The sequence below is a fragment of the Ascaphus truei genome, chromosome 8, assembly GCF_040206685.1.
Source record: "Ascaphus truei isolate aAscTru1 chromosome 8, aAscTru1.hap1, whole genome shotgun sequence".
Classification (NCBI taxonomy): domain Eukaryota; kingdom Metazoa; phylum Chordata; class Amphibia; order Anura; family Ascaphidae; genus Ascaphus; species Ascaphus truei.
In genome coordinates, this window is record NC_134490.1 from 32,885,647 (window position 1) to 32,942,469 (window position 56,823).

Sequence of the window (56,823 nt, forward strand, 5' to 3'; positions counted from 1 at the left end):
GCTATTGTCATTGAGTTAATAAAGTGTTATTGTTTTCTGGCCCTTTCATGGCTTTTACTATCCATTCAAGCTCGGTTGTAGGAACGTGTACTGCTATACGTCTGAATCGATATAGAAAGATAATCTGTATCTAATTCCTATGAGGATACAATTGAGTGCAGGTAATCGGAGCCTTTAATGATCCCAAGGTCACTTTCTTTTCCTAGCAATTAGTTATATGTTTCCCCTACTGCACCTGTATCCATCATTTTCTCTCTATATATATTGAGTGAGCGATATGGTCACATTGCAGCGGTAATAGTGGACGTGTATGTGTATTCTGGTATTACCTCTCTGGACATAGTGACCTGACAGGCTTGGGGGGCCGCGGGATTTCCCAGAACAGGGCTGCTACTGGGGCTGCCAGTTTGCTCCCTCCTGGTTAGCTGCTGCTGGGTAATGCAGCCAATCAGGAGGAGGTGTCAGGAGCCTGGGGGTGGGGCCAAAGAGAGGAGGAAACAGCATGGAGCGGAGAGGGGTGTGTGTGTCTCGAGCTCATCGCACCTTTCCCCATTGTGTCCATTGTGACTGAGCCACCTGTGCTGAAGCAGGGATATCCTTAAAACCTGACCTCTTGGTGGCCCTTGAGGACTGAAGTTAGCCACCCCTGCTTTAAAACGTTTGCTGCAAAATGGGCAGCAATGCATTGCAACAAAAGGATTAGACCATTGGTGGGCAACAGCAGACCTGCAGGGGCTTCACCTGCACCCCCTAACTTCTGTCCTACAGGGGCTTCACCTGCACCCCCTAACTTCTGTCCTACAGGGGCTTCACCTGCACCCCCAACTTCTGCCCCTCAGTTGCTTACTGAGAGTGCGCTGGTTAAATACTGTCCCTCTCCTCTTCTGTTCTATTTGTTAGCCGGTATTAATCAGCTAACTGGAGAAGCTGCCACGTTACTGCTGCCACGTTTCTGCTGCCTCTGCAACGGGGAGCGGAAGCCACGACTAGGTGAAAGGGTCAGTGGCACTTTGCTGGTGTTGTTATTTCTATACAAGTCTGCGTTGTTTTCCCCTTTCTCCCTGATTACAAAATTCAGGGATTTGTTTCTTTCTGACGTAGAAAGGTGTGTGTATATATTTATTTGTGTATATATATTTTTATTTTTTCTTAGCAAGCAGGTATCTGTGGTTTTTTTACATGTGTGGTATAGACGTATTTCTGTACGTTAGCACAATACTTTCACACAGGATGCTGCATGCGGTCTAATACATATTGTGACAGGAAGTGTGATCATAGGGAGGTTTTTTTGACACACAACAATATACACACACAGCAGAGACACAAGCATACAGATAAATCCACATAGGCAGAGATACAGGTACAATAATATATATACACACAGACACATAAACACAGGGACAAAATCAATAGACAATTTAACACACATACAGTAGGTAGAAACACATGTACACACATATACACACACAGACAGACACAAATACATAGCCACATTGCCAGACACACATAGACTCGTAGACACACAAACGTACCCAGAGAAGCATAAACACAAACACAGCCAGCGTGGGACTCCCATTAAGGTAATGTTGCTAATTTGACTAGAAATGTGCTAACTTGTTGCGCCCTTAAGCAAACTCCGTGAATTTCACTCCGTTTGCTGCAATATAAAAGTGTACAAAGGGCTCTCTTAACGCTGAAAGTTAATGGGCATTGCATGTTCAATTAGTTTCGATCGATTTCGCGTTTGAATTTCTCTATTTGCGCAAATTTCGCCTAAGGAAGAGACTATAAATAGGGCACACCCACCATGTGCCCATGTATTTGGGGAGGGGGTGTGCAGAGATCCCTCAATAAATGAATACAAGGATATACCAAACTAGTTACACCTGGGAAGGATGTTGATCCAGGGAGAAATCGGATTGCCTTTACTGGATTCAGGAAATAATAATTAAAATTCCTCCTTAAGAGACATCATTAAGTAATGTTTTTCCGGGATTGTTGGCCTTCGTCCAGGTCAGAGGTTTCCAACTCCAGTCCTCAATGACCACTAACAGTGCAGGTTTTAAGGCTATCCTCTCATTAGCACAGGTGGCCCAATCATTTTGACCGAACCACCTGTGCTCAAGTAGGGGTATCCTGAAAACCTGGACTTAGTGGTCCTTGAGGTCTAGAGTTGGGAACGTCTGCTTCAGATCAATGTAAATCTAAACATAGTTTGAACTCGATGGACATATGTTTTATTTCAACCTCGTCTATGTAAAAAATGTGCAGGGAGGAGGAGTATGGATGCTGAATAGGCTCTAGCTCTTCCATGTCAAGACTGAAGAGAAAGCATGGCTGAGGACGTCACTGAGGTAGAGATGGAGGAGGTAGAACATGAGGAGCATGGTGTTGAATGTGTGTGTGGTGCACAAATTGCACAAGTTGGCGAGGGAAGCAACTGATGGCAGTAGTAGGGTAGGAGCTAATGATGTGATGATGGTTGGTGCTGCAACAACTGCTGAAGGTGATATTATTAGCAGTTATCCGAAAGCAAATTTGACATGCCTATATATTGTATATTTCAAAGTAAAAAAACTAAACCCAAGCCCACCATAACCAAACCCCTCATTGTCTGCATCAGAAAGAGCACACACTGTTATGCAACAGCAGTGCCACGACATTCGTCTTCCTCATTAACAGAGGGGTAACTCCAATTTTTGGGCCCTCCTGCAAAAAATGTTAAACTCTCTTCACTCCTTTCGCTCTCTTCCCCCTCTCACTTTCTTCCCCCTTCTCACTCTCTTCCCCCCTCTCACTCTCTTCCCCCCTCTCACTCTCTTCCCCCTTCTCACTCTCTTCCCCCCCTCTCACTCTCTTCCCCCCTCTCACTCTCTTCCCCCCCTCTCACTCTCTTCCCCCCTCTCACTCTCTTCCCCCCTCTCACTCTCTTCCTCCCTCTGCTCTAACTCTCCTCCCCTCTCTAACTCTCCCTTCCCCCTCTCTAACTCTCCCTCCTCTCTAACTCTCCCTCCTCTCTAACTATCCCTCCTCTCTAACTCTCCCTCCCTTCTCTGGAAATCTCTCGCTTATTTAGCATTGTTTATTTCCAATGAGCCTGAAGGTTGGGCTAGAGATCAGGAGATAATGGGACTAACCCGGTGGCAGCATTACTTAAAGGCAACCTGATTACGTTCCCTGCTTAGCTCATGTACTCGGTTTGATAACTAACAATTTCTTAGAGAAATGTGAGAAAGTGCAGGAAATATTATTAGCATCTAGAAATATCTGTGCCCAGGGCCGCCAACAAAATCTTGGAGCTCAGGACAAATAAAGGGAGTAGCCCCCCCCCATATATTCCCCCTCCCATGGCGCATTGGGGGTCCCTGAAGAGGGGGGGGAATGGGGGGAAGGTATGGCCGGGTGGGTGGTGGGGGGGTTAGTTATGTGCCTGGGGAAGGAGGTAGTTATGTCAGCTAGCAGATAGGCTGTATTCAGAGCACTCAAATGTTGGAAGGACAATCCTTGGCCAGGAATAATAAAATAAGGTACCCACGTATGGAAAAAATGCCAAAGGCTTTATTAAGGCATAGATGAATGACAAAAATAGAAAATATAGTCCTCCCACGCGTTTCACACAAGTGGTTGCGCTTTCTCAAGGAGTATGAGACTATCAGGGAGTTTGCATGTTTAAATATGCTCACTAATTAAAAGAAACTCTAAATCAGACCCAGCTGATTAACGCTGAGGTCAAACTGACACACCAGTTGAATAAAATTACTTATACAAATCACAGAAGCTGAGAACATGATGAAAATATAAAGATATATTAAAGTATATAATCTAATTTAAAGATATATACTACATTTATATTAGACTGCAAAAGGTCTATGATAATAAGCTTCAAAAGTAACAAACTTAGCTTTTAAATTGATTAAAGTTATAAATGATACTGCAACTGGTATAGCATTTTGCTGAAATAAAATTAGATACATTTATGAAATATATTTAGCAAGCAATGTATGAATTCTTCGACAGAAACCAACAGTCAGTGCTTGGCAAAAGAAAAAGAGAGATTGTATAAACCAGTGAGCATATACAGATAACCTCAAAACCATAACACCCAGCAGTATAACTGGATGCTATGTTATTTGGTGCAAATAAGCCATATATTGACAGCAGCACATTGTATTGAATATGCATAACACATAGAGCAATCTCTCATTATTCTGTGCCAAACAGGACATGTCTAAATACAATTGCAAATTCAAACTCACCAGTACTTACGTCACAAAACCCATTTAGAATACTTTAACCCTATAGGAGAAAAGAACCCCAATCGACATAGTGAACTGATGAGAGTCCAATATATGTGAAGGGGTAATCATATATGACATGGATAGAATAAGATTCAGTGAAATCGATGTATAGAATAGTTAGCCTACCAATAATAAAACTCAAGATATCTCATGATAAAATAGTAAGCCTGGCGGTGCATCAGAGAAAGCATCGCAGATCCCACTCAGAGTTAAGTCCAAAAGGTTGGAGTGTATCCAGAGTGAAGATCCAGAATGCTTCTCTCTGATGCAGCGTCCCAGCCCTCTTGCCACCTCTCTTGGGAACAGGAATATGTTCTAATACAATACATTTGAATGATTCAAGGGATCCAGACGGACAGTCAACAAAATGCTTTGAAACAGGATGGTTAGTGTCTTTTTTGGAGATTAATTTAACATGTTCCTGAATACGCACTTTGAGTGCTCTTGAAGTGAGCCCCACATATTATTTTAAACATCCACAGGTAAGTAAATATACGACACGATTGGCCTGGCATGTAATAAATGACTTAATGTCATATTTGTGTGTTTGACCCTTATTTTGAAAAGTCATAGTTTTCTGGAGAAAGGGACAAATATAGCAATGTGCACATTTGTGTGAACCTTTAAGCAATGGAAAAAATTCCCTCCTTCTAACCGCTTTACCTGTTTGGAACATACTTGGGGAGATACTATTACCCAAAGTTGGCGATTTAGAAAACACTATCTTGGGATCACAAAATGCCATATCATGTATAACAGGGTCAAGGGAAAGAACGGACCAGTGTTTCTTAATAATAGCTGATATAGCAGTAGCTTGGCCACTATACTGGGTTATTGTCACGCCTGTATGCACGCAGACCTGGCAAGACCCCAGTACTGAGGTGGGAAACGTATTACACCACACACCCACAGCAGTGGGAACAAGCCCGGAGTGTGGTATAGCATTGCTGGGCCTGTTGAAAGAGTAGTTAGTAATACTTGCAACGTCCTTAGTAGTATGCGAGAGGATAGTCGTGTCCGTGTGCCAATGTCCAAGGGTTCCAGAAGGTAGAGTCGTCGGGGTACAAAGCCAGGTCCAAGGATTCCAGAGAGCGTAGCAAGGTAGCAAGGTTCAAAGGGGTACAGAGAGCAGAGTCGTCAGAGCAAGCAGGGTCAAAGCCAGGGAAATCCAAAGGTAAACACACAGGAGCAGGATACAGCAGGGACACAGCATAGGTCAGCACACAGGAAAACAGGAACTATGCAGAGCGAGAAAGAAGTGGACAGACAGGGATATAAAGGAAGGTGCACCAATGACAGAGAGGGGAGGAGCAGAGAGAGAAGTGGGAGAAGATAGGGATAGGTCAGGAATAAGAGAGGAGGAGACAGAGGGGGCAATCAGGGGAGTAACCGGTGGAGATTGGGAGGAGGAGTCAGGCTCGTGGCAAGGTAGAGAAAAGGAACGAGTGAGCGCGCCCTCTGTAAATTGAGGATGCGCACCCACAGGCTGGGAGAGTGAGATGGCCCGCAGGGATCGGGAGGAGGACGTAGAGGGTGGACAGAGCCCGGAGGAGGAGCGTGTGTGCGCGCCCTGCATGAGCGGAGGGGGTGCGCACACAGGCCGCATCACCAGGCGCTCAGAGCGCCACGGTGCAGGAACCGTGCCGGAGGAAGGCAGAGGAGCGGACGGGACAGCCAAGGATGGCAAGGTATTGCTCGTGGGCACAACGGGTGACTGGGAGTGGGGAACGCTATTGCAGGGGCTCGAGGACTGCGCAGATGCGCAAGGTCTGCGGGGCATGCGCTGAGGAAGTGGGAGAGAGGTAGAAGGAACGGGACAGGGTAGAAGGTTTAACAGAAGATGGGACAGGGGAAGCTAAGGAAGGGGAAGGAATCCCCTGGATTGTCACAGTTATAAAGTAAGGTGGATCATTAGTAGTTGTAGAAATTAGATCACTATCAACTGAACTACTACCTATATCCAAACCCATATGCTTCGTGGCAATGAGATCAATCCTGTTTCTCAACAGCGAATACTCATAGGCATCATCAAGATCTTGCCTTTTATCGCCTCTTTATAGAAAGTGACCATAAAGATCGCTAGATCTAATTTTAAAATCCTCAATAGAGGAACAATTTCTGCGAAGACGCAGAAATTGTCCTCTAGGTATGCCCTTGAAGAGGGATCTACTGTGACCACTCTTGGCATGTAAGAGTGCCTTTCTAGAGTGGTCTTTGTGATAAATGTCGCTTTGTACCGTTTTATTCAAATCTATGAATAAAGAGAGATCTAAAAAATGAATGTGATGCTCATGGAAGGTGTGCGTAAATCGTAAATTGAATAGATTGTTCTTGAGATAATCAAAAAAGAGCATGAGATCCTAGACATAACCTCTCCATACAATGAGCAAGTCATCAATGTTGAGCTTGTATAGAACCACATTGTGACGAAATGGATTCCTATCTCCAAACACATGGGACATTTCCCACCAACCCATGAACAGGTTGGCGTAGGATGGGGCAAAGCAAGTCCCCATCGCAGTCCCACGTTGTCCATCAAACTGGAAATAGTTATGGTGAAGAAGAAAATGGATGCTGTCTAACAAAAAAAGGGATGTGTGCCTGTGATAATGTGGATGTATTGTCTAAATAGTGTCTAACGGCTAATAAGCCATGTGTATGGGAAATAATAGTATATAATGGGGCCACATCTAATGTGACCCAAAGAAAAGCGGATTGCCACTGGTGAAAAAGTGATAATACTTGCTTAGTGTCAAGTAAAAATGATGGTAAAGTGCGGACAAGTGGTTGGAGGTAGTGATCAACATAAATAGACAAGTGCTCACCTAGGGACCCAATAGTGGAAACAATAGGTCTACCGGGGGGTGCAATGAGTGACTTGTGTATTTTTGGTAGGTGATGAAATAAAGGTGTGACTGGATGGGTAATATTGAGGTAATCACATTCATTTTTTGACAGTATCTGTAATATAACGCCCTCTTCAATGAGCTCAGAGAGCTCCAGATGGTAAGTAACTGTGGGATCATACCTAAGTTTGGAGTATGAGGTAATGTCATTAAGCTGTCTGGCTGCTTCTTCTCTGTAGTACTCGCTGTCGAGAACAACGACCGCTCCCCCATTGCCGGCATTTTTCACCATAATGGAAACATTATCAGAAAGCGTTCGTATTGCTATCCTTTGTTCGGGTGTCAGATTATCTCGTCTCATGCCACGATAGGCAATACCTGAAACCTGAATGCCCTTGGATAATAGACAAAGGTTTCTTTCTACTGATTGTTGGAAAATGCTAATAGCTTGTCTCTTGACAAAGGTGGGATTAAATGTGGTCCTTGTTTTAAGTTTAGAATCCCTTTTTCCCAAGAAAGACATGATGTTAATGTTATAATCCGTGTTCCCATGATAAAGATCTGTAAGATCCTGTAAGTAACAATAATCCTTGAAATCAAGCCTGAATCTTAAAGATATATCTGAGGTACTTCCAGAATGAGATTCATGTTGGGGTTTGGGTTGCGTTTTGCTAATAAGTTAGTAGAACACCCCACAAAGTAGTCATTGAATGCATTTGCAATGTCAGTGGGATTTGTCAGACTAATTATTTATTTATAAAATATTTTACCAGGAAGTAATACATTGAGAGTTACCTCTCGTTTTCAAGTATGTCCTGGGCACAGAGTTAAGACAAATAATACATGGTTACAAATACAGTTACATAAATGAGCAGGGTATACATTATATACAAGACATTGCGTGCACAGTTAAAGAAAATATATATTATGGGCGAATTAAACAGTTACAGACCAGATTAAAATGTGAGACAGCCTTAGATTTGAAAGAACTTACAGCAGCGGCAGCTCTTATTCGAGCAAATGCCGCTGGCTGTATGAGGCTGGGAAGCGGGTAGCCGCGGCGCGTGGCGGCGCACTGTGACGTCACAGTCACAAGCGCGCCCGGCTTCCCCGTCTTCCCCGGCTTCCCCAGGCTTCCCCGACACCCCTGGAGTTCAAATCTAGGTAAGCTGGGGTGCGGGGAAGCAGAGGGGCAAAGTAGAAGCCGGGTTCGGGGTGTCTTTGGGGGGGTAATTGCGCGCGATGTGGAGGGGGGTGCGTGGGGGAAACGCGGCGGCGCGCGTTTTTGACTGGCGGCAGCTGGGGTAGATCCCGGCATGCCGCCGGCATTCACTCGAATTAAAGATGTCGCTACTGTAAACTGGTGGTGGATGTGAGAGTCTCTGGTAGGTTGTTCCAGTTTTGGGGTGCACGGTAAGAAAAGGAGGAACGGCGGGATACTTTGTTGAGCCTTGGGACCATGAACAGTCTTTTGGAGTCTGATCTCAGGTGATAAGTGCTGCATGTGGTAGGGGTGAGGAGCTTGTTCAGATAGCTGGGTAGCTTGCCCATAAAGAATTTAAAGGCAAGACAGGAAAGGTGAACTTTGCGCCTAGACTCTAGTGATGACCAATCTAGTTCTTTGAGCATTTCGCAGTGATGTGTGTTGTAGTTGCAATGATATTATTATTCCTGGCCAAGGATTGTCCGTCCAACATTTGAATATATAATATCTGCTTGCTGCTATCACCTCCATATCGAAAGCATCAACCAAAAGGGGGGGGGGCGGAGACTACGTGCATTCGGCATACTGCGGACGTGTGCGGTTTGCACACTACTGAAGCCAGCGGGACTTGGAAGTTATATATTAAGGTAAGAAGATTGTTCCGTACCTTTACGATCCTATACACAGCCTCTCAAGGGTCTCCCTGCATGTCTGGTATAGGGTGAGTCACTTCGGTGTCAAGAAGGAGTCTGGTTGTAATACCGATTGTCACTCCAGGATACCCAGTCACTCTCTGACTACTCACAATGCATAATCCCCCCTCCCCCCTGCCTTTGACGGACTTATTCATCCATTCATTCATGCAGACACCTAGCCGGAGCGCACGACAGCTGCACCATATATTGGAGATAGTTATGTGCCTGTGGAAGGAGTAGTGATGTGCCCAGTGGGTGGAGAGTAGTTATGTGCCTCAGGTTGAAGTAGTTATGTGCCGGGGGGGGGGGTAGTTTTGTGCATGGGTGTGAGGTCGTTTTGTAACTGGGAGTAGGGTAGTTAGATGCCCGATGAGTGGGCAGTTATGTGCCTGGGGGGCATTTATGTACCCGGGGGTGAGATAGTTATGTGCCTGCAGGGGAGATAGTTATGTTCAAAGGTAGGTTATTGGGGAGCGCAGATACCACCACATATGAAAAAAATATAAACAATATATAGTGTAGTATTTTCTTAGATAGGAGACATCTTTGGTAAAAACAGAAATGGGGACTCACAAAGATGTCTCCTATCTAAGAAAATACTACACTATATATTGTTTATATTTTTTTCATATGTGGTGGTATCTGCGCTCCCCAATAACCTAACTTTGAAGATCTGTCTAAGGAGAATTGGACCATCTCTACAAAAGGGTTGAGCTGCGATTTTATATCACTGAATAATTTTAACAAACACATTTGCACGGTTATATTTTTTATTAAGCACTATCTATATATATATATATATATATATATATATATATATATTTTTTTTTTATTGATTAACACAGTATAATTGCACTGGATTTTCTCTCAGTAAGGAGCGCCTACAATCACACTTTTTTTCTTTGAGGTAGTTATGTGCCTGGGGAGGCTAGTTGTGTGCACGGGGTAATTTTTTTTGCATGGTTGTTACAGTATGTGTCTGGGGGAGGGGGTATTTATGTGCCTGGTGGGGGGGGGGGGGGGGGGGGGAGTTAGTTATGTGCCTGAAAGGGATTAGTTATGTGCTTTGGGGGGGGGGGGTAGTTATGTAGCTGGGGGTGGGTAGGTAGTTATGTGCCTGGGGTGGGTAGGTAGTTATGTGCCTGGGGGAAGTACAGCAGTTATGTGCCTAAGGGGGAGGAAGGTAGTTATGCGCCTGTGGGGAGGTAGTTATGTGCCAGGGCGTGGGGAGGAGGGGAGAGGAGGATGTAGCACAATGTTGGGAGGGCGCCAGAACATACTCCTTTTATTTTACATGTACACTGAATGGTGTATGTGTGACTGCTGCCACAGCTGCAGGCATCTAGTGAGGGAAAGTCACCAAGATGTGAGCGTCTAAAACAAGTTAAGCTGCTGCTGACTGGCTAAGTTGCCACAAGTGCCATCTTGGTCATGGCATGGATGCTATCACTTCACCACCACACCCTAGTGTTCACCACCAAAACCCTCATCATCATCATTAATGAGAGCTGACCAATTGTTTCTTCAGGGTGTGGGGGTGGTCGCTCTACTACAGTAACCCGGAGGGTAATCCTCATGTCTGGAGGAAGACGCAGAGGATTGCTGACTGTGCCACTCTCAGACGTCACAGTGATTGCACTGCTGATGTTGTAGCAGTGCAGTTGTCCCCAGGCGGCACCAACTTTTGCCCGTTTTCATTGCTGGATCACGTAGGATGCAGTAGACCACCACATCACTCACTGTTCCATAGCGTGGTAATTAGAATACCTAAACCAAGAAAGTGGTTTCTCTGGGTGCCCGACCAAGCCTACTTGACGCCTGCATGCTCAGGGAGAAGGATGGAATTCCAGCCTTGGGTCTACCACCATAACGTCTGGGAGAGGAACAGTCACGCTTCTTCCTTTCACCTTCCCCAGGATGTTCCTCATTAAATTAGAACAGCCACCCTGACCACCAATGTCACCCCCACCTTCTCCAACAACAACTGGAGCACCTGACTCAGTTGGGTTTCCAGCAGCCATGTCACTGCCGCAATTACTCCCAACTGATGTCTTACCAAGTTCTACCTTCTGCCTCTTGAACCTCCACTACACCCCCTCCCCTTGCTGATGGTCCCTCAACCAAAGCTAGAGCAGAAAGAGCATCAGCAAAGGTGAGAGCTAGCCCAGTCAGGTGGTGCTGATAATTCAAGAGACAGGCACACCAATCCAAAAACCTGTTTGGGGGTTCCAAGAAAGGCTTCAACTTGATCCTGTGCCAGCATTCCTGTCTCCACCCTATGATTATGCATTTTCTACTGACACTTCTCTCCAAACACTTAATGTGCTTGGGCACCAGGAGCATCAACACCCACTGACACTACCGAGACTAGGTTGAGGATGATGACGTAGGTGAGACTGCTGCTGCCGCTAAAGCTGGCCCTTGCAAAATCTCACCCTCCAACATAGAAGAAACCAGAAAATAGTGACCTGCTTCCTCTAACACAGGGTCTACGTCCACAGAGTACGGTGGAAGAAGAAACTGCAGCGGGCCCCTAGGTCATGTACACACGGGAGTGAGGCTACTCATGCTTCTGGTACCAGCTAAAGCAACATCTGCTGCTGATGAGGTTGTTGTCCCTGCTCTGTTAACTGTGCCTCTGGGCTTCACAGAGTGGTCGGACCTCCCCCCGCTCCCCCTGTGCCTGCCGGAATGCGCCTCCATTTGAAAAAAAATGTAATCATATATTTTTTTTTAAATAAGAACACATTTCTCTCTCTGTAACTTCCTTCCTGCCTGCAACCAGCTAGCTACCCTTCTCCCTCCCTCGCCTAAACAGCACGGTAGAGCTAGCAGGCAACGTTATAATAGTGTTTCACTGGTTCTTTCAATCAAAAAGTTTGGACGAAGTTAAAAAATAAATAAAAAAAAAGTGATTGCTATTTCACCAGTTGTGAAAGACGAATTTTGATAAATTTGGGTAGTTTTTTTGCAAATAAAAATACTACGTGTGAGCACATACACGTCACAGAAAGGTCTGCAATCCTGCCTTTCCCCATTATATCTTGGCTTACGATACTTCCACTGCAGCCAGGAATTCTGGGTAATGACATGCACATGAGCAGTCACAGTCAGTCACCTTCTGCTTCATGTCCATTGTAACATGAATCCCTGTAAACTTATAACACATCATACAGCTTTCCAGCACAGCCTGCATTAAAGCAGTGCAGAGCCAGTAACCCTGCTCACAGACAGCTGTTTCGACCTTTTGGGTCTCATCAGTGTGAGGCTGGTTATACTGGCTTTGCAATGTGACGCTGTGATAGGTTTCAACCACACATTAAATAAGTTATAGTGGGTCATTTTGCTAGATAGTTTGGCCCCAAAAGTCTGATTGCGCTTTTTGCGGGGGCTTCTAACTTTTAAAAAAAAAGTTTGAAGGACAGCAAATCTGGGCACATTCCCACATCACAGTGTAACCTGCCCCCTTTATCACACAACTACAAGTCCATTCCCTCTCACAAAGAGGGAAAGTGAATTCGCAAGCTGGCATGGAATGGGCTATTTTTTAACCCCTTTGCGGTAAGAGGTGCCTGCAACTCCTTGTAGGGCCCTCTAGTAGCAAAGGGGTTAAACATTGATAACTGCTTCTGGTTGTAACCCACATAATCTTCTTGTGTCGGGTTTCCAACCAGCTCCATAACAGAAAATCTGCAGCTTAACTATGTCAAAGCCGCCTCTGAGTGGGTTTTCTGACTCTGCACTTCCGTCTCCCAGGCTTTGATGTATGAATGCATCAAGGCAAAACCTGTACGGAAACTGTGTGTACAATGGAGGGGAAGCTAAAGAGTCACACACCTAGCTTGCTTATTTACATAGCATTACACAAGAGTGATTGTGTGCAGCTTAACTGCTGTGTGATGGGACTAAAGGTGTGGAGGAAGCAGGTTTAGGGACACATGGAAGACATGCAAATACACTCATGGTTTCCTGGTCATTGCTATAAATATACCCCAAGTATACAGTACATTAAATTAGGTAGGAGTCAAACGAGTAAAGCTGTGGAGCCTCCTAGGACCAAAATAAACCAACGTCACTCACATGCTTCAGGGGTGAAATATTGGTGATTGATGCCTTTATTACAGAAATCAAACACCTATTGTTATTTATATATATATACTCAGTGGTTGACAAATCACCAAAAAATCTACTCGCCACACAAAAAAATCTACTCGCCACCTAGTACCAAACGTGTGCTGCTTGGGCCAATATTTACTCGCCCGGGGGTTAAATCCACTCGCCGGGGCGAGCAAATGTATAGGTTTGTCGAACACTGTATATACTGATAATTGTGGGTTGTTAAAAAGAGGAATAAGTTGCGAGGGGGTTGATATAAGTTTAAATTTGCTCTTAGACTTCGACCATACCTCCCATGTACATCTCATCGGTCCCAGCTCAAACTGTTTCACCTGTAGCTCCTTTTTTTCTAGGGTCCATAAGGACATCGGCAGAGAAGACATTCTGGCATACTGAGATTCAATGGCTAACCAGCAATATTGAGCTGGGTCGGCACTCCAGATCACCACATGCCGTAATTGGGCCGCCTGGTAGTACTTTTAAATATCTGGGACGCCCATGCCCCCTCTTATTTTTGACGTGAGCATAACTGATCTGGTTGTCCTGGGCCTTTTGCCCTGCCAGATGTAATGGAATATTTTATTTTGTAGGTTTTTTTAATTCAGATCCAGGTATCCGGACCGGTATGGCCTGGAAGTGATATAATAACCGTGGGAGTATATTCATTTTGACTGATATTATTCTTCTGATCCACGACACCTGGAGTCCCTTCCAATCTGCCAATTCTTTTTTAATCTTATTGAATAGGGGTGGGTAATTGCTTTGATATAGAGAGTGGTAGTACCTGGTCATATTTACTCCCAAATATTTAATATGAGAGGAACTCCATCTGTAGTTGAAATTCATTTTTAACAGTTTAACCTCAGGGTCTGGGAGATTCAGGTTTAGGGCCCCTGACTTATCTTTATTGATTTTATACCCTGAGATTTTCCCAAAATCCGTTAAGACTTTTTGGAGATTGGGTAGAGAAGTCTGGGCGTTCGTTAGTGTTAAAATAATATCATCTGCAAAAATAGAAACTTTGTAATTTGTTTTTCCAATTACTATACCCCGTATATTTTCATTTGTTCGTATATTCGCAGCAAAGGGTTCAATCGTTAGGGCAAGTAGAAGTGGGGACAGTGGGCATCCCTGTCTTGTGCCTTTTTTAATTTTTCTTGGGTCCAACCCATTCCCTGTTAACTTAACTAAAGCAGTAGGGTTTTGGTATAATGCGCATACTCCTTCCAGAAACGCGTCTTTAAATAAAACATTGCAGAAATTTGTATCTAAGAAAACCCAGTCTATTCTATCGAACGCCTTCTCTGCGTCTAGACTTAGAAGGATAGCTCTGGTTCCAGTGAGATGTACATGGTCCACTATATTTATTATTTTTGAGTGTTATCTGAAGCCTGTTTACCTGACACAAATCCCACCTGGTCTATGTGGATCAATCTTGGCAAAATAGGATTTAGCCTGTTCGCCAGGATTTTGCTGTATAATTTCAGATCGTTGTTTAGAAGAGAGATCTGGCGATAGCTACTGCATATTGTGAATAATGGCCAGATTAGCTGTTGACATGGTTGAGGGGATTGGTTTCCCCTCTAAGAATGAGTTTTACATCTCCAGTAGGAATGGGGAGAGTATAGCTAGAAATGTTTTATAATAGACGTTGGTGAATCCATCAGGGCCAGGGGATTAGATTACAGATATTTTTAGTGCTTTAACTGCTTCAGCTAGTTTGGTTTGAGTAATCTTTCCATTTAAAGCCTTTGATTCATCTTCGGTAAATTGGGGGAGATTACAGTCTTCTAAGTACTTAGTTATAGCCTCTGAGTTTTGTGGCAGTGAAGTTCCTCTAGAGGAATTCTTGCGCGATTCTCTTCTCGTCGTATACAATATTGCCCTTTTTATCCTTAATTGCCGTTATTTGTGATCTCATCCGCACCCCCCTTAGCTTATTAGCTAATAGTTTGTCAACCTTGTTTCCTTTGTCATAATATTGTTGATTGGTCCATTTCAGAGCCTTCTCAACATCCTCCAATTGAATTTGCCTTAGTTCTGATCTAGCCGTCATCAGGGATCTGTACAGTTTCTTTGTTGACTTAGTTTTATGTAATTGTTCCAGATTTAAAAAATTTCCAGTTAGTTCCTTGTATACTTTTATCTTAGCTTTTTTCCTATGGGATGCAATGGAAATAAAATCACCCCTGATAGGGGCCTTATGGGCTTCCCAAAGCATCGCCGGGGAGGAAACTGAGTCCTTGTTACTATTGAAAATTTTTCTTAGAACCTGCTTGATTCTGTTCTCTATTTCCGGAATGGTTCAGAAGTGAGTCCAACAGAAAGTATCATTTTTTGAAAAGGGGAGGGTGAGAGTGAGATCAATTGGAGCGGGGTCCGACCACGTGATGGGCCCGATATTTGCGTACGAGGTGGCCTGGAGAATATTTTTTGTCACGAATAAGTAATCTATTCTTGAGTAGGTCTGATGGGCGGAGGAATAATGGTATAGTCCCCCTGGCCCTGATGTTCTGCTCTCCAGACGTCCGTTAGGGAAAAATCTTTTCAATGGTCCTTCAACTCCAGTTACTTTCTTGGGAAACTCAAGCTTCTCCACTACGTAACCTAGATAAGGCTAGCTGGCGTCACGGAGGCTCCAAATGACCAAAACCTGCAGTGGTTGCAACGGCAAGTGTTTTAGGTACCAGTCGTATCAGGGCTTGAAAATGATTTTGTGGCCCACACTCTAAGAGGATGTTTCATACTTGTCCCTCAATCTTCACTTTAACTTGCGCTGAAGGGCGCCAGTAGTCCCCTGGGTAAGTGGGAAGTAGAATGATCTCTTGCTGGTTCTGTCTGAACAGCGTCTTCGGCACTCAGGGCCCAGTATGCTCCTTTACTGGGTCCCCAGGTAATTTCCCAAGGCAGGACGAGAACAGATGAATTGCTTCACTACTTGCGGTAGATTCTCTCTGTTCCGGCACTGACTGGCATAGTATCCTTCTTCCCTGCATCTATTGCAGAAATTCGTCCCTCCGGCTTTGGGATCAAGATGTCTCCATGGCTTCCTCCCCCACCTGGGGGTTTGTTCTTTATGGGATGACTACCATACTTCTTCCCGCCGTTCCTCTTGACTATTTGCATTAGCCACTTCTCCCATTCGCATGGCTTTCATAAATTCCACCACCTCTATTATGGGCTCTCCTGCTCAGCCCGTGCTCGGCTTCTCCTTGCTTGACCTATGAGGGGTCATAGCCCATGTTGTCCTTCCTCATCGGGCCAGGTGCCAGCTGTGCTATCTCCTAATCCCCATTGGCTAGCTGCTACTACGCTCTTAGCAGACCACCATGCAGAGCACCAGCTTTAAGGTTAAAAAAGGACAGTCCCTCTGATTGTTAGAAGGGAATGTAGGCAGGCTTCCAAAAACTACAGAGAGGCAGTGTTGTGAAAAACAGGGACACTCTCACTAATTACAGTGGTGGTTTGCTGTGTAACTACAATAAATCAAGTAATAATACATGGGGACATTATAGCCCGATTCTATATGATTGTCTTCTCTTAATATGTCTACTGTAGGATCCCGAAGCCTGAGCCAATATTTATTTAAGTGCTGCTACTGTATCTCTGTACTTAATCCTACAAACCCATAACTTTGCTCTGTATTTGAACCAACAAACGGTAAAAAATAATAACACAAAGAAGAACAATTAACGAGCCTGACAGTTGCAGTCTTCATTAATTACCAGGGGGAGAAACACACTGTAGAAGAACAACTACATCCCCCCTACCCCTGTTCTCCCGTCTCCGAGCGGGGGCTTTTTTTTTTATTGTGTGTATTTTTCATAATTGTGTGTAATGTAACACATTTTAGAGACTTTACAATTAAAAGTTCTGTCTTATGTTTGATTAGTAACTAATGGGTATTGCCTGAATACCTGTATTTTTCATCGGTGTGTGTAATATTTTCAGTCTACATCTTTTAGAGACTTTATAATGAAAAGCTATGTTTTATGTTTGATTAGTGACTAAACCAGGGGTTCTGAACTACAGTCCTCAAGCCCCCCCCCCACCACCACCCCAACTGGTCAGGTTTTAAGGATATACCAGCTTCAGTACAGATGGCTCAGTCGAAGAGTAATGGGTATTGAGTGCACACAAGAAGGGGCTCTATTTCAGTGTTTCTTTTCCCAATTTTCTATTCAACAATTCCCTTAGTGCACCTACAGTACCTTATGTACTAAGGTTGAGCGAGTATCACTGTATTTGTGTGAACTAGAGGTTGAGTGTTAGGACTTGCAGAAGAGGCGGATACCTTGATGTGGTTTGCAAGCTTATAATGCTTTGGCCAAAGAATTCGCACTTATGAGAAGAAAAATAGATAAGTATTTAGTTTAACTATATAATTTGTCTTATTGGATGTAGCACTGAGGCTTCTTGTCTTTTGTTGTATACCCGAGGTCACAATCTCAGGAGCACTCCTTTTGAAACAAAAATATATGGTGCGGTGGCTTTGGGTTCTGAGCTTGCAGGGACGGTGTGTGTTTATTTATTTATATCAACATTTATATCGCGCCCTTATCCAGGTTAGTAAAACTTGCTTGGTTACTGGACAGGGGTTGGGGTACTGGATTTAGTCTTGTCGGTGGCATGGTGATGGGTCTGACGGTGGGGCCGATTGGATCGGTGAGGTGGGTGACTTTGGAGGGTTTTGGCGAGACATTAGGAAGGGGTGAGGGTAGGGGAGATCATGGGCGTTGAGGAGGATGGGGTGAGGGAGTGGATGCGATAGGAGGTTAACGGGATCGTGGAATGTGATGGAGAAGAGATTGATTTTGAGTTGGCTTCTTAAGACTGAAATGTTGGACTAGAGGTTGAGTAAACATTTGATTGACAAGCCCCCCCCCCCCCCCCTCATTAAAGTGCCTGATGAAATAAAATTCTTCATTACAAAGAAACCAAAACATCCAAACCGTTGTATTTAACCCTCTCAGTGCCTGACGGGCCGCAATACCAGAGTGTCCCAGCCCCTCACGCACATCGCCGGACCGCTCCTTGGCGCGATCACATGACCGAGGCCTCATTGGTGATGCGAAACAGAAGAGGCGGAGTCCTCCTCTTCCGGCTATAGTGTGTTCAGCGCTTCACAGGAGCGCGGAATGGGATCTCCACTAGAAATCGAGCTGGAAGCCCATGAAGTAGCCACTACGTTCGTGAGTCCCCTGGCGTGTTAGACCTCATGTACTGGTGGCTACATTATGGGGCACTCAAAGGGTTAAGGGAGACAAGTACATAGTTTGCACCTTTGTTGCAGGAAGGGGTTAAAACACCACAATAACACGCTGGTAATTGATAATCCCGGTGCTGTTGTTCAGACTATAATTGTGGCCCACCATAACCTTGCAATGAGTCGCTGGCCCCTCTGGTAGGGAAGGGGTTAGGCTGCCTTCAAGCTAACAGGTTGCTTCTGCTTAATGATATCTAGGGTCCCTAAGGCAGGGGTGCTCAACTCCAGTCCTCAAGACCCCCCCAACCGGTTAGGTTGTAAGGATATCCCTGCTTCAGCACAGGTAGGTCAATCAGTGGCTCAGTTGAAGACTGAAGCCACTGATTGAGCCACCTGCGCTGAAGCAGGGATATCCTTAAAACCTGACCTGTTGGGGGGTGGGGAGGGGGGGGGGTTGGAGGGCGGGTTAAGGACTGGAGTTGAGCACCCCTGCCATAAGGGTAATCCTCTCCTCCTCGTTGTGGTGCTGCCTGTTCGTGGCCTCATCTCTCTGCCTCTGCAGGTGACCTCCATGTCCTGTGATGTCACCCCCCTCCTGCGGGGGTCCCGCTCCTGCAGCACCTCGTCCAGTCTCACAGGCTCGCTGCAGCTCCTCCTGTACCACCCCTTCCTGCCTCCCAGACCCCTCTCTGACTCCCAGTTGACGTTCCCAGGGGGTCAGTACTCTGCGGAGCAGCTCTGCATCGTGGCTGCCAATTCCTGCGGTGAGAGGGGCCCTGCGGTCAGAAGCATATAGGCACATCTGTATACAGTGTCATCTCTTTATAGGGGAATCTGTATGTAGGGGATCTGCATATATAGGCATCTGCATATAGGGACACTTGTACTGTATATAGGGCAACCTGTATAAAGCTGTACATGTATATAAGCGAATCTGCATATATCATTATCATGCTACATATAGAGGCATGTATATAGGGATATATTTATATAAGGGAAGGTGCTATAGTTGCATCTTTATATAGGGGCATCTTATTTAAGGGTTTTTTTTATAAAGAGGCAGCCTCCTACATAGGGCTATATTACTGTATGGATATGTTGACTCTGGGGACATCTTTATATAGAGACACATTCCTATCAGGACATTATTATTAAGGGGAATCGTTGTCAAGGAATATCATTAGATAGGTGCTCCTATGTATACTGTAGGGACAGTTTTATATAGGGACATCTTCATTTGGGACATCACAATATAGACAAATCTCTAGATACAGTATGGGGTTCCTTCCCATGTACATCTTTATACAGGTGCATATTTATATAAGGACACCTTCCTATAGATTCCTATCTCTCTCACCGCAGGGATCCTGCCTGTGTATCACTCCCTGTTTGCGCTGGCATCACCGTGTCTCCAGGTCTGGTATCCTCCTAACCACATCTTCACCGTGGACGGCTCCTTGTCTCATGTTGTGGTTTACAGAATCAGGTGCCTTATTGTCCCTGCTGCTAGGCTTTGGGCAGAGTATGAAGTGTGTGCGTATATACAGTGAGAGTGTGAAGTGTGTGCGTACATACAGTGAGAGTGTGAAGTGTGTGCGTACATACAGTGAGAGTGTGAAGTGTGTGCGTATATACAGTGAGAGTGTGAAGTGTGTGCGTACATACAGTGAGAGTGTGAAGTGTGTGCGTATATACAGTGAGAGTGTGAAGTGTGTGCGTACATATAGTGAGAGTATGAAGTGTGTGCGTATATACAGTGAGAGTGTGAAGTGTGTGCGTACATACAGTGAGAGTATGAAGTGTGTGCGTACATACAGTGAGAGTGTGAAGTGTGTGCGTATATACAGTGAGAGTGTGAAGGAGAAGCGCTGACTGTTGTCCTCTTTGCATGTAAAGGTTCTTCTTCCCTTGCTGGATCTGGACGGGGAGCCGGAAATCTTTCCGCTGCAGCCTCCTGAACCTCCCGCCGAGCCCCCTGCTCAGCTACCAGGTCATAGATTACCTGTTTGCCCAGGTTAGGACCGTGCAGTGCGGGACTCAGCAAGAAAAAGGGATGTAGTGTGTGCCTGTGTAGTGTGTGCTTGTGCAGTGCGTGTGCCCGTGCATGAACCCGTGCAGTGCTTGTGCCCGCGCAGTACGTGTGCCCGCGCAGTGCGTGTGCCCGTGCAGGAACCCGTGCAGTGCGTGTGCCCGCGCAATTCATGTGCCTGCGCAGTGCTTTTGCCCGTTCAGTACGTGTGCCCGTTCAGTACGTGTGCCCGTGCAGTGCGTGTGCCCGTGCAGTGCGTGTGCCCGTGCAGTGCGTGTTCCCGTTCAGTACGTGTGCCCGTGCAGTGCGTGTGCCCGTGCAGTGCGTGTGCCCGTGCATGAGCCCGTGCAGTGCGTGTGCCTGTGCAGTACGTGTGCCCGCGCAGTACGTGTGCCCGTGCAGTGCGTGTGCCCGCACAGTGCCTGTGCCTGCACAGTGCCTGTGCCCACGCAGTGCGTGTGCCCGTGCAGTGCGTGTGCTCGTGCAGTACGTGTGCCCGTTCAGTACCTGTGCCCGTGCAGTGCGTGTGCCCGTGCAGTGCGTGTGCCCGTGCAGTGCGTGTGCCCGTGCAGTGCGTGTGCCTGTGCCCGTTCAGTACGTGTGCCTGTGCAGTACGTGTGCCTGTGCAGTACGTGTGCCTGTGCTGTACGTGTGCCCGTGCAGTGCATGTGCCTGTGCAGTGCGTGTTCCCGTTCAGTACGTGTGCCTGTGCAGTACGTGTGCCTGTGCTGTTGATTTGGAGACGGCAGGAATTTTCTCCCACTATACCCTGCAGTGTCGCAGTGATTTCCTAAATGGTCAGATCCAGCTGCCCATCAGCCTGGAGGTACAGGAGGAGTGTCTGGCCCTGGCAGTGCTGGACATGATGAGACTTGCACAGGAGAACGACAAAACCCTGAAGGAGATCCTACACAGCGTCAGGTGAGCCCGGGGGAAAGTGATGAAGAATCCAGTGAGGGTAGAGGCAGTGTGCAGTGAGATAATAGTGTTTCCAGTAATGCAGTGTGTGCAGTTAGGTTGGGTGCAGTTCTGTGAGGCAATATGCAGTGATGTAATAGTGTTTCCAGTAATGCAGTGACTGCAGTTAGGTTGGATGCAGTTCTGTGATGCAATATGCTGTGATGTAATACTGTTTCCAGTAAAGCAGTGTGTGCAGTTAGGTTGGATGCAGTTCTGTGATGCAATATGCTGTGATGTAATACTGTTTCCAGTAAAGCAGTGTGTGCAGTTAGGTTGGGTGCAGTTCTGTGATGCAATATGCTGTGATGTAATACTGTTTCCAGTAAAGCAGTGTGTGCAGTTAGGTTGGATGCAGTTCTGTGATGCAATATGCTGTGATGTAATACTGTTTCCAGTAAAGCAGTGTGTGCAGTTAGGTTGGATGCAGTTCTGTGATGCAATATGCTGTGATGTAATACTGTTTCCAGTAAAGCAGTGTGTGCAGTTAGGTTGGGTGCAGTTCTGTGATGCAATATGCTGTGATGTAATACTGTTTCCAGTAAAGCAGTGTGTGCAGTTAGGTTGGATGCAGTTCTGTGATGCAATATGCTGTGATGTAATACTGTTTCCAGTAAAGCAGTGTGTGCAGTTAGGTTGGATGCAGTTCTGTGATGCAATATGCTGTGATGTAATACTGTTTCCAGTAAAGCAGTGTGTGCAGTTAGGTTGGATGCAGTTCTGTGATGCAATATGCTGTGATGTAATACTGTTTCCAGTAATGCAGTGTGTGCAGTTAGGTTGGATGCAGTGCTGTGATGCAATATGCAGTGATGTAATAGTGTTTCCAATAATGTAGTGTGTGCAGTTAGGTTGGATGCAGTGCTGTGATGCAGTGTGCAGTGAAGTACAGTAATAGTGTTTCCAGTGATGCAGTCTGTGCATTTAGGTTGCATGCAGTGCTGTGATGCAGTGAGGTTGTATGCAGTGTGCAGTGCAGTGAAAGTCCATGCAGTGAGAATCCGTTCCCAGCAGGATTTCCCTTTTCTCATCTTCCCTCCTGTGCTCCCCCTTCCCAGCTACAAGCACTGTGTCCCGAAGAGCCAGCGGCAGAGCATTCAACAGCTGAGTTTCCTGTCCCGCAAGAGGCTACGCAGGAGGGTGGAGAGCTCCCTGCGGAGGATCCGCGTCTGCACGCTCAGCGTCCCCCTTCTCAAACTCAAGTACTTGGTGGACCTGGAGAAGCTGGACCAGGGGTTCGGGACAGAGATCTTTCCAGTGAGGAGCCCACAGAAAGGGGGCAGGGAACTGATACTCAGGGTGTCCTGCAGCAGCGGCATCTCCTGGAGGGACCCAGAGAGCGAGGTAAGGAAATGTTAGAGAGATGTGAGAGCGCGAGGAGTGGTAAGAGAGAAACGTGAGGAGGGGTAAGGTTAGGAGGGGTGAGAGAGAGCGGTGAGAGCAAGGTAAGGAGGGGTGAGAGTGAACTAAGGAGGGGTGAGCGAGGTGAGGACGGGTATGAGAGCGAAGTGAGGAGGGGGGGCGAGAGAGTGGGCTGTGAGATGGTGAGGGGCACAGAGAGCAATTGAGGAGTGGGAAGAGAGCGGGGTGTGGAGGGGTGAGAGAGCGGGGTGTGGAGGGGTGAGAGAGCGAGGTGAGGAGGGGCACATACAGCAAGGTGAGGACTGATGAGAGTGGGGTGAGGAGAATGCAAAGAGAAAATTGAGAATGGGTGAGAGAGCGAGGTGAGGAGGGGACCATTGAGCAAGGTGAGGAGGACTGAAAGAGCAGATGAGGAGGGATGAGAGAGTTAAGAGTAAAATGGGTAGGGTTGAGAAAGCGAGGTGATGGGTAAGAGAGCAAGGTGAGGAGAGTGAGAAAGTGAGGTGCGGAGGGGTGAGAGCAAAGTTAGGACGGGTGTGAGAGATATGAGGAAGGGTTAGAGAGCAAAGGGGGGTGAGAGAGCAAGGTGAGGAGGGTGAGAGAGCCAAGTGAGGAGGGATAAGAAAGTGTGGTGAGGAGGGGTGCGAGAACAAAGTGAGGAGGTGTGAGAGATATGAAGAGGAGTTAGAGCAAGTTAAGGAGTGAGCGAGATGAGGAGGGGTGAGAGTGGGAGGCAGGGAGGGGTGAGCGAAGTGAGGAGGGAAATATGAGGAGGCGGTGAGAGAGTTGAGGAGGGTGAGGTGGGAAGGGGTGAGAGAGAGGGGTGAGAGAGGGAAGTGGGGAAGAGTGAGATAGGGAGGCGTGGAGGGGTGAGAGAGGGAAGCGAGGAGGGGTGAGAGAGGGAGACGAGGAGGGGTGAGAGAGGAAGGCGAGGAGGGGTGAAAGAGGGAAGCGAGGAGGGGTGAGAGAGGGTAGTGAGGAGGGTTGAAAGGGAGGCGAGGAGGGGTGAGAGAGGGAAGCAAGGAGGGGTGAGAGAGGGAAGTGAGGAGGGGTGAGATGGTGAGGGGTGAGAGAGGGAAGCAAGGAGGGGTGAGAGAGGGAAGTGAGGAGGGTTGAGAGGGAGGCGAGGAGGGGTGAGAGAGGGAGTCGAGGAGGGATGATAGAGGGAGGCGAGGAGGGGTGAGAAAGGGAGGCGAGGAGGGGTGTGAAATGGAGGCAAGGGGTGAGGAGGGAGGCGAGGAGGGAGGCGAGGAGGGGTGAGAGAGGGAGGCGAGGAGGGGTGAGAGAGGGAGGCGAGGAGGGGTGAGAGAGGGAGGCGAGAAGGGGTGAGAGGGAGGCGAGGAGGGGTGAGAGAGGGAGGCGAGGAGTGGCGAGAGAGCAAGGTGAGGAGGGGTGAGAGTGAGGTGAGGAGGGGCCAGAGAGCGAGGTGAGGAGGGGCCAGAGAGCGAGGTGAGGAAGGACGAGAGAGCGAGGTCAGGCGAGGCGTGAGAGAGCGAGGTGAGGAGGGGTGAGAGCGAAGTTAGGAGTGGAGAGAGGCGAGGAGGGGTGAGAGAGCGAGGTGAGGAGGGGAGAGAGAGAGCAAGGATAGTAAGGGTGAGAGAGTGAGATCAGGAGGGATGAGAGAGTGAGATCAGGAGGGGTGAAAGAAAGATGTGAGGAGGGGCAAGAGCGAGGTGAGGAGGGGTGAGAGTGGGTGAGAGTGGGAGGTGAGGTGGGCTGAGAGAGGGAGGCGGGGAGGGGTGAGCAAAGTGAGGTGAGGAGGGGTGAGAGAGCGAGGTGAGGAGGGGTGAGAGAGTGAGGTGAGGAGGGGTGAGAGCGAGGTGAGGAGGGGTGAGAGAGCGAGGTGAGGAGGGGCGACAGAGCGAGTTGAGGAGGGGCGACAGAGCGAGGCAAGGAGGGGCGAGCGTATGAGGTGAGGAGGGGTGAGAGTGAGGTGAGGTGGGGTGAGAGTGAGGTGAGGAGGGGCGAGCGTGTGAGGTGAGGAGGGGCGAGCGTGTGAGGTGAGGAGCGGCAAGAGAGCAAGGTTAGTAGGGGTGAGAGAGCCAGGTGAGGAGGGGCGAGAGCGAGGTGAGGAGGTGTGGGGGGGTGAGAGGGCGAGGGGAGGAGGTGCGAGAGCGAGGTGAGGAGGGGCGTGAGCGAGGTGAGGAGGGGCGAGAGAGCGAGGTGTGGCAGGGCGAGAGTGCGAGGTGAGGAGGGGCGAGAGCAAGGTGTGGCGGGGCAAGAGAGTGAGCTGAAGGAGCTTGTCTGTATATCTATCTATTAAGTATCAATCTCTCTATTTATCCATCGGTGCATCTGAGTATCTATCAGTCTGTATATCTGTCTACATATGTATCTGTCCATCTGTTTACCTACATATCTACCTATATCTATCTGTCTCTATATATCTGTCTGTCCGTCCATCTTTATCTATGCATAGAAATGATTATCTGTGTGCCCCTGTCCAGCTAATCGCCTCCTGCCTGTTCCCGTCACCTCTCCCCAGCTGTGGCAGCCCTTCTGTGACTTCCCGGAAATAGTGGACATCAGTATAACGCAGGCCAGCTGTGACAAGACGCTGACTGAGGGACGCGTGGTGACTGTTACCAAGCAAGACAACAAGGTCCTGGTGAGTGTGGGTGTCACCAAAGCACCATGTGCAGGGGAATAGATAGACAGACAGACATAGATGAATAAATACACATAGATTCATAGATTCATTTACCGTGGAGAACACATATAGCCCTCCTCCTCTTTCACTACTGCATCTCTTTCAGGCCAGTAAATAAAGGTATTTGGCCCGGCTGAGTGCCCCTCAGCCATATTGGGGAATTGTGATTGTCAGTTCTGCAACCCAATCGTGGCAGAAACACTGTGTTTTGTGATAAAACTGTATATGTACTATATGTCTTATTATTCCAGGAGTGTTAAGCAGCGGACATTTCCCTGCTTCAGCACAGACCAGAATAGTAAGACCGGGCAGGGGAATTAATTACATTCAGGTCCCCCAGTATATGTCCGCGAACCCCAGAACCAAGGGGGGTTCAGAGTAAAGTCATTTTTAAGATTATGCGTGTAGCAGGCTTCCCCCTAGCCCCCTTACCACCACTACAGGATCGCGCGTGCGCAGTAAAGATAGCGCACGCGGTCCCAATGCTAAAGAGGTCCTGAGTGGACTACAATTCCCAGCAGCCTCTGGGGATTGCCCTTTCACCCACATCACGTGCAGCCAGCCAGCAAATAGGGTTTTGCAGCGTCTCCTGTGGAGGAAGGATACAATGTTGCGGGGACCACCTTTGTCAGTTGGAGCTGGGAGCAGGAAGGGGGAGGAGGTGTGTAAGGAGCAAGGTTCTTACACTAGGCCAGGTTACCCCCAGGTACCAGGTAGGTCCCACTCCCCACTAGGTTAGTGGGTAAGTTCTTAGGGAAGGCCCCTTAGATAGGGACCCTGCCCTTAGGTGTGTGTAAGTCTAGTCAGTGGCACAGCTGCCTTGCTGTGTGCTCTGACTAGAAGATACAGTGTGGCTTTGAAGTGCAGCCACAGCAGTTATTTGGCTGTGTCAGTGAGAGGCCCCTCATAGGAAGAAGGGGGGTTGCTTTCTAGTTGTTCAGTGTGTGTTATATCACCAGTGCCAGTTGCACGTGGTGAGCTGCCAGAGTCTGGGATCAGACAGAAGCTACAGGGAGAGTTCTTCTGCGTGCAGGGACTAGGGTAGAGGTATACCCCAGGGCCCAGTTAGTCCCCTATGACACCAGAGGAAGCTGTATGGTATAGGGTCGGCCTTAGGACAGGGACCATATTTAGAGAGCAAGAGGATTTCTGTCTGACAGTACCGGACTGTCAGTACAGCTTGTATCAGAAAAGAATAGAGGCTGGGGCGCTCCCTTATTTATTAGGCTTGTGGTGTGGCCTATTTTTAATGTATAACCAAAATAAGGGGTAGTGTATACTTGCCCTTGTTGTTTTCTGCAGCTGGACCTGTAGAGAAGATAAAGCCCGGAATCTTCTTGAAATGGCAGTAGAATCAGTGGATTGGTCAGCGCACGGGTTTTTTGCTCCATGTGAGCAAAAAACCCGTGCGCTGACCAATCCACCGATTCTACAGCTTGTATCAGAGACTGTGTTAAAGGATCATTCTGGCTGGAGATTCTTTTCCCTGTGGAGTCAGCGTGTGCATCCATTCCTGCAGAGAGCAGCGCAGCACGCCGTGGGATCACTGTGCGGTGTTGCTGAGTTCCAAGGATTTTCCTGACCAGGACTGGTCAGGGAGGTAGTATACATTAAGTGCACCACCGGGCCCCAACACAGGGAAGCTCTATCCCTCACACTCACACTTTCTTTACTGTTGTGGACACTCAAGAGACTGAGGGGAATGTGATGATGGACATGTGGGTGAGGGGGTGGTATGCATTCAGAGTGATGCACTGTTATTCATATATTGTTTGATGTTATGCAAAGAGAGTGTTATTGAAGTTACAGTTCATGCTCAGCAAATACTGTTTATTCACACGGTGTGTATTTACTGTATGTGGGTTCTGGTGAGGGCACACTCCCACCCCGTTGGGATCCCTCATCAGTGGAGGAGTTGCACCGAGTGTAAGTACATACCCCAGGTTCCCCGTGGCGGAAGCTCAGCTCTCCTGGTTGCCAACAGGTACCGCACCACACTGAGAAGTAGTCAGATACACCTACCCACCCCAATCTCACTTAGGGAGGGGGGGAAGAGGGCTACATGTGTATAACTGTGGCAGGGTTTGCATGTAAGCGCGTGAAAGGAAAAAATGGTTTTAAAACCCAGTAGCTAGCAGCATAGCAGAAGGCTTTTTGTTAACTTTTGCTAGGAAGCTCCTAGCGCCGTGAGATTTGCTGTGGGCACTGTTCGGGTAAAATCAGGAACAATCATGTTGCACAATTTGTATAGAGTTATATAAAAAATGGATGCATTAAAGTGCCCCTATTTTAATTGTAGCCAACATGTTAGGCATATGGGGATTTTCATCTAACACGCCAGAGACAGAGTGGCTAATCCAAGCTTCAAAGGCAGTCCAGGATATGGGAGTGTTAAACCTTTTGTTAGCAACAGTTTCAAAGGCGATCCAGGATATGGAGGTGTTAAACCTTTTCTTAGCAAGGAAGCGAATTTCAAAGCCACCCTGGCAGATGGCTGCTCTGCCCAGACTGAGCGGCGCCAGGTAGAGGGGACGGGCCTCATATGCTAAGCGGCCAAGGTGCAAAGTTGGCAAATGCCCAGAGCAGACTGAGAAGCCCCTCTGCCATGTTTTAAAGGTACTGGCAAGTCTGTGATAGGGTTAAGGAAATATTCCCACAGAGTAGATTGGCTGCATGGGTTAAGTAAAGGCCTGTTTAGTGCATAAAAAACCCTGCAGCCCATGTGGAAGTAGTTCCATCTAAGTTCCATCATGTAACAAGAATCATCATGCAGTGAAAGATCCATCCTGTAATCAGATTAACATCGTAACTAGTAAGTGTATTTTTTCGTTGTAATTGTAAATCAAGCTGTGTATGTTCATTCTGTAAATAAATTACAATTTATTTTATCTCTTGCTTTGTCCAATCAAAGGATCCGGGTATTTTAGTGTTAAAAGCATTGGTCTCCCGTGACACTTCCCCTCCTTCTTTCTTTATCTCTCTCCCTCTATAGGAGTCTGAGTTCCCGGTCCTGCAGGATGCTCTGTCCTTCGTGGCTCTCGTGGACGGTTATTACCGACTCACTGCCGACTCTCACCATTACTTCTGTAAGGAGGTGGCCCCACCTCAGCTGCTGTGGAACCTGGAAAACCAGTGCCATGGACCCATCACGTGAGCCACATGTGAAACACTCAACAGCTTTCCTCTCTCCACCTTTCCTTCTTACTTTCCCCAACATTGTATTAATCCTCGTCTAATCCTCTCTTTCTTTCTCTCTCTCCATTCCTCCCCCATCACATCCCCCCTTTCACTTCCTTCTCTCTCTTTCCTCTTTCTTCCTCCCCCCTATTTCTCACTCTGTTCTCTTCCTAGCTTTTCCCCTCTCCCCCTCTCCCTCTGATCCCCATCTGCTCGCTCTCCTTCATTTATAATATTAAAAAAATAGATATTTTTACCAGGAAAAAATACCTGCCTTTCATAACTGATGTACCTGTCATTTTCAAGTATGTCGTTATTCTGCCCCTCCTGTCTCCCCCCCCCCACACCTTTCTCTCTCACTTCCCTGTTTCTCCCCCCCCTCAGCTTAGAGTTTGCAGTGGACAAGCTGAAGAGAAATGGCAGCGTGGGAGGCAGCTTTGTCCTGCGTTGCTCCCCACAAGATTATGACAAGTTCCTGCTGACTGTGTGTGTGGAGGTCAGCAAATGCCTCTTTTCTCCAAGTGTCACATGCACACTGTGTGTACCAATGACAATATTCTTACTATCACCTGCCCTTCTCTCTTTCCCTGTCTCTCTTTGTCTTTCCCCTTGTTTCCCCTATCCCCTCTTTCTCCCTATTCATCAGTCTCTCTTGTTCACCTTGTCACCCTTCCATCACTTTCCTCCCTCTCTTTCTCCTTCTCACTTTATCCGTCTCTCTGCTGGCCTCACCTTTCTCTCTCTCTCTCTCTCTCTCACTCCGTTCTGTTGTTTCTTTCCTCCCTCGTTGCTCTATATTTCTTACTTTCACACTCTCTCTCTTCCTTGCTTTCTTCTCCCTCTCTTTCTTTGTCTCTTTTTCCCTGTCCTACCTACCCCCCTCTCTAACTTGCTATCACTCGCTCCTTTTCTTCTCTCACCCATTCTCTCCGTTTTTTATTCCTCCTCTCAGTTTCCCTCTCTGTCTTTCACTTTTTTTTTTTTTTAATTTTCCCCTCCCACCCCTCCCCTCCCCTTCTCTCTCCTTAGAGCCCCCTGGGAAAAGATTACAAAGGCTGCTTGATCCTGCGTGTGAATGACACCTTCTCCCTGGCCGGGGTTCCTCGTCACTTCTCCAGCTTGTGGGGACTTCTGGAACATTACCAGATCTGCAGCCTGCGTCTCAGTGGTGTCTGTACCCAGCTCACCACCTGCTGCCCCCCGCGTCCCAAAGGTACCAGTGCAAAGCTGCAGCAGCACGGGAAGACCCCCTGAGTCCTAATTACCGCAAGTTGCTCATCCAGGCAGAAAGGTGCCACCATTAAATTACCTTTTAAGTAGCAGGTTTTTCCATGTTCCAGTGCAGGACAGGCCTATTAAGACCATTCTCCCCCCACTGCAGAGGTAAATGAGAATGTTCACAGGTAGGGTTAGGACCTGCATACAGGTCATGCAGTGAAGTGGCTGCAGGCTTATAACGCTTTGGCCAAAGGGTTTAACTAAATGACCCTTACTTATGAGAATACTAACATTGCAGTATTTAACTATGTATTTTGTCACACTGGACGTAGCATTGAGTATTTTTGTCTTTTGTTGCCACCATTAAATGTTAACCGATTCACTGCCTGAGAGACCTGGAAGTTTCTATATGATTATGTGTATATACATATGTGTGTGAATGTGTCTACACGTGTTTGTGTGTGTGTGTATGTGTCTATATATACACCTCTACCACTGTAGACTCATTCAGTTAGCGCCTTTTATTTCCATTTCATTCGTCTATATATACAGTACATATCATCATCAACCCCTGTCGCTCCACTGCTGGATGAAGCCTCCCCAATGCTCTTCCTGGTACTGTGGTTGCCGTTGCTCCAACAAATTGTCTAATATACTCTCAACCTTCTTGTAATCAATGTCTTGTTCTTTTGATTTCCCTTGGAATCCTGTCAAGTAGCATCCCTGTCCAACAATGGGAATTTCCTCCTGCGATGTGTCCGGCCCACTGACATTTGAATTTCTTCAGCCTTGTGATGTTGTCACCGACTTGTGTTTTGCTCTCGAACCCATTCATTCTTTTTCCTCATCGGGTAATACCCAGCATGCATCTCTCCATACTTCTTTGAGCTTTCTGAAGCTTCAAAATTATCTTTGCATTTAGGGTCCAAGTTTCACATCCATACGTGAGAACAGATAGGATAAGTTATAAACATACAAATTAATTGTCCCAGGCGCTGTGATTAAAGTCCAATAACCCAAATACCGTGAACCAATTGGGCAGTCTTTAGTAATGGTTTCCTATGCCAGATAGATGATCTTGATAGTTGTTGGACAGACAGGGGTGTTGTCTATTGTGATGTGCTGATGTCTCTGAAATCACAGAAAAAAACAGCAGGGCACGCCCATAGCGTGATATGTTTTATCAATTACCCCCCTGCCTAGAACCCTGAAATCCTACTTACAGGATAAGGGCTCTCAGTGTACAGTGGAGAGAATCTGTTCCTCACGTCTCTATTTCTTAGAACGTCACACGGATCCCACGTGGTCTGGTCTGCAGGAGTCCCCTCACTTAGCGATGTTGGTAATGTGGATGATATACTCCAACGCTCCCACGGATTAATGTGTTCGGATGGGGGGGGGGAAACGGAGACGGGGAAGATATGGAACAAACTAGTGTGATATCGTACAGGGTTTTTAATGTTATAAAACAACGTAAAATCACACTTACAATGTTAGAAGTTTTCAAGTATAACTCAAACTGCCGTCCGCAACCTGTGTAGCTCCTGATGCTGCCAAGGGGAATGCCCTGATTTCCGGGATCGAGTGTAGCGCGCGGTGTTCTTCCCCTTGGCAGCATCAGGAGCTACACAGGTTGCGGACGGCAGTTTGAGTTATACTTGAAAACTTCTAACATTGTAAGTGTGATTTTACGTTGTTTTATAACATTAAAAACCCTGTACGATATCACACTAGTTTGTTCCATATCTTCCCCGTCTCCGTTTCCCCCCCCCCATCCGAACACATTAATCCGTGGGAGCGTTGGAGTATATCATCCACATTACCAACATCGCTAAGTGAGGGGACTCCTGCAGACCAGACCACGTGGGATCCGTGTGACGTTCTGAGAAATAGAGACGTGAGGAACAGATTCTCTCCACTGTACACTGAGAGCCCTTATCCTGTAAGTAGGATTTCAGGGTTCTAGGCAGGGGGGTAATTGATAAAACATACCACGCTATGGGCGTGCCCTGCTGTTTTTTTCTGTGATTTCAGAGACATCAGCACATCACAATAGACAACACCCCTGTCTGTCCAACAACTATCAAGATCATCTATCTGGCATAGGAAACCATTACTAAAGACTGCCCAATTGGTTCACGGTATTTGGGTTATTGGACTTTAATCACAGCGCCTGGGACAATTAATTTGTATGTTTATTTTTTATACGGATTTGGAATAGTCTGTTGATTTTTTTGTTCCATAGGCTGCTTTATTATTTTTGATCAAATTAAGGTTAATCACTTTAAGTTGTTATCATTGTTATCACTTTATCACATATTTATTGTAGGTCAGCGCTTTTTAGAGGGCTTAAGATAGGATAAGTTGCTGAAACACTTTCCTTTTGAGGCTCAGTGGAAGCAGGGCCAATGAGAGGGGCCCTCGTAGTATCTCTCGATAGTATCATTATTTGTCACTCCTTGCTACCGCTCCCCTTCTCCTTCTGAACCGCAGTGTCAAACGTCACCAATGTGACATCACGCGGCATCTCATTGCCATGGCAATGTCAAATGACGCCACAACGTTGTATTACCATGGCTACGCGACGCCGTGCAGCATCACGTTGGAAGCAGGAAGGCGGCAGCAAGGAGTCAGCCGCCACAGCTAAGAGCTGCTGTGGGGCTCTAAAAAAAATTGCCAGGGCCCGAACCTGTTCTCGGCAGCCCTGAGTGGAAGGTTCTTTTGTAATATCTTATATCTAGCAAATCTTCTCCATATTATCCTTATTCTTCTATTGATTTCATTCATAAAGTTTCATTCCAAAAGCAGCCGGGACATGTTGCTGCAGGGCAGCTCGCCAGTAGACAAGTCAGGTCTGCTGCACCCGACCGCTCCGAGAAGCCAGGTCTGATAAGTGCATGTTTATATGTCCCGCCCGGGACATTTAAAGATGGCACGTCAGAGTGGCAGGTCTAGGCAGTGTAGCAGTCCTACGCAGCACATTTAAACCAGCACTTATCAGACCTGGCTTGACAGAGTCGGCGGTCGGGTGTGGGAGCGCATGCGATGGACATCGCGATGAATTGTCCCGTCGGCGTATTGGTCACAGCCAAACATCGTAGATCATATACAGAGCTCTGTAAAGTTCTTCTTTGTGCCACCTTCTTCCTTCAGCGTTACGTCGTCCAATGATGCTGCAATGTCACATGGAAACGCGGTGTCACTTGATGTCACTGCGTAATTTCACGTAAAGTGGACACATTTGTTGAACATCACTTTGATCTTGCTGAGGCCCATCTTCTTACTTGCTTCGGCGAGTTGTCTGATTTGTTGCTGGAGGTCTTCTGGACAATGTATTCTGCAAATCGTAGGTGACTAGAGTATTCCCTTTTTCATTTAGGTTCCTTTTTCTTCCCATTTCAATGTCTTGAACAATTCTTCATCTGCTGCTGTGAAAAGCTTTGGTGACATGGTGTCTACCTGGTGTCACACCTTTGCAGATCCATATCCTGCTTGTATATATAAATATATATATATATATATATATATATATATGTATATATATATATATATATATATCTATCTCATCTTCAGCTCTTGTCAACCCACTGCTGGTTGAAGGCCTCCCCAATGATCTTCCAGATCATCCCCCCCCCCCCTCCATATACAGAGATACAGATACTGCGGTTACAAACCTCTCTTCTCCAAGTTGCCCCAACAAATTTTCAGATTTCATCTTAAATATATATATATATCCCCGGCTCCCGAAGGGTGTTACATATGGTAGTTCCAGAATATGTATGCACATACTCAGTCTCTCAGGCCTTCCTATAGGGTGCTGGCTGGGCGTGGATGAAAGTACGGAATAGAGATGGGCACCAGGAACTTTTCTAAAACAAAAATCGTGTTTATTGAACACAGTCTCGAAACACTTCATATACATAGACAGGGATGATACGAAACAAAACACGTGGCAAATAAAAGTGTTAGGGAATCATCCTCTAGTAGGTTCCGGGTATATTCAGAGGAGGTACTTATCATAGTTGCCCGTTGCAGAGGATGAAGTGGAGACAGTGATGCATTGAGAACCGATTGGGCCGATTTAACATAAGTTCAGGTTACAGTTTGCACAACTCTGAGAACAGTGCTGCATACTTCTCCTCATCTAACACGCGCTGACTAAAGAACAGGGCATATTACAAAACTGTCAAATAACAAATAGTGAGAGGACTTAACTTGCTGCAGAGTAGACAGATTGAACCTAATCACAGGACTCACATGAGGACCCCAGAATGAACTCTGCAGAACCTGCTTCTAGAACAAGGGTGTGGCTATTTATACCCTTCACACTGACATCACAGATCACGAGGTAGCAAGGGATGGGGCAGAACATGGTGAGCCCACACAGTTAACCACTTATAGTAACCAGTAGCCAACCAAGAGGGCATTACACACATATATTGTATATGTATACATTGTCTACGAGATCAGTGTATCTACAAAGTTTGCACAAATAAAAGCATTTTGTTAGCCACAGAACGGTATCTTCATTTTTGATTATATATATATATATCGTCAATCGGAAGAAACGCGTACACGTAGGGCACGTGGTTTCAAGGAGCTACGTTTGGTGGAATAGCTCATACGTCTGCTGCCAGGAGAGGGAGGACGTTCCCTGAGCCACACACAGCATCTAATGCTGGAACAACAGACTGTATATCTGAATTTCTGGAGGGACATCTGACTGTGATGCACCGGTAGCAGTGAGGTCTGATGTACTGAAGTAAACATTCGGCGAGCAGCTACTTGTTAGCGCATGGGTTGTATATAATGTATACCTTGTTCATTTATGTAACTATATTTGTAACCATGTATTATTTTGTTTTACTCTGTGCCCAGGACATACTTGAAAACGAGAAGTAACTCTCAATGTATTACTTCCTGGTAAAATATTTTATAAATAAATAAATATAATGCTTAATATGCATTGACAAATTGTGAGTGTGCATTTGTCTTGTGATTTTGTATAAAATTTTGTTACCAGATTTTACACATGGATCGGGCGCTTTTTCTCTTTTTTTTTTTTCTTTCTCTTGTTTCTCCAATATATATATATTATTCAAATGAATATCAGGTGCACAAGAACATAGGGATAAAGAAAAGGTGTCTAAACTATGCAGCCCCAATGCTGGTTTTAACACAACATCCACAATATCAATGATATAAAAAGTATCCAGTGCAATGCAGAAATATAATAATTGAAAGAAAATAGCAAGGATAATAAGACTGTATTATTTAAGGAAAATGTGATACTTATGATAGTCCCTAGTGTTTAAACAGGGATAGCACTAGCATTACATCAATAGTATACCAGCAGACAAGCAACTATGGGGCTTATGCAGAGAAGAACGTTATTTAATGTGAAAACGGCAGGAAAATAGCCACAGAATTGAAGTAAGTTATGGGCGTATGCTGAAAGCTGCGTTACCTCTTTTTTCTGATGAGATTCAAAATTGCCAAGTTTTTCTGGCTACATTGAACTCGCTATAATATAGGGCAGAATGGCGAGTTGCATTGCATCTGTGCTACCTGCATACCACCCTATTTTAACATGGTGAATTTACCAATCTCGCCACGTGTTTGGCAATTTTTAAAGTAAAGAAACCTGCTGTGGTGAATTTTATGAATCTCTCCATGTTCTCTGCAGAACAAGCTTCTCTGGTGCGTATTTTCGCCAAAAGATGGCGCTATTTCCCTTCTCTATCCTCTCTGCATAAGCCCCTATGTTGCATATACAATGAGTTCACTGTGGAAAGGATCAAAAAGGAACGTCTGAAAAAATTCACAATATCTTTATCACTGCACATGAGGAGTTCAATATTCTTGAGCTTTTTGGGGCATTCAGAGTCTTATATTGGGACTGATGTTTCGTAATGTCTCAATTGGGTCAATTTAAAAAGGGGACTTTCACGCTGCTGGCAAATGCCTTCAGATGTAATGTGCCTGTAAGTTGGACACAGCAGCGCCCTGGCTCTATGCCAAGTCGTCCTCTGACCCCACGATATACAACACAAACCTCTGCCTGGCGCTCCGCACCGCTTCCAAGGAAAGTGTGGGTACTGAGTACCTAATGATCTCTCAGTGTCTCTCTGGTTTCGCTCTGTCGCGTCTCCCCTTGCTCACCTCCTGAGAGTGGCTGTGTGCGTCTCTGTGGATGGCAGCTCACCGCATTCAGCTGTGTCTCCCCTCCTCACCGGTCCGTTTAGCTATCCTTGCCTGTTCTCCTACCAATGTATGTCGACAATGTGTTCCGCAAATCTGAGTTTGAGTTTTCTTGTTGTCCGGCCTATATATTGGATTGAAGCAGGGGAGCCTGGTTCAATTCCCAGTGTCAGCTCCTTGTGACCTTGGGCAAGTCACTTTATCTCCCTGTGCCTCAGGCACCAAAAACATAGATTGTAAGCTCTGTAGGGCAGGGACCTGTGCCTGCAAAATGTCTCTGTAAAGCACTACGTAAAACTAGCAGCGCTATACAAGAACATGCTATTATTATTATTAGTGATAAATACTGGGTAAAAGTTGCTCAAACCTCTAGTGATGACTTGTTTCCAAAAGTCCTCTAATAGAGCAAATCTCAAAAATCCAGAAGGAGCAGGATCAACCCAGAAAGAAAAAAACGTAATAGTGTACACTATATATAGAAATGTAAGAGTATGGACTGTATGTATGCTCACTTACAGGAGATAGGGGATAATAAAGCAGTTGCAACCACTGGCTGTTGTGTGCCTCTTTACTGCAATAATGGTTGTTGGATCCCCAGGGTATACAGGTGACGACACTGGTGTGCTCCAGGGTATATACTGTAGGAGTGAATGTACCTCAAAGTAAAAAGAGAGTGAGCACTATGTCTCTCTTTTAGACTAATACTCATTACTTTAGATTCGTTCCTAAATAAAGATTGGTCCCACAGGGATATCAAGAGCCTGCTTTAGGAAAACAAACTACTTATTGTATTAAAAATGCACATACAGTAGAAAGAAATACCTTATATTAAATAGTACTTCAACAATTTAGTGTGTTCTCAATTTTCTTCAGATATTAAGGGTGAGTGGAGGAGAAAAGATGCAATAAAACATAGTACAGTATTTATATGGATAATTCCAATTTAATACCTGTATTTTTAATTATTAATTTTTAGTTTTTAATGTTTAGTATTTAATATTAAACAAGTGTTCCAAAATCTGACAGTCCTGCGTTGTACAGCAATCATGTACATGTAATACTAAGTGTTTTACAGGCAGTCCTCGGTTATCCAACGGAATCCGTTCTGGAAGTAGCGTTGGATAGTGAAAACGTTGTAAAGTGAGTCCCATGTTAATCAGTGACGGAGAGCGTTGGATAACGCATTCAGGCATAGAAAAATTACCCTTAGGGTTGCATTGTAAAGCGTTGGATATGCCATTCGTTGTAAAGTGAAACGTTGGATAGCGAGGACTACCTGTATTTGAGAAATATGTATATATAAATCTTAACATTATCCCAGTGATTAATTATATTTTAACAACTATACTATTTAATAATATCATGATCTAATCCCCCTATATGAATTATAATGGTGTGGGTTCTAAATGTATAAATTACAAGTGACCATAAATAATAATAATTGGATATACCACATAATATGTGCTTTTTCTTCTTCTCTCTCACACTCTCTGTATATGTATACATATGTATATATAGCAAATGGAAATATTACTGTATGCTCATTTGCATGTCTTAGACAGGTCTGCAACCCCGCCTTTCACCATTATCACCCAGCACACAGCACTTCCACTGCAGCAAGGGATTCTGGGAAATGACATGCAAATTAGCACACAGTGCCACCTTTTGTCTCAAGAGAGATAGAGAGATAGAGCTGTACCGTGTTAGCCGAGCTTAATAATCAAAAACAAATAGTCGATACCGTTCTGTGGCTAACAAAATGAAACGAAAGTAAATTTCTTTGCTTAATCAATTGTAACATCGCCCGAAGAAGATCACTATATCTCGAAAGCTCACACAAATAAAAGCATTTAGTTAGCAACAGAACGGTATTGAGTATTTGTTTTTGAAAATCCCTGCTTCGTGGGGATAGAACAAAATGGCAGATGTAATCAGATGACGCTTTGCTGCCAGTCTGACAATGTCACTGCCATGTTAAACTGCCCCTTTAACATTTGCATGTGAGACCTGTCCTAACAAGACCCTCTCTCATTTCCATCTCTCTCTGCCAGAGAAATCCAACCTCCTGATAGTGCGGGACAGCTGTCCCCACCGGGTCCTGTCGCCCTGCAGGCAGCGCAGGAACATCCTGCACATGACTTTCCACAAGATCCACCCTGAAGACATCATCTGGGTGAGTGTGCGCTGATACCCCGGGTTTATCAATTTAAACTATGGAATACTCCGTGTTTATGAGAGGGAAGCAGTGGTGCTTTGGGATTATAAAATGGAAGAGGGAGTACTGTTTGTGTCACCTGCAGCTGGAGAGCCAGGGAAAGGGCTCCTTTACCAAAATAGTCCGTGGGCTCCGGAAAGACACAGAAGGGGACACGGGATGTGAGACTGAGGTTCTGCTGAAGGTTCTGGATGCCTCTCACCAGAACTGCCAAGAGGTAACAGCACTGCCCCCTTAACTGCCCCTGGGAGGGGTACAATTCCAACTGCCCCTGGGAGGGGTACAATTCCAACTGCCCCTGGGAGGGGTACAATTCCAACTGCCCACCTCAACTCACAGCTGTCACTAAGGGACTTAAAGAAGAAGTCCCAATTTCATTGTGTAATGAGCTGCACCCTTCTCCTCTGTCCATCTCTCACTATCTCTCAATACTTCTCGCTCTCTTTCTCTGTCTCTCCCCCCTATTTCTCTTACTTTTTCTCTCCCTGTCCCTTTCTCCCTCTCTACCCTCCTCTTTCTCCCTTTATTTCTCTTTTCCTCTCTCCCCCTCATTATTTAACCCTCTCTCTCTCTTCCTCCCCCCTCTCTCTCTCTCTCCCTCCCCCCCTCTCTCTCTCCCCCTCTCTCCACCCCCCCTCTCTCACCCCCCCTCTTTCCCCCCCTCTCTCTCTCCCCCTCTCTCCACCCCCCTCTCTCCCCCCCTCCCTCTCTCTCTCACCCCCCTCTCTCCCCCCCTCCCTCTCTCTCTCACCCCCCCTCTCTCTCTCACCCCCCCTCTCTCCCCCCCTCTCTCTCTCTCCCCCCCTCTTTCTCTCTCTCTCTTACACACCCTCTGTCTCACTCAGTCGTTTCTGGAAGCCGCCAGCATCATGAGCCTACTGTCCCACAAACACCTGCTCCTGCTTCACGGCGTCTGTGTGGGGAAGCAGAGTGAGTGTGCATTGCAGCGCTATGTCACGTTGTGTTGAATTGTGAGTCTCAGTTGTGTTGTCTAATGTCATAGCTGTCATGTGCACAAGTGTGTGTCACATGGTGATGTGTTGTGTTACATTCTGCTGTGTTGTCACATGGTGTTGAGTTGGGTCCCATTGTCTTGTGCCACATGGGGCTCTGTTGTTTTTTATTGTGTCACATTATGCTCTGTTGTGTTGTGTCACAGTTGTCATGGTGCAGGAGTTTGTGTGTCTGGGAGCCCTGGATCTCTATTTGAAGCGGCAGCACAAGAGCAGCACTGTCCCTGCCAGCTGGAAGCTCGAGGTGGTCAAACAGCTGGCGTATGCCCTCTGCTACATGGTACGTTCCACATACTAACCACCCAGGAGATGAGAAGAGGGCTATACCATCTGCCGTGCTGGGGAGAGTTCAACACATTGAATTAAAGATCTCAGTAACCCCTTCACTCCTATTGCTCCATATAACCGCTCCCTATAACTCCTCCTATTGCCCCATATAACCGCTCCCTATAACTCCTTCTATTGCCCCATATAACCGCTCCCTATAACTCCTCCTATTGCCCCCTATAACCTCTCCCTATAACTCCTCCTATTGCACCATATAACCGCTCCCTATAACTCCTCCTATTGCCCCATATAACTTCCCCCTATAACTCCTGTTGCTTCCTATCATTACCCCTTCCTCTGCCCTAATCCCTCTCTCCTTCATCACAGGAGGATAAACATCTTGTTCACGGAAACGTTTCGGCCAAGAAAATCCTTCTAAGCCGTGTGGGGGACTCAGGAACCCCGCCATTTATCAAACTCAGTGACCCAGGCGTCAGCGTCAGAATCCTGGAGAGAGAAAGTGAGTGTGAGGGGCAGGGCTGGGGGAACAATGCTGTTCATATCATTGTGTGTGTGCAAAGATACACTGTGGGCGAGGTGCAGTCCTGCCTCTTCTCACTGTCTCTCTGTGAGTCTCACTCATTTGGAGTCAGTCTCTTTTATTTTGAGTCTTACTGATTGTCAGGGTCTCATTGTATACATATACACTGCTCCTCTTGCAGTGCTGGTGGAGCGGATCCCCTGGCTGTCCCCAGAGTGTGTTTGTGACCCTGGTAAACTTGCGCTGGAATCTGACCGCTGGGGTTTTGGTGTCACCTTGTGGGAGATCTTCAATGGGGGCAACATGCCCATGAGTGCTGCAGAGCCATCAACGGTGAGACTGCCATCTCTCCAGTGAGCACAAGAGGGCACTGCCAGCCCGTGAACCGCATACAGAGAGAGCTCTGTGCTCCTACATGTCTTCAGCCTTTCCACTTCTGCCTGTCTCTATTTCTCCCCCCCCCCCCCCACATCCCGCCCCTCAACCGTCTTTCCGTTTCTCTCTTGCTGGTTTTCCTAAACTCACTTGTCTCATTCTCTTCTTCTCCCCGCTCCCACCCCCCGATCTAGCTATTGTTCTTCTTTGTCTTTCTATCTTCTTGTCTGCCTCCCACGCTCCCCCTGTCTCTTTCTCTCTTCTCCCTTTTAATTTTCTCTTTCAGTTTTCTCTTTCTCCCCATTATCCTCTCTTCCTCTCCTCTTGCTCCCTCACCTGTTCTCTCCCTCTCTTTCTGTCTTTCCCTTTCATGTCCCTCCCTGCCTTTTTCGTCACTTTCTTTTTCTCCCTCCTGCTATTCTTCTCCTATCTCCTTGTCCTTCCTTCCCATGCTCTCTTCTTCCCCTCCCTCTTCTTTTCACTTCCCCCTCTTCTCCCCCCTGTTTCTCTTCCACCCTACATTTTCTCTCTCCTCATCTCTCTTCTTCCCCACCTTTTCTTCTTCTCTCTTCCCACACCTGTCTCTCTCTCCCTGCCCCCTCCTCTCTCTGACCCCTATTCTCTTCCCATCAGAAGCTGCAGTTTTACAAGGACCAGCTGCACCTTCCTGCACCCCCATGGGCAGAGCTGGCCAGCCTGGTGCAACAGTGCATGTCCTATCCCCCGCTTCTGAGACCCTCCTTCCGTGCCATCATACGGGAGCTCAACAACCTCATTACATCCGGTAAGTTGGGGACACAATAAGACTGCAATGAGGGAGGGGGCTCTGAGTAAAATGCACACACCCCTGCAGTGTTGTTATTTCCACACTAATATGTCACTGTGTACATGCTGCACAGCAGAGCAGGCACAGCCCTGTCATACCTACCACGCGAGACATCAGGAGATCTGCCCAAGGTCACAGATAGCTGGATCTGGGTCTCAGGCAGAGCTCTGCAACTTCAAAGACCAGCTATTTCAATTGCAGGGCAGGTCCTCCTCTCAGGGAGTTCCTCCCTGTGTGGTTGCACACTCTGGTTGCACATGCCCTGCGTACACTGTGTGCGGCGATGCAGTGAGGGGTGTCTTGGTTTGTGCTGCAGATTACGAGTTGTTAGCGGATCTGTCCCCCAGTGAGCAGCAGCTAGGAGACGGGTTCAGGGGCTGTGCACGGGCGTGGGAATGCCAGGACCCCTGTGTGTACGAGGAGCGCCACCTCAAGTATATATCAGTGCTTGGCAAGGTGAGGGGCTTCCCTTACTGACACTCAATGTCTCTGCGATGCCTGTCTCTACTCTCAGCGCTGCCTGTCTCTACTCTTAGCGCTGCCTGTCTCTACCCTCAGTGCTGCCTGTCTCTACTCTTAGCGATGCCTGTCTCTACTCTTAGTGCTGCCTGTCTCTACTCTCAGTGCTACCTGTCTCTACTCTTAGCGCTGCCTGTCTCTACTCTCAGTGCTGCCTGTCTCTACTCTCAGTGCTGCCTGTCTCTACTCTTAGCGCTGCCTGTCTCTACTCTTAGTGCTGCCTGTCTCTACTCTTAGTGCTGCCTGTCTCTACTCTTAGTGCTGCCTGTCTCAACTCTTAGTGCTGCCTGTCTCTACTCTTAGTGCTGCCTGTCTCTACTCTTAGTGCTGCCTGTCTCTACTCTTAGTGCTGCCTGTCTCTACTCTTAGTGCTGCCTGTCTCTACTCTTAGTGCAGCCTGTCTCTACTCTCAGTGCCGCCTGTCTCTACTCTTAGCGCTGCCTGTCTCTACTCTCAGTGCCGCCTGTCTCTACTCTTAGCGCTGCCTGTCTCTACTCTTAGCGGTGCCTGTCTCTACTCTTAGTGCTGCCTGTCTCTACTCTTAGTGCTGCCTGTCTCTACTCTTAGTGCTGCCTGTCTCTACTCTTAGTGCTGACTCTCTACTCTTAGCGCTGCCTGTCTCTACTCTTAGCGCTGCCTGTCTCTACTCTTAGTGCTGCCTGTCTCTACTCTTAGTGCTGCCTGTCTCTACTCTTAGTGCTGCCTGTCTCTACTCTTAGTGCTGCCTGTCTCTACTCTTAGTGCTGCCTGTCTCAACTCTTAGTGCTGCCTGTCTCTACTCTTAGTGCTGCCTGTCTCTACTCTTAGTGCTGCCTGTCTCTACTCTACGTGCTGCCTGTCTCTACTCTCAGCCCTGCCTGTCTCAACTCTTAGTGCTGCCTGTCTCTACTCTTAGCGCTGCCTGTCTCTACTCTTAGTGCTGCCTGTCTCTACTCTCAGTGCTGCCTGTCTCTACTCTTAGTGCTGCCTGTCTCTACTCTCAGTGCTGCCTGTCTCTACTCTTAGTGCTGCCTGTCTCTACTCTCAGTGCCGCCTGTCTCTACTCTCAGCGCTGCCTGTCTCTACTCTCAGTGCTGCCTGTCTCTACTCTCAGTGCTGCCTGTCTTTACTCTTAGTGCTGCCTGTCTCTACTCTCAGTGCTGTCTGTCTCTACTCTTAGCGGTGCCTGTCTCTACTCTCAGTGCTGCCTGTCTCTACTCTTAGTGCTGCCTGTCTCTACTCTTAGTGCAGCCTGTCTCTACTCTTAGCGCTGCCTGTCTCTACTCTTAGCGCTGCCTGTCTCTACTCTTAGTGCTGCCTGTCTCTACTCTTAGTGCTGCCTGTCTCTACTCTTAGTGCAGCCTGTCTCTACTCTACGTGCTGCCTGTCTCTACTCTCAGCCCTGCCTGTCTCTACTCTTAGTGCTGCCTGTCTCTACTCTTAGTGCTGCCTGTCTCTACTCTTAGCGGTGCCTGTCTCTACTCTCAGTGCTGCCTGTCTTTACTCTTAGTGCTGCCTGTCTCTACTCTTAGCGCTGCCTGTCTCTACTCTCAGTGCTGCCTGTCTCTACTCTTAGTGCTGCCTGTCTCTACTCTCAGTGCTGCCTGTCTCTACTCTCAGTGCTGCCTGTCTCTACTCTTAGTGCTGCCTGTCTCTACTCTTAGCGGTGCCTGTCTCTACTCTTAGTGCTGCCTGTCTCTACTCTTAGTGCTGCCTGTCTCTACTCTTAGTGCTGCCTGTCTCTACTCTTAGCGCTGCCTGTCTCTACTCTTAGAGCTGCATGTCTCTACTCTTAGCGCTGCCTGTCTCTACTCTTAGCGCTGCCTGTCTCTACTCTTAGCGCTGCCTGTCTCTACTCTTAGTGCTGCCTGTCTCTACTCTTAGTGCTGCCTGTCTCTACTCTTAGTGCTGCCTGTCTCTACTCTTAGTGCTGCCTGTCTCTACTCTTAGCGCCTCTACCTCTCTCTACTCTTAGTGGTACCTCTCTCTACTCTTAGTGCTGCCTGTCTCTACTCTTAGTGCTGCCTGTCTCTACTCTTAGTGATGCCTGTCTCTACTCTTAGCGATGCCTGTCTCTACTCTTAGTGCTGCCTGTCTACTCTTAGTGCTGCCTGTCTCTACTCTTAGTGCTGCCTGTCTCTACTCTTAGTGCTGCCTGTCTCTACTCTTAGTGCTGCCTGTCTCTACTCTTAGTGCTGCCTGTCTCTACTCTTAGTGCTGCCTGTCTCTACTCTTAGTGCTGCCTGTCTCTACTCTTAGCGATGCCTGTCTCTACTCTTAGTGCTGCCTCTCTACTCTTAGCGATGCCTCTCTACTCTTAGTGCTGCCTGTCTCTACTCTTAGTGCTGCCTGTCTCTACTCTTAGTGCTGCCTGTCTCTACTCTTAGCGCTGCCTGTCTCTACTCTTAATGATGCCTGTCTCTACTCTTAGCGCTGCCTGTCTCTACTCTTAGCACTGCCTGTCTCTACTCTTAGTGCTGCCTGTCTCTACTCTTAGTGCTGCCTGTCTCTACTCTTAGTGCTGCCTGTCTCTACTCTTAGCGCTGCCTGTCTCTACTCTTAGTGCTGCCTGTCTCTACTCTTAGTGCTGCCTGTCTCTACTCTTAGTGGTACCTCTCTCTACTCTTAGTGGTACCTCTCTCTACTCTTAGTGATGCCTGTCTCTACTCTTAGTGATGCCTATCTCTACTCTTAGTGCTGCCTGTCTCTACTCTTAGTGCTGCCTGTCTCTACTCTTAGCGCTGCCTGTCTCTACTCTTAGCGCTGCCTGTCTCTACTCTTAGCGATACCTGTCTCTACTCTTAGTGCTGCCTGTCTCTACTCTTAGTGCTGCCTGTCTCTACTCTTAGTGGTACCTCTCTCTACTCTTAGCGATGCCTGTCTCTACTCTTAGTGATGCCTATCTCTACTCTTAGTGCTGCCTGTCTCTACTCTTAGTGCTGCCTGTCTCTACTCTTAGTGCTGCCTGTCTCTACTCTTAGTGCTGCCTGTCTCTACTCTTAGTGCTGCCTGTCTCTACTCTTAGTGGTACCTCTCTCTATGCTTAGTGATGCCTGTCTCTACTCTTAGTGATGCCTGTCTCTACTCTTAGCGCTGCCTGTCTCTACTCTTAGCGCTGCCTGTCTCTACTCTTAGCGCTGCCTGTCTCTACTCTTAGCGCTGCCTGTCTCTACTCTTAGCGCTGCCTGTCTCTACTCTTAGCGCTGCCTGTCTCTACTCTTAGCGATACCTGTCTCTACTCTTAGCGATACCTGTCTCTACTCTTAGCGCTGCCTGTCTCTACTCTTAGCGCTGCCTGTCTCTACTCTTAGCGCTGCCTGTCTCTACTCTTAGTGCTGCCTGTCTCTACTCTCAGTGCTGCCTGTCTCTACTCTCAGTGCTGCCTGTCTCTACTCTTAGTGCTGCCTGTCTCTACTCTTAGTGATGCCTGTCTCTACTCTTAGTGATGCCTGTCTCTACTCTTAGTGATGCCTGTCTCTACTCTTAGTGCTGCCTGTCTCTACTCTTAGCGCTGCCTGTCTCTACTCTTAGTGATGCCTGTCTCTACTCTTAGTGGTGCCTCTCTCTACTCTTAGTGCTGCCTGTCTCTACTCTTAGTGCTGCCTGTCTCTACTCTTAGTGCTGCCTGTCTCTACTCTTAGTGATGCCTCTCTCTACTCTTAGCGCTGCCTGTCTCTACTCTTAGCGCTGCCTGTCTCTACACTTAGCGATGCCTGTCTCTACTCTTAGTGATGCCTGTCTCTACTCTTAGTGATGCCTGTCTCTACTCTTAGTGATGCCTGTCTCTACTCTTAGTGGTACCTCTCTCTACGCTTAGTGATGCCTGTCTCTACTCTTAGTGATGCCTGTCTCTACTCTTAGTGGTACCTCTCTCTACTCTTAGTGATGCCTGTCTCTACTCTTAGTGCTGCCTGTCTCTACTCTTAGTGATGCCTGTCTCTACTCTTAGTGATGCCTGTCTCTACTCTTAGTGATGCCTGTCTCTACTCTTAGTGATGCCTGTCTCTACTCTTAGTGCTGCCTGTCTCTACTCTTAGTGATGCCTGTCTCTTTCTTCCATCTCTTTAAGCGATGCCTCCCTCTCTCCTCTCTCTCTCTCCTTTCTCAGCGATGTTTTCCTATCTCTTCTATCAGAAGTGCCTACCTCTCTCCCCCCTCTGTTTCAGCGGCGCATTCCTCTTGCTCTCAAGGGCGCCTTCTTCTCCTCCCTCTCCTCTCTCAACAATGCCTCTCTCTCCTCAAAGGTGCCTCCTTCTCACTCAGCGGTGCCTCCCTGTCCTCTATCAGCAGTGTGTCCCTCTCTCTCAGCGGTGCCTCCCTCTTTCCTCCCTCTCTTTAAGCGGTGCCTCCCTTTTGACTCTCAGCGGTGCCTCCCTCACCTCTCTCAGCGGTGCCTCCCTCACCTCTCTCAGCGGTGCCTCCCTCACCTCTATCAGCGGTGCCTCCCTCACCTCTATCAGCGGTGCCTCTCTCTCTTTCCTTTCTCTCAGTGGTGCCTCTCTCTCTTTTTCCTTTCTCTCAGTGGTGCCTCTCTCTCTTTCCTTTCTCTCAGTGGTGCCTCTCTCTCTTTCCTTTCCCTCAGTGGTGCCTCTCTCTCTCTTTCCTTTCTTTCAGCGGTGCCTCTCTCTTTTTCCTTTCTTTCAGCGGTGCCTCTCTCTTTTTCCTTTCTTTCAGTGGTGCCTCTCTCTTTTTCCTTTCTCTCAGTGGTGCCTCTCTCTCTCTTTCCTTTCTTTCAGTGGTGCCTCTCTCTCTTTCCTTTCTCTCAGTGGTGCCTCTCTCTTTCCTTTCTCTCAGTGGTGCCTCTCTCTCTCTTTCCTTTCTCTCAGTGGTGCCTCTCTCTCTCTTTCCTTTCTTTCAGTGGTGCCTCTCTCTCTTTCCTTTCTTTCAGTGGTGCCTCTCTCTCTCTTTCCTTTCTCTCAGTGGTGCCTCTCTCTCTCTTTCCTTTCTTTCAGCGGTGCCTCTCTCTTTTTCCTTTCTTTCAGTGGTGCCTCTCTCTCTTTTTCCTTTCTCTCAGCGGTGCCTCTCTCTTTCCTTTCTCTCAGTGGTGCCTCTCTCTCTTTTTCCTTTCTCTCCGTGGTGCCTCTCTCTCTTTCCTTTCTTTCAGTGGTGCCTCTCTCTCTCTTTCCTTTCTCTCAGTGGTTCCTCTCTCTTTTTCCTTTCTCTCAGTGGTGCCTCTCTCTCTCTTTCCTTTCTTTCAGTGGTGCCTCTCTCTCTCTTTCCTTTCTCTCAGTGGTGCCTCTCTCTTTCCTTTCTCTCAGTGGTGGCTCTCTCTTGGCTCATAGCAGAGCATCCATCTCTCTCAGGGGTGATTCCCATTCTCTCCTCTCTCAGTGCTGTCTTTCTCTCTCTCTCCCCTCTCAGCAGTGCCTCCGTCTCTCCCCCTCCCCCCTCTCTCAGCAGTGCCTCCCCCTCTCCCCCTCCCCCCTCTCTCAGCAGTGCCTCCCCCTCCCCCCTCTCTCAGCAGTGTCTCCTTCTCTCTCTCAGCGGTGCCAATCTCTCTCCTCTCCAGTTGTGCGTCCTTATTTCTCCCCTCTCAGCGGTGCCTCCCTCTGTCCCTTCTTTCTCAGTGGTGCCCCCCTCTCTCTGCACTCTCAGTGGTGCCTCTCTGTCTCCCCTCTGTCAGTGGTGCCTCCCTCTCTCCCCTCTCAGCGGTGCCTCCCTCTCTCCCCTCTCAGCGGTGCCTCCCTCTCTCCCCTCTCAGTGGTGCCCCCCTCTCTCTTCCCTCTCAGCGGTGCCTCCCTCTCTCCCCTCTCAGTGGTGCCCCCCTCTCTCTGCACTCTCAGTGGTGCCTCTCTCTTTCCTTTCTCTCAGTGGTGCCTCTCTCTCTTTCCTTTCTCTCAGTGGTGCCTCTCTCTTTCCTTTCTCTCAGTGGTGCTTCTCTCTCTTTCCTTTATCTCAGTGGTGCCTCTCTCTGCACTCTCAGTGGTGCCTCTCTCTTTCCTTTCTCTCAGTGGTGCCTCTCTCTCTTTCCTTTCTCTCAGTGGTGCCTCTCTCTCTCTTTCCTTTCTCTCAGTGGTGCCTCTCTCTCTTTCCTTTCTCTCAGCGGTGCCTCTCTCTCTTTCCTTTCTCTCAGTGGTGCCTCTCTCTCTTTCCTTTCTCTCAGTGGTGCCTCTCTCTCTCTTTCCTTTCTCTCAGTGGTGCCTCTCTCTCTTTCCTTTCTCTCAGTGGTGTCTCTCTCTCTTTCCTTTCTCTCAGTGGTGCCTCTCTCTCTCTTTCCTTTCTCTCAGTGGTGCCTCTCTCTCTCTTTCCTTTCTCTCAGTGGTGGCTCTCTCTTGGTTCATAGCAGTGCATCCATCTCTCTCAGGGGTAATTCCCATTCTCTCCTCTCTCAGTGCTGTCTTTCTCTCTCTCTCCCCTCTCAGCAGTGCCTCCGTCTCTCCCCCTCCCCCCTCTCTCAGCAGTGCCTCCCCCTCTCCCCCTCCCCCCTCTCTCAGCAGTGCCTCCCCCTCCCCCCTCTCTCAGCAGTGTCTCCTTCTCTCTCTCAGCGGTGCCAATCTCTCTCCTCTCCAGTTGTGCGTCCTTATTTCTCCCCTCTATCAGAAGTGCCTCCCTCTGTCCCTTCTTTCTCAGTGGTGCCCCCCTCTCTCTGCACTCTCAGTGGTGCCTCTCTGTCTCCCCTCTGTCAGTGGTGCCTCCCTCTCTCCCCTCTCAGCGGTGCCTCCCTCTCTCCCCTCTCAGCGGTGCCTCCCTCTCTCCCCTCTCAGTGGTGCCCCCCTCTCTCTTCCCTCTCAGCGGTGCCTCCCTCTCTCCCCTCTCAGTGGTGCCCCCCTCTCTCTGCACTCTCAGTGGTGCCTCTCTCTTTCCTTTCTCTCAGTGGTGCCTCTCTCTCTTTCCTTTCTCTCAGTGGTGCCTCTCTCTTTCCTTTCTCTCAGTGGTGCTTCTCTCTCTTTCCTTTATCTCAGTGGTGCCTCTCTCTGCACTCTCAGTGGTGCCTCTCTCTTTCCTTTCTCTCAGTGGTGCCTCTCTCTCTTTCCTTTCTCTCAGTGGTGCCTCTCTCTCTCTTTCCTTTCTCTCAGTGGTGCCTCTCTCTCTTTCCTTTCTCTCAGCGGTGCCTCTCTCTCTTTCCATTCTCTCAGTGGTGCCTCTCTCTCTTTCCTTTCTCTCAGTGGTGCCTCTCTCTCTCTTTCCTTTCTCTCAGTGGTGCCTCTCTCTCTTTCCTTTCTCTCAGTGGTGTCTCTCTCTCTTTCCTTTCTCTCAGTGGTGCCTCTCTCTCTCTTTCCTTTCTCTCAGTGGTGCCTCTCTCTCTCTTTCCTTTCTCTCAGTGGTGGCTCTCTCTTGGTTCATAGCAGTGCATCCATCTCTCTCAGGGGTAATTCCCATTCTCTCCTCTCTCAGTGCTGTCTTTCTCTCTCTCTCCCCTCTCAGCAGTGCCTCCGTCTCTCCCCCTCCCCCCCTCTCTCAGCAGTGCCTCCCCCTCTCCCCCTCCCCCCCTCTCTCAGCAGTGCCTCCCCCTCCCCCCTCTCTCAGCAGTGTCTCCTTCTCTCTCTCAGCGGTGCCAATCTCTCTCCTCTCCAGTTGTGCGTCCTTATTTCTCCCCTCTATCAGAAGTGCCTCCCTCTGTCCCTTCTTTCTCAGTGGTGCCCCCCTCTCTCTGCACTCTCAGTGGTGCCTCTCTGTCTCCCCTCTGTCAGTGGTGCCTCCCTCTCTCCCCTCTCAGCGGTGCCTCCCTCTCTCCCCTCTCAGCGGTGCCTCCCTCTCTCCCCTCTCAGTGGTGCCCCCCTCTCTCTGCACTCTCAGTGGTGCCTCTCTGTCTCCCCTCTGTCAGTGGTGCCTCTCTCTCTCCCCTCTCAGCGGTGCCTCCCTCTCTCCCCTCTCAGCGGTGCCTCCCTCTCTCCCCTCTCAGTGGTGCCCCCCTCTCTCTGCACTCTCAGTGGTGCCTCTCTCTCTCCCCTCTCAGCGGTGCCTCCCTCTCTCCCCTCTCAGTGGTGCCCCCCTCTCTCTGCACTCTCAGTGGTGCCTCTCTCTCTCCCCTCTCAGCGGTGCCTCCCTCTCTACCCTCTCAGCGGTGCCTCCCTCTCTCCCCTCTCAGCGGTGCCTCCCTCTCTCCCCTCTCAGCGGTGCCCCCTCCTCTTTTTAGGGATTTTCCCACATGTCCTGTCTCTTTTCCTCTCAGCGGTGCCTTGCCCTCTTCTCCCATTCTGCAGGGGAATTTCGGCAGCGTGGAGCTGTGCCGTTATGACCCCATGGGGGATAACACGGGGGAACTGGTTGCGGTGAAGAAGCTGCAGCACAGCACAGCCGAGCACGTCCGGGACTTCCAGCGAGAGAGCGTTATCCTGCGCTCGCTACACAATGACTACATCGTCAGTTACAAGGGCGTGTGTCACAGCGCCGGTGAGGGGTCTGCGGAGACCAGCAATAGGGGGGGAAAGAGTTAAAACAAGTCCCATATCTTACATATTATACTGAGACATCAGCCTTACAAACACGGCACTCCCTATAATTCCGCTTATTGCTCCCTATCTCTCTCTATTGATCTATAAACCCATACTATCACTGTGTTAAATGGGATAACTCGTAGCCGGAGTAGGGCTGCCCTTTGAAGTGGGTGTTTTCCTCTAAAGGCCGTCGGAGTTTCCAGCTGATCATGGAGTATATTCCGAACGGGAGTTTACGGGAATATCTACCGAAGAACCGATACGGACTGGGGTCCCCCCAACTCCTTCTCTACGCCTCACAGATCTGCAAGGTGCGTCCTGACCTCCAGACACATGTCACGTGGGATCACTTCAGACATGTCAATATACACCAGGCACGTCACTTGTCTGCCTCCAGGGGGCACTCTCGCATTGCTAGCTGTGATTTCTCTTCCCATTGCTTTACAACACTCAGCTGACATACACACATCCCAATGTAAAATCATCAGCTTTGTGAGTCTGCTCAGTAAAGGGAGTGGTTACCTGATGCATAGATTATAACTCCTCCTATCGCTCCGTATTACCGCTCCCTATATCTCCTCCTATTACTCCAAGATAATCACTACCTATAAGTCCTCCTATTGCCCCATATAACAGCTTATTATAAGTCCTCCTGTTGCCCCATATAACCACATCCATATATCTCCTATTGCCCCATATAACCTCTCCCTATAACTCATATTGCTCCATATAACCACTTCCTATAACTCCTCCTATTGCCCCATATAACCGCTCCTTATTGCTCCTCCTATTGCTCCATATAACCACTTCCTATAACTCCTATTACCCCAATATAATCGCTCCCTACAACTCCCCCTATTGCTCCCTATATCTCCTCCTATTACCCCAATGTAACCGCTCCCTATATCTCCTCCTATTGCCCCTTATAACCGCTCCCTATACCTCCTCCTGCAGGGGATGCTGTACTTGGGATCTCAGCGTTATGTGCACCGGGATTTGGCCAGTCGGAATATCCTGGTGGAGAATCGGAATCACGTGAAGATTGGAGACTTCGGTCTGGCCAAGATCCTGCCGCAGGACAAGGAGTATTATGTGGCACGAGAGCGCGGAGAGAGTCCCATCTTCTGGTACAGGAAAAAGAGCGGAGGGAGAGAGGGGACTCGTGAAAATGAAGATGACCGTGGGAGGGGGGAAGCATGGGGAGAGAGTATGGAGTGTGGGGAAAGAGGGAGGAACAGGAGGTGGATATAGGGAGAGGCAGAGCGGGGAAGAAAAGGGGATACAGGGAGACAGTGGTGGGCGTGCTGAGAGGGAGGTAAGTGTGAAGAGGGTAGAAGTGAGTGATGGGGGTACAGCAGTAGGAGGTGAGTATGAGAAGGTAGGGGGAACCAGGTGAGAGCATGGGGTGGGGATGCATGGGTAAGGAGGGGGGCATGGGAAGAGGGAAATGAGCATGGGAAGTAGTGGGTGCATAGAGAGAGGGGGGGCGGAGAGAGACCCATTTTCTGGTACAGGAGAGGGGGGTGTGGGGAGAGGGAGGAGATTGCAGTGGAGAGGGAATAATGTGGGAAAAGGTAGGGGAGCATGGGAGGGGGTGTGGGGAAAGGTAGGGGAGCATGGGAGGGGAGGGGGAGTGGGGAAAGGTAGGGGAGCATGGGAGGGGAGGGGGTGTGGGGAAAGGTAGGGGAGCATGGGAGGGGAGGGGGTGTGGGGAAAGGTAGGGGAGCATGGGAGGGGGTGTGGGGAAAGGTAGGGGAGCATGGGAGGGGTGTGGGGAAAGGTAGGGGAGCATGGGAGGGGAGGGGGTGTGGGGAAAGGTAGGGGAGCATTGGAGGGGAGGGGGTGTGGGCATGTCTCTGTTGTGAGATGTCTCTCTGTTTCAGTTCTGTGACTGGCACGCCTCTGAATCTCACATGAGATGTCTCTCATTCTCCCTAATGCTCTTATCGATCTATGTCTCAGGCACGCCCCTGAGTCCCTCTCTGACAGTGTGTACTCCCGCGAGTCTGACGTGTGGAGTTTTGGGGTCCTGCTTTATGAGCTCTTCACCTACAGCGAGAGGATCTGCAGCCCCCCCACAGTGAGTGACCCCTTCCCCATTGTGAGGGACCATTCGTCAACAGTTAGTCCCCCAAATACACACACACTTACAGTATAAAAGACACAGTCTTGAGCAGCATATCTGCCCAACCCTAACACATCTGTACAGCCACATCATCCCGCATAGTCTGGCGTGGTGTAAACATCAGCATTGGGTCTGTGATGAACCCTCTCCTCCCTGCTGCTTCCCAGGAGTACCTACGTATGATGGGTCCTCACAACGCCCTGCAGACCGTCTGCAGCTTGGTGGCACTATTACGGGCAGACAAGAGACTCTGCGCTCCCCCCAGCTGTTCTACAGAGGTGAGACCCTATTAGTGCCTGTAACACCCTCAACACCATCTACTTCTCCCTATAACTCCTCTTCTTGCTCCATATAACCTCTCCCTATAACTCCTCTTCTTGCTCAATATAACCGCTCCCTATAACTCCTATTACTCCATATAATCCCCCCCCCTATAAATCCTAATATTGCTCCATATAACCGCTCCCTATAACCCCTCGTATTGTTCCATATAACTGCTCACTACAACTCCTGCTATTGCCCCATATAACTACTCCCTAGAACTCCTACTATTGCCGCAGGGAGGAGGAGTGGCTCAGTGAGTAAAGATATTGAAAATGACACCGAGTTTGTTTCGGGGGAGTCTGGTTAAAATCCCGGTATCAGCTCATTGTGACCTTGAGCAAGTCACTGTATCTCCCTGTGCCTCTGTGCAATCATTGATTGTAAGCTCTGCGGGGCAGGGTCTGTGTCTGTACAAATTCCTAAGTGCTGCGTACTGTACTGTAATTGTGAGGCATTGGGAGAAAAGGGCTATATGCAGGGTTTGACAAAGTGCCCAAAAAGCTACTCGCCCAACCAAAAAAGCAACTTGCCACCTCGCCCTGCCCCTGCTCTTCCCAGCATCCCAATGCGGGAATTGAACCCCTTATGCTTCATATGTTAGTGCTATTCTCTAACTCAGCGGTGCGCAAAGTGGGGGGCGGGAGAATTTCCATGGGGGGCGCGGCGGCTACAGCGGTCCCGCGCTCTCCCCCAAGGCACTTAAATGAAGTGCCGGGGGGGGGGGGGACCGCGTGAGGCCTCTACAGTTTCTCTTACCTGATCTTCAGCGGCATCAAATGATGCCGTGGGGGGTCACATGACGTCACGTTGCCATGGTAACGTGACGACACATGACCCCGTGACGTCATTTGATGCTGGAGTCGAGGAGGAGAGGGGCCACAAGGCAGGAGATAAGGAGGGGGGAGAGGGGGCGCGCAAGTTAAAAACTTTACTCACCCCTGAGCCAACTACTACACCACAGCATATTCAATATTAAGTCCAGTAATACTAAATACTTCTCACATTGTTTAGTCAATAAAATTCCCTATTTAAGAGGGATACATCAGCACTTAGGTTATCACCATAAAGGAAAAACATGTCATTTAAAATGTTTCCTTTTGAATGTCAGTAAATAAAAATACAGGGGGTCTGTAACTCTGTATTTCCCCATTATCTCTTAGCATCGCCGCAGGCAGATTTTCTGGCCACCCTCCCCGTGTCCGCTGTCTTGCGAGACCCTCCCCCCCCCCCATTTTAAACCTTGGAGCGCCCTCTGTCCCCCCCCCCACTCTTCCCATGTATTTCTCTCCCCTCTGTCTCACTCCTCTTCCTCACTCACCCCCCTCCCTCAATTACCCCACTCTCACTCAATCCCTCCCCACCTCACATGTATTTATCTCCCCTGCGTCTCACTCTTACTCCCTATTTTCCTCCCTCTTTTCTGGTCACCAATGAAATACTTGGATACAAAACTACTTTATAAGAAGTCTAATAAAAGATATATTTTTCATTGTAAGTTTTTAGTAAATGCAATGTAAGCATTTTATCTGAGGTTAATGGTCCATGTTTTTTCAGAGTGCGCTTATTATATTGCATTAATAATTCTACATTCGTTGACACACCACACCCCAAAAACAGTCCCAGATAATCAGATTGATGTTTTTATATGCGATGTAAGCAATATTTCTTCCAGGGTCAGCAAACAAACAAACTCCCGTAGATGTCGCTGTTGACCATGAAATATATGTCCAACATTCATCACTTTCATTAACAGATCAATTCTGATCAGTAGGGGTTACTCTTGCATAATCACTAGACCCTTAACTTATCTACAGTACACATGTTTATCTTTGAAAGGCACTTTCTATCTGCTGCAGCTCTCCTGCTTATCTAGAAGAATCCTGTAGCATGAAAATCATGCCAGAGAATCAGCAGAAATTCAGGAACACCAGAAGTAGCAATATATGTTTTATTATTTTCCAAATGGGGGGCGGGGTGTGTGTGTGTGTGTGTGTGTTATATATGGTCTTCTTTAATAAATTCTACCTGTCCCTACTAAGAATTAAAAGCAAGGGGTGGATCCTGCTCCACAGCCTTACAAGCTGCCTTTAGAAATCCAGGCCAGGTATTGCATAGAACAGTGGAGGTTCTGCGGGTGGAGCCAGTTGCAGATCACCTGGGCCTAATTAACAGGGTTTAAAAAGGCCAGGCTTCTCCCCCATTCCTCTATTCCAGCTAACAGAGCTGGACGCTACAAACAGACACTTGTCTGCAGCAATCTTGTTTGGTAAGGCGGGAAGCCACCCAAAAAGATAGCTAGAGAACTTATGTCTAGTTAGTGCTCAGATAGAGCAAGAGTTTATTTTTATTCTTTTGTTTATCTTGTTTCATCTGCTGGTGTGTTAAAGCAAATAAAAACACTTGAACCAGAGCTAGATCTGTCCTGTATTGTGGCTTACCCTAAAAGACAGTGGGGTTTTAAAGATCCCAGACAAAAACCCTTCAGCCAAAAAGGGTATTTTGTCACTATATGTATATGAAAAACATTAATCTCATCCCATATTGCTCCACATAACTGCTTCCTTTACCACCTCCTTGTTTCAACTGTAGGTTTACCGGTTGATGCTCAGTTGCTGGGCCTCTCACCCTTCCGAGCGGCCATCTTTCAGTGATCTGGAGGCCAGCATGGAGAGACTGAGGGACATCAGCATCAACTGTGGAGGGTGACAGGGACAGAAGGTTGTGCCACCCCCACCTTCTATTAGCATCAAGAGAGGACCTGAGCTCACATTAACCCCTTCACTGCCAGAGGGGCCTGCAATGGATTGCGGTTCAATATAATAACATGCAGAGTGATATAATAACACGCAGAGCACTAACATAACATGCAGGGATGTAAATAACACGGAGAGCATAACATGCACAGCGATGGAGAAACACATCGAGCAAAGTAATAATATGGAGGCTCTTCTGCTACCGTGGGCTGATGAGTAAAGCAAGCAGGAACCGTGAGAGGGATTTCTATCAAGCCACAACTCTACTACTGAAAACTACTGTGTTACGTTTGACATCAAGTGCTCCAGATGGGTTACATTGTATAACACGCTTTAAGATATGCTTACAAGACCTTTCCATTGTGCATTGGAAAGACATATAGTTAAGAGTACCGCTGTGTAATCGGCACAAAGAGCAACAACACCTTGTTATATCACAGCACTCCCACTAGGATCATAGAGATATCGGACATAAGTTGCGGTATAAATTAAATACTTCCCTTCACTCCAAACACATATTCTTTATTTACATTTCACTTAGGAAGTAATTGCTTTTTCTACAGTAAGATAAGCTTTAGCACGCCCTTCTGAGTCATATGAATGGGAGTAAAGGTACTGTATGCCTAAGCTTTGCACCCTTTGTAAATCAATGTGTTGTTTGTCAGGTGTGCTAGGACCTAATGCTCTTTTTAACCACTGTACTAATTCACTGATACAGTAATAGATATAGAGACGCACATACTACACTTAGGGTTGCCAGGTGGATTCTTCAAAAGTTCCTGGCACAATGGTGAAAGGTGCGACGCCCTCGAGATGCACACGCCTCCGCTCCATGCTGGCCCCACCCCCAGGCTACTGACACCTCCTGATTGGCTGATGCAAGGTAATGCAGCCAATCAGGATGGAGGAGTCTGCCCAGCCCCCTAGCAACAGCCCTGCTCTCTTCAAACTCAGGGTAAGCCCACGCCCCCCCCCCCCCTCAAGCCAGTCAGGTCACTGTCCAGAGAGTAAATACCGGGTACATGTCCAATATTACCTCTCATTTTTTATTGGACAGTGTTCAAATACAGGACAGTCCGGTTCAATACTGGACACCTGGCAACCCTAACACTGATACACACAATGACACTGACAAAGATGAGATATTAGGGGGTCTGGCATAACAACATAACAGCATTTAGGATGAAGCCATTTTGTGTGAATATTTCAATCCGCCATCTTGTCTTGTCTCTGTGAGTCTTAATTTCTGTGTTACATTTCTGTATAAACAAATGTGTGAAGCAGAGAAGGGAATTTTTTCGCTCCTAGCTAAATTTATTGACTCTTCCTCATCCAATCAGCTTCAAATTAAAAGAGTAAACAGGCTAAAAGTTATGAGAACCCATGAGATAAGCTTAGATTCTTGCAGTAGAACTTATTCTCATAACATATTGCTAGGCGACAGAATAGGCACATCCCATTTAACCCCAGAATGGTTTCTAGCTGACAGGCAGTTATACAATATTGTTATGTATTACTAAATGACATCGACTTTAATATTGTTATGTAT

At 47.7% G+C, this 56,823-nt stretch overlaps 1 protein-coding gene across 1 annotated transcript; it reads left to right on the forward strand.

Annotated features, from left to right (window-relative positions):
• The first annotated feature begins 1,313 nt into the window (after nucleotides 1–1,313).
• On the forward strand, nucleotides 1,314–55,905 carry JAK3 (Janus kinase 3). The gene is made up of 24 exons (XM_075611254.1): nucleotides 1,314–1,580; nucleotides 18,928–19,129; nucleotides 19,728–19,851; nucleotides 20,262–20,379; nucleotides 21,170–21,315; nucleotides 22,410–22,695; nucleotides 25,199–25,321; nucleotides 28,356–28,513; nucleotides 28,925–29,036; nucleotides 29,570–29,753; nucleotides 38,011–38,132; nucleotides 38,260–38,391; nucleotides 39,020–39,104; nucleotides 39,334–39,467; nucleotides 39,842–39,974; nucleotides 40,177–40,328; nucleotides 41,004–41,154; nucleotides 41,513–41,652; nucleotides 49,839–50,028; nucleotides 50,259–50,383; nucleotides 51,027–51,199; nucleotides 52,035–52,152; nucleotides 52,365–52,475; nucleotides 55,111–55,905. The coding sequence occupies exons 2-24, from the start codon at nucleotides 18,937–18,939 to the stop codon at nucleotides 55,225–55,227; spliced, it is 3,327 nt and encodes a 1,108-aa protein (XP_075467369.1). The 5' UTR covers nucleotides 1,314–1,580; nucleotides 18,928–18,936; the 3' UTR covers nucleotides 55,228–55,905.
• The last annotated feature ends 918 nt before the right edge of the window (nucleotides 55,906–56,823 follow it).

Bases quoted from the DNA above. Each gene is read 5' to 3' on its own strand.
- JAK3 (XM_075611254.1), top strand. From the start codon at position 18,937: ATGTCCTGTGATGTCACCCCCCTCCTGCGGGGGTCCCGCTCCTGCAGC. The intron at 21,316-22,409 runs GTGAGCCCGGGG...CCCCCTTCCCAG, and splicing joins GAGATCCTACACAGCGTCAG to CTACAAGCACTGTGTCCCGA. The intron at 38,392-39,019 runs GTAACAGCACTG...TGTCTCACTCAG, and splicing joins CTCACCAGAACTGCCAAGAG to TCGTTTCTGGAAGCCGCCAG.